Source organism: Impatiens glandulifera, chromosome 2, assembly GCF_907164915.1.
Source record: "Impatiens glandulifera chromosome 2, dImpGla2.1, whole genome shotgun sequence".
Lineage (NCBI taxonomy): Eukaryota > Viridiplantae > Streptophyta > Magnoliopsida > Ericales > Balsaminaceae > Impatiens > Impatiens glandulifera.
The window spans coordinates 62,449,230-62,521,318 of NC_061863.1; the positions used below are offsets into that span (position 1 = coordinate 62,449,230).

The 72,089-nt window shown below is 28.6% G+C and overlaps 7 protein-coding genes and 1 long non-coding RNA gene across 9 annotated transcripts; 7 read left to right on the forward strand and 1 right to left on the reverse strand.

The window, feature by feature from the left end:
- Positions 1 to 17,046: 17,046 nt before the first annotated feature.
- LOC124926044 (NAC domain-containing protein 83) lies at positions 17,047 to 18,246 on the forward strand. Its single transcript, XM_047466203.1, has 3 exons — positions 17,047 to 17,385; positions 17,469 to 17,752; positions 17,830 to 18,246. The coding sequence occupies exons 1-3, from the start codon at positions 17,205 to 17,207 to the stop codon at positions 18,127 to 18,129; spliced, it is 765 nt and encodes a 254-aa protein (XP_047322159.1). The 5' UTR covers positions 17,047 to 17,204; the 3' UTR covers positions 18,130 to 18,246.
- A 4,307-nt stretch (positions 18,247 to 22,553) lies between these two features.
- Positions 22,554 to 23,187, forward strand: LOC124923976. The gene is made up of 2 exons (XR_007098285.1): positions 22,554 to 22,686; positions 22,856 to 23,187. It is a non-coding gene; the product is annotated as an uncharacterized LOC124923976 (long non-coding RNA).
- Positions 23,188 to 23,614: 427 nt separating this feature from the next.
- On the forward strand, positions 23,615 to 26,769 carry LOC124927082 (uncharacterized protein At2g33490-like). The gene is made up of 10 exons (XM_047467428.1): positions 23,615 to 23,978; positions 24,199 to 24,271; positions 24,347 to 24,421; positions 24,513 to 24,574; positions 24,657 to 24,725; positions 24,813 to 24,841; positions 24,924 to 25,134; positions 25,222 to 25,500; positions 25,604 to 25,657; positions 25,733 to 26,769. Exons 1-10 carry the CDS (start codon positions 23,853 to 23,855, stop codon positions 26,669 to 26,671), a joined length of 1,917 nt encoding a protein of 638 aa, XP_047323384.1. The 5' UTR covers positions 23,615 to 23,852; the 3' UTR covers positions 26,672 to 26,769.
- A 3,011-nt stretch (positions 26,770 to 29,780) lies between these two features.
- LOC124926790 (inhibitor of growth protein 1 homolog) lies at positions 29,781 to 31,588 on the forward strand. The gene is made up of 2 exons (XM_047467087.1): positions 29,781 to 30,335; positions 30,864 to 31,588. The coding sequence occupies exons 1-2, from the start codon at positions 30,057 to 30,059 to the stop codon at positions 31,410 to 31,412; spliced, it is 828 nt and encodes a 275-aa protein (XP_047323043.1). The 5' UTR covers positions 29,781 to 30,056; the 3' UTR covers positions 31,413 to 31,588.
- Positions 31,589 to 38,510: 6,922 nt separating this feature from the next.
- Positions 38,511 to 39,985, forward strand: LOC124928109 (protein TIFY 9). Its single transcript, XM_047468637.1, has 6 exons — positions 38,511 to 38,630; positions 38,962 to 39,181; positions 39,264 to 39,366; positions 39,439 to 39,550; positions 39,612 to 39,675; positions 39,763 to 39,985. The coding sequence occupies exons 1-6, from the start codon at positions 38,543 to 38,545 to the stop codon at positions 39,776 to 39,778; spliced, it is 603 nt and encodes a 200-aa protein (XP_047324593.1). The 5' UTR covers positions 38,511 to 38,542; the 3' UTR covers positions 39,779 to 39,985.
- A 16,197-nt stretch (positions 39,986 to 56,182) lies between these two features.
- On the forward strand, positions 56,183 to 63,267 carry LOC124927728 (protein LAX PANICLE 2). The gene is made up of 4 exons (XM_047468187.1): positions 56,183 to 57,414; positions 57,496 to 57,546; positions 57,663 to 57,735; positions 62,836 to 63,267. The coding sequence occupies exons 1-4, from the start codon at positions 56,588 to 56,590 to the stop codon at positions 63,019 to 63,021; spliced, it is 1,137 nt and encodes a 378-aa protein (XP_047324143.1). The 5' UTR covers positions 56,183 to 56,587; the 3' UTR covers positions 63,022 to 63,267.
- A 1,175-nt stretch (positions 63,268 to 64,442) lies between these two features.
- LOC124927064 (coiled-coil domain-containing protein SCD2) lies at positions 64,443 to 69,718 on the forward strand. The gene is made up of 17 exons (XM_047467405.1): positions 64,443 to 64,904; positions 65,287 to 65,447; positions 65,708 to 65,783; positions 65,937 to 65,978; positions 66,080 to 66,142; positions 66,711 to 66,760; positions 66,860 to 66,887; positions 67,102 to 67,176; positions 67,287 to 67,397; positions 67,470 to 67,530; positions 68,025 to 68,141; positions 68,269 to 68,390; positions 68,493 to 68,562; positions 68,704 to 68,745; positions 69,027 to 69,067; positions 69,177 to 69,303; positions 69,395 to 69,718. Exons 1-17 carry the CDS (start codon positions 64,518 to 64,520, stop codon positions 69,505 to 69,507), a joined length of 1,686 nt encoding a protein of 561 aa, XP_047323361.1. The 5' UTR covers positions 64,443 to 64,517; the 3' UTR covers positions 69,508 to 69,718.
- Positions 69,719 to 70,107: 389 nt separating this feature from the next.
- Positions 70,108 to 71,870, reverse strand: LOC124926537 (inactive leucine-rich repeat receptor-like protein kinase CORYNE). 2 transcript variants are annotated; one of them, XM_047466782.1, is made up of 3 exons: positions 71,638 to 71,870; positions 70,617 to 71,524; positions 70,108 to 70,543 (listed from the first exon to the last, which is right to left on the reverse strand). In XM_047466782.1, the coding sequence occupies exons 1-3, from the start codon at positions 71,665 to 71,667 to the stop codon at positions 70,222 to 70,224; spliced, it is 1,260 nt and encodes a 419-aa protein (XP_047322738.1). In that variant the 5' UTR covers positions 71,668 to 71,870; the 3' UTR covers positions 70,108 to 70,221. The 2 variants fall into 2 exon arrangements, with proteins under 2 accessions (XP_047322738.1, XP_047322739.1); XM_047466783.1 differs by having other exon boundaries at positions 70,617 to 71,870.
- Positions 71,871 to 72,089: the final 219 nt, after the last annotated feature.

The following is a 72,089-nucleotide window of genomic DNA, read 5'->3' on the forward strand; positions in this document are numbered from 1 at the left end:
TTACATATTTTACATATTAATTAGTTTTTTAAATTACATATTTCACACATTTAACTTATTAAATTAATTTAAGTTTTTTAATTAAAATAAATTAATAATCATATTTTATAATTCTTACTAATAATATAATTTATACATATATAAATAAATAATTAACATGTGTGTCAAGACACGATATAACACACATGAAAACGGGCATTGACATATACGATTAGGTCGAAACTCTAGTCGGAATAATACGAAATACGAATTTAAATACGAGTTACTATGATATAAATAAACTAATGAACACGAATTAACACGAGTTTTTTTCATAAATCTCTATTAACATACACTACCTATATAAGAGGATATAAAATAAATTAATTATATATGTTTAAAGCCAAGCTATATATATATATATAATGATGAAAAACTTATAAAATAGATAAATACACTTAACATCTAAAAAGTAAGCACAGTTTAAGTTCTAAATGCTAAAATTAATTGAAAAGGTAAAGAAAGAGAATTAAGGAGAAAAAATATATTACCTAGTATAGCGAACATTAGTACCAACAAAGAGTTAATCTCCATTAGTTCTATATCCTGAACACACTTAATTTTCTGACTACAAACTAGAGTTGTGCATCATGTCTAAACAATTTCGGACAATTTGTGTTAAACTTCCAATCATGTCGTGTTGTGTCGTGTCGAAACTCATTCATATATGTGTCGTATCTTGCATTGACTTGCTCAAAATATCATAATTCAAATGTTATTTCCTTCCTGTCGCATTCATTAATATGATTTTTTAATTATCACGATGACTAGATCTAGTCGATACAATATGACACACGAATAAACTTGTAGATCATGATATTTTAAGTGGATCAATGCACGATAATGAGTTTTAATACATCACGATACGACTGAAAGTTTGACACGAATTGTCCGAATCGAACAGGGCCAGCTGTTTGGGCACGATGCCCATCTGCCGTCAACTATCAACCAACAATAATTCTAATAACAAAATTAAGACATAATGAAATTAATTTATTTGTACATTAATTATTGGTAAGAAAAGCAACAAAAATCATATAGCAAGTTTACAAATTAATGCTCCATATCATATTTTTTAGTAGAGCATTTCACAAGTTATTTTAACCTAATATACTAGTTATAAACTTTAGCAAAAGTAAAATATATACCTAAATACACAAGTCAAAAGTAATATACTATATATTAGGACCATGACTGATTAGTTTTGCCATGGGTTTTAAACTTCCATCATTGTCAAACTATAACATGGGCCTTGAAAGCCCATATTGGATATTTGTGGACTTTCTCAAGCATTAGTAGTACTAATTGAAAAAATATATATATAAATATTACAGTATTAGTTAGTATGTAAGTGAATTTTAAAAATAAATATAGAAAAACTAGTGAATTAAAAAATCCTTACTATCCGATTTGCAAGTCTTGCAACAAATAAAGTAAGACCCTCGAACTCATATTTATCAAAATGAGTGAAAAAACATTATATTATACTATTACGAATAGTTTTATTTTGAATGCGTGTTTAAATATTTAGAGACAAAAAAACATAATAATTTTTTTAAAAAAAAAAATTAATCATCTGAATTCATAAATTAATTTGACCATCAAACGTTTTACTAGTCATTTTAAGTCTTGTGAATAATATAATATCATATTTAGTGTGATTTAATCATGTCATTAGTTTATGTATGTTTAATATTATCAATTACATGTAGCTGAGAATTTTTGTTTCACTTTTATTAGAAAGACTGTCAATAGACTTTCTAATGTAAATGTATACCTACATCCAAACTCCACACGATAATGTATAGTCCACCCAGAAAAATAAAATAATATATATATATATATATATTTTATCGACATTACCTTTAATTTTTTTAATTTTTTAATTTAAGATATTATTTTTTTAAAATAAAAAAACAAAATTTACATTTACCCATTCTCATTTTATCCATAATTTTCTTATTAATTTCTTAAGTTCACCCAAACTCAAATTCCTAGATCTATCCGGTCCAAGTATACCTATACCACCTTTTCTGTATCATTTTTTTTCCTTTTTCATTTATTTGCTTTGGAATTTTTTCACATTCACGTGAATGCAACACCACCCGGCCTAAAACTTTTAAGAAAACATATATTTTATTATGATATTGTAGGATAAATTATATGAAATGATAGCATTTATTTTAGATATTGTAATTATATGAAATGACAACCTATATAAATATTTACTGCAATCTATCCTAGAATGTATTATCTAATTTAATTATGCCTTCATAATTTACCTTTTGATTTATAATATTTACTTTACAAGTTATAACAAACCATAAAAAGCAAATGCTCACTATCTTTCCCAGGCATCTTTATAATTCACAATTTCAATTAACTTTTCAAGTTCACATTACACATTACACGCTTCTTTTCTCTCTAATACTTAATATAGTTTATTTAAAAGATTCATTATTATTTATTTTGAGTTTTAATGTTAAATATGCGGCTTCACATTTGTTTTTTAACTTAACTTTATATTTATCAAAATAACATATGATCTGGGCAGTTTTACTAAATTTATTTGATATATTTATTAAAACTAAAGTAACTGTACAAGGATGCATGGTTTAGGAATTAGGATGATTGGTGTACTAGTATTTGTCACTATTTCCATTTAACTTTTGATAAAAATATATATATATATATATTATATATTTTTTAATTTAATTTTAATATACATGGTTCAAAGCTCGGGCCCAATTATTTATTTCTACCATTGGCTTATTCTTGATTGCGAATACTTTATATGTTTTACAAATATTCTCATAATAGATTTTTTGAAATGGAATTCTTTTCTGAAGCGGGTCATCTAAATATGGACCCAACGCCCACATTCTCAGTTCTAACTAAGTTAATCCAGGCCCTTACATGGGCCAGAATTACACTAACTTTTATAATTTTACTTAATTTAAATCTTTAGGAATCTTTACATTTATATACTTAGCATAATTAAAACTTTTTTTTTTCTAGAACTGGAATTTAAATACTAACTCAAAATCAAACTTTAATATACACAATTTTAAAAATGATGTAAAACATTTATCTATATATTCTGGCAATATTTATTTGCAATGGTAACATGATCTTTAATGCATTGTATTTAACATGACATATTTAATGATACATATTATTTTCTAAACCCGTCTATCATTCTATCTTCACTGAGTATATGACATTCATTCGTAAGATATTTATGTTAATAATATGAAATAATATAGAGGTTTAAACTAGATTATTATAACTCAAACAATACTGGCATTAATGAGGTTGCTTAAATCCCTGTTTTTGTATAAAAAATGCAATTTCAAAGGTTTGAGTATATAAAGTTGGGATTAATAGTATATCTTCGATCGTTTCTTGTAGTCACACAAATATTCTCTAAGGTGATATGGAGAGTAGTTTTTTTAGTCGTTATACTATTTATTTATTCTTATATCCCTTATTATCAATCTACTTTTTGGATTTTCATATATTTAGGTCAATAAAAATGACATCAAATAAAATAAATTTCTTAGCATACAAGTTAGAGAGTTACATGTCATCAGTAACATGTCAAATATTTCGGCTACGCTTATGGCGAGATGTAAGTCGGCGACACTGACTTCGGTGATCACACTATATATACGCGAAGGAGCCAGAGAGAGTAAGAAAGTCACACGTATGGCCATGCCCTTCTTCAGGGATTTATTTTTCTTCTTATTTTATAGTTTGGAGGTGCTTGGAGCTGAGATCGAAATTGAGAAGGGATATTTTCTTGGTCAGAATGTGGGTGGGCGTCTACATGTTTTTTGTCATTTGATTGGATTCAAAAATTAAGTCTTTAAATGTGTTTAATCAAGAGATTAAAAGCTATTGTGAAAAGGGAATATTCATAATTCATTACGCTTGTTATTGGGTGGTGAAGGAGAATGGCTTCTATCTCATCTTACTAAAATAAGTGATTGGTGATTATATATGTAATTATTGTTGGTATACATTAATAAAAACAAGAATATGATTTATTTTAATAATAAAAATATGCATAATCAAAATTTCATGATTATCACCTAATGTTTACCAATTTCAATTATAATATTTCAATACATATTATATTCTTAAAAAAGGTGATATATTTTTTTAGAAACAACAAAAATAAATACGTCTAGTTATAATTTTTGTCCCCATGTGTTGTGCTGGGTTGGATCTTGAATAGGTTTTAGAGGATTGTGAGTTTTGGACTATCTATATCTTGTTTGTTGAATTTGTGTCATACAATCAATTAATTGGTAATTTGGAAATTTGTTATATTTTTTCTTTGTATGTTGTTGGCTGTTACCCATTATGTATTGGATCATACCTTTTGAGGTTTTTTTTTTTTTTAATTTGAGACTCAGTTCAGGATAAATCTAATCTGAACTGACCGTTCAAACTAAATGACAAACAAATTTTTATTTTGAAATTTATTTATTTTTTCACAAATTTTACAGTATTAATGTATTATAATTAGGACTATCTGAATCTGTCCCAATTTCGAAAGATAGGTCCAACATTTCGGTGCATGACTCAAAACAGTATACAGTCCAATTTATCATGGACCATTAGTTGTCCAATTTATCTTTCCATTAGTTGCCAAATAATATTGACAGAATATTTATTTGATGGTTTAATCTATTTTTTAATATATTTTAATAATTGTATAGAGATAACAAAATTATTCATAAAAAATAAAAAAATAAACTATGAAGGATTAGGTCTGCACCCTATTTTTTTTGGTCTCCTTTCTTTTAATATACAATGTAATGTGCTCTTGATTAATCCAAAGACAATTAAAGTGAAGTTAATAACTGTCGATCAAAGAAATTGAAACATATAGGTGACAAAAAAACTTCTAAGTTGGTCTTATAATTATCAAGTATATGTTAATAGTTATTGGTAAATTCTATTATATTTGAAATGTTTAATAATATTTTTTTAAGCAATTTTGTGTCATTACATGATATAATGAGTCACCTCTAATCAATTATAATTAAGAGCTAATATATGGATAAGTTTTTTAGTATACTGAATGACTAGATAGATACCATGGTTATATTAATACGATCCAACACGATATTAGTACGAAACGACACAATATGATATTATCTCACTCGAATCGTGAATAGACTCGACATAAGAATGAGACGACACAACACAATCAAGACATGATTATAAGTTTATACGATTGTAACACAGTCACATTATCATATTGAAAGATAAATCCTACCAAATTAAAATCCATAAAAATGTTTAATTAATTTTTCTCTCCCTTAAACTAACTTTAAATTAATAATAATTTCAGACGATCATTTGAGTTATTGATCTCAGGTTCTCTATGTTGGAGTACTTGAGGAGGGTGCCCAGTAATTAAAACCACAATCAATTGCGACAATTATTCTTATATAGATCTTCTTCTTGATCCTATATATTCCATATTAAGTCATCTGAAGGATTCCCAAAAAGTGCACAATCATTGTTTGGGAGCTAAAATATTTCTATATATATATATATATATAAATAATATAATTTTTTTAATTTATAGATGCAATCTCACTGAAATGAACACATCGGTTGGCAGAATGCCGTAAATGATCCAAACTATGGTACTAATGGTGAGGGAAAAATATCGTGAATGGCATAAACTCCACGCTTTGGGTATTCATCACATTAAATTGCATGCAACATCAATAACTTATTAACAATAAATCAAATAAATACATCCAATAATTTGTTAGCCAGTGAGAACTAAACATGTATATACAACTTAGAAAAATACTGGAGCTTCAAATACCAATAGGGAAAGAGACACAAGTTCAATCAACCGTTCCGCTCCATCCCTTAGAAAAAAAATTCAATATCTTTTTTATTACCTTAAGTTTAGTTTTAAAAATCGATAAAAAATTAATTTTTTTTTGTTGAGATTTGAATCTATAATTAAATAAAAAATTTATATTTTGATCTTGAACAACTAAGATAAAACATTTTATGTTTAAAATTAAAATAAATTTAATTAAATATCTTACTATTTTTAATAAATGAGCTATCTACTTTGGGGAGTGGAGGTTTGTCGGGCTTACCCTAGGACCGACCCTGATAACCGTGCCCCGGACTAAAAATAGTGTAGAGAGGAGAATAGCTGCAAATACTCCAAAATTCAAGTAAAGAATTAGCTTGATCATGTGTCCGGGTAAATAATTAATAAATATATGATTTAATTACTTGTATAAAAGTTAGAAAAAATATGTAAAATAATAATAAATATATTCAACCTTAATCTATCTCCCTGCATAATATATGAATATTGTGATATAAATAGTCTCAACAATACATCTGAATATATTAATAGATAGAGTAGAATATCTCTAAATGTCAATAAAGTGTAGAACAACCAAACCGACGCACTAAATAAAGTCAACATATACGGTAATATCTTAAAACTCATCTGTAAATGCATTGATATAAAATTAATTAATTATATATGCATGAAAGTCAAGTTATTACCAAGTGTAAAATAATAATAATCATAAAAAAAACTTACAAATTAGACAAATACACTAATGGATAAATGTTACCTGGAAATTAAGAATACTTTAAATTCTAAATGATAGAGTTAATTGGAAAAAAAAAATAGAAGAGAAAAATAAAATAATTACATAGTATAACGAATATCAGGAATAGATCTGAGCAATAGGTTGTATTAACACAATTTAACACGATATTAGTACGGAACGACACAATATGATATTATCTCACTCAAATCGTGGGTAGACACGACAAAAACACGAAACGACACGACACAATCAAGACATGACATGATTATGATTTATACAATCGTAACACAGTCACATTATCAGATTGAAAGATAAATCCTACCAAATTAAATGTTTAATCATTTTTTTTCTCCCTTAAACTAACTTTAAATTAATAATAATTTCGTACTTGAGGAGGGTACCCAGTAATTAGAACCACAACCATTTGTGACCATTATTCTTCCTCGATCTTCTTCTTGATTCTATATATTCCATATTAAATTATTTGAATTATTCCAAAAAAAAAGAGCACAATCACATTTAGGAGCTAAAACATCTTAATAAATATGTCACCACATATATATATATGCATGAATAATATAACTTTTTGTATAGATGCAATCTCACTAAAATCAACACATCGGGTTAGCTGACTGCAGTAAATTATCCAAAACGATGGCACTGATGGTGAGAAAAAAGATAACACGAATGGCATAAACTCCACGCTTTAAGTATTCATCACCTCAAATTGCATGCAATATCAATAAATTATTAATAATAAATCAAATAAATACATTCAATAATTTGTTAGCCAGTGAAAACTAAACATGTATTACAATTAGAGATGGCAATTTGAAACCGTCTTGCAAAAACCGAACCAAATTATTCTGTTTCGTTTTGCGAACCAAATTATTCTGTTTCGGACGATTTTTCTCCGAAACCGAATGGGGATGGGGCGGGGATGGTATTTGTGTCCCCCGCCCCGCCCCGCCCCGCTTCGCCCCGATTTCACCCTGATTCTTCTCCGAACACTCAACAATATATTTATTTATTTACTATATTTTATAAGAGTAGTAAGATTATATCTTTATAATAATATAAAATTTTAATATATTTTTATATATATTATATTAAAATTTTCGTTTATATAATTTTATTGTATAATTTTTAAAAAAAAATATATTAACAGTGCCCCGCGGTACTTCTTGAAACCGAAAAAAAACGAACGGGCGAAAATATTAATAAAAAAATTTCCAAAATTAAAACGGGACGAAAATGGTAAATATATTCTCCGCACTAAACTATCTTTTTGTCATCCCTATTTATAACTCCCTATTTATAACAATAGGGGAGCTTCAAATACTAATATGGAGAGAGAAGACAAATTCAAACAACAACCCGGTTGCCGTGTTTTTAGCTGCCACCTGTAAAAAAAAATCAATATTTTTTTTTACCTGAGTCTAGTTTTAAACAAATGATAAAAATAAATATATTTTTTTTAATTTATCTGCTTTTGAACTTTTCCACATCCACGTGAATGCAACACTACCCGGGCCTAAAACTTTTAAGAAAACATATATTTTATTTTGATATTGTAGGATAAATTATATGAAATGATAACATTTTTTTAGATATTAATGTAATTATATGAAATGACAACCTTTATAAATATTTACTGCAATTTATGCTACAATGTATATCTAATTTAATTATGCCTTCATAATTTACCTTTTGATTTAGAATATTTACTTTAAAAGTTATAACAAACCATAAAAAGCAAATGCTCACTATCTTTCCCAGGCATCTTTAAATTCACAATTTCAATTTCAAATTACACACTTCTTTTCTCTCTAATACTTAATATAATTTATTTAAAAGATTCATTATTATTTATTTTGAGTTTTAATGTTCAATATTGGGCTGTTTTTGCACCGCAATGTTGCTTCGATATGTGGAGTCTCTTCTGTAACTCGATTGAGATTAAATGGCTTATGCATGAGACCATGGTAAAAGGTGGCTAAAAGATGGACTTGAAATAGTTTTCGTTATCAATGTTAGCTTTTAGTGAATTATTTAGATGAAAAAGAATTATAAAAAAAATTAACTATTGTAGTTAGACTCTATTGTTATTATTAGGGCGTTGATTAGATAATTCGTTATGGATTTATGGATTTACATGAATTCTACTTGGGACTTTGGACATGGTAGATAGCTTTATGTTGTTGTTGTTTTCTTCTAATTTTAATATAAATAATTCCCTTTATTTCATCTTATGTTGACAATTGATGTTATCATATTTTAACTGTTTAAAATATTTGTTTTTATAATGAAATATTTGGGTTTCTATATATTATAATTAATGAACTTTATTTCAATTTTAATATGAATTGATTTTGTCCCTTAAAAGTTGTGATTCAGTTGTAACATAGCTAAACTGATACCTAGGACAACGTGTGAGCATTAATCCAGAGAAAAATCAAATTAATAATTTGAACGTTTCAAGATAAATAACTAAAAAATAAACTTGAGTTCGATGAATAAAACAGTTCAATAAACAAAATATTCGTTTCCTCTCTGTATATGTTATTAACTGTAAATTAAAGAATAATAACACTTCCTCGTTTATTCATCTTTCTTATTCTGTACTGTTTAAGCAGCTCGCTTAATTCAAATTTTTGCTATTAGTTAAGCTTAATTAATATTTATTTGTTCTATATATCTTGTTAGATACTATGTCCAATTGATAGAAATATATATATATATATATATAGTTTTATAATACATAACGTGCAAAAACTAAAGACGTTATTGGCATGTTTTTATGATATTATATTATCAAACATTCATCTATTGCCGCCAGCAGAAAAAAATATTTGTAAATTATCTTATTGTCTCGACAAGAAGCAAAATCTTATGCACATGTTGACAAACTCCCCTCTTGTATTAATTATTTTTTTAAACATGTATGTAGTCAACAATATTAATTTAATATAAGACTTATCACCATATATACTCTACTCTGATTTAATTTAGGTAATAATTGTTAATCAACTAAACTAATTATAAAATTTAAGAATAAAAATCATTTAAACATATTTAATGTATTAATTAATAAAAATTATCCAAATAATTATAGTAATTGACTTCTTTTTTTTCAATCTTTTCTCTTCCCTCTTTTCTTCTCCACTCTTCTTTTATTTATTTATTTATTTTATTATAATAAGATTATAATATATTTGTATATTTTTGTTTTCTTTTTTTCTATATTTTAATTTGTTTGATATCATGTTTTGTTTTATTTAAATGAATTAATTTTATAATATTTTATTAATTATTTTCAATATATATATATATATATATATATATATATATATGTATATATTTAATATTAATTTTTTATTTTTCTCATTTAAAATGTTTAATCGTATATTTATAAATTATTTAAATTTAAATTAATTTAAATTTTAAATATTAATAAATTTAAATTTTAAACATAATTCACTTAATATTATAAAATATTTTAATAAATTATTAACAGCTACTTCTTTTTATTCAAATAACAATTCTTCACAATTTAAATAAAATAAAAATTTACATTAATTATTAAGTTTAAATTTATTTAATTATCTTTTTTATTAGTTATTTTTTAATTATTTTATATTAATTAACTTTTCAACTATTTTATTATTACTTAATTTTTCAGTTATATAAATAATTTAAAATTGTATATTATTATTAATATATATACACATGATTTATATAATTTTAAAATATATTTATTAATTTTAATAATTAGTAAAAAAATATTAATATATGTGAAATTGTATACTTTTTAAATTATCATTTATGTAATTTTTTTAATTGAAAATATATATATATATATATCAATTTTTATATTAATTGTTGAGCCAATTTTAATATATATATATAATTTTTTAATTTAGTTCAAATGAGATGTCAACTGATTTTTTTTTTTCATATTTTATAATATTTGAATAAGTAGTATTTGAAATATAAATTTGTTTAAATTAAAATGATCTTGGTGAGAAACACTTTATTTATATTAAAAATAAAATAATATATATTATAAACTTATTTTGATTAAAATAAATGAATAAAAATAGGAGAAAAAAATATTATACTAAGGATAAATATTAATACATATACATATAAGTTACCACATAAATAGGTAAAAGTTTAAATGAAACAGTTTTTAATAACATAGGTGTGTATATAATTATTTTTTAGTTTATATGTTTGAATGAGCCCCTAATACAATACATATTTATAAAATGGAGTGTTTTTCTTAAAATGAATTCTATCCAAAATTCATTCATATTTTATGAATACAATACTTTAATTTATAGAGATCTCTAGAAGCTAAAGAATGAAAAAAAATAAAAAATACACCTATAAACATGATATCACCACGCTTCGACTGCAAAAAAAATCGTTGTAAAACGGGAAAAGTTTTTGAGTATTAACGATAGTGTATATATTTACGATCGTTAATGCCTAACACAATAACAAGAAGAAATACTGTCATTTATGCCTATATATTAAAGACAAAAAGTAAATATCTATCTTAATTTTATGTTGAAAATGACATGTTTTAGGCTGATAATGACCTCTATTTAGGCTAAAAGTGACATCTATTTTAGGCTAAAATTGACATTTGTTTAAGGTTGTAATATTATTAAATATGATTAGGTGTAATGTGTTGACCTGAAAAATATAGGCTTACAATGTTAAAAAGTTATATTATCATTTTTATTCTTTTAATGATATTTATGTTTATTAAGTGTTTGTACATTATATATATATATATATATTATGCATGCTTAAGTTGTATTATTTGATTGTGTAGATAAATAATTTGGTATTCTACTGTGAATCAAATTTAAATTAATTATAAATGAGTTATATATTTTAATTCTTTTTTATTTCCTTGTTGAGTATGTGTGTAGACTGTGGATTCTTAAGTTTGAGCAAACTTTTAGAGTAATTCATGATGGATTTGTTGATCGACTCTTTGAAGTGGTATGTACTTCTTTATTTTGTTTTTTTTTTCTTATATTTGTTTATGTTGTATTCATTTTGTTTTATAGGTACACCGAAATAATAAATACTAAAAATTTGAGAACATGAAGAATTTTGTTCATTGATTATGTTAAATATATTTACTTTTTATGACTGTAAATAATTAGTGTAATTATACTTTGATGTAATACAACAAAACCTTTTCTGTTTAAGATAGTTTTATAATATTATAGGGTATAAAATACAGGTTATATTAAATGGTAAATTGCAGGATGGGTATATAAATTCTTTTAAAATTTTAAGTTAAGATCATCTTACTAAATTATTGTTAAAAGAGATGATTCTCTAGCTCCAAGTATAAAAATTATAACTATTTATTTACCATTGTGAAGGAATCAACCAGGGTAATAGAAAACCAATAGTTGAAACTTGAAAATGGTCATTCTACAAAAAATAGAGTAATTAAAAGTTATTTTAATATAGTAAAATACCAAAAATAATGGTAATATTTACACTAATTACATGATTACTCATTAAAGGTAATTTTAACATCGCTAATATAGACTTTTAAAGACGTTATATATATCATCGTTAAAAGTTATAAAGACCGATAATGACTTTACCCACAAAATATAAAAAAAAAAAAAAAAAAAACCCGTATATATATGTGTATCTTGATAAGTTTTACTCACATTTTACAACGTTATGTTTAATTACCTGCGTTGAATTGCATTTGCATTAGTAAAATTTAAATAATATATAAATATATATTATATAATGCTATAGAATTGTAAGAAGCGCTGATTTAATTCTAGATTGTATTAATTTTGTGTAAGATTGCATAAATATTAGGTGTGAGGATTTATCTATATCTAACCATTCGAGTAAGTGGGGGAGACATTAATATTAATATTATTGTTAATAAGAAAAAGAAGAGTATGATACTTAAATGATTGGAGTAAAGGGTTACCCAATTCTTTCCCATCATCATTGTCATTATTGGTGCTTATTTTCATTTTCAATTGAGGGATTAAAAATATTATCTTTATTTCCTATTCCTTAGTGTGGTTGAATAAAATAAAAAATAAAAGATTCTTTTGACCTAACACGAGTATAATTGTAAGCCTTCATTTTGTGGTTAACTAGTTAAATAATCATACATCTTAAAATTTGATACTTTTTTTATCTACATTTTTTTAAAATCTATTCTATATATAAAAAACTAAAAAGATCTCACAATACATCTTTCACTCCAACTTTGGATTACGTAGTTATAATTACACATACACGCAATAAATAGAGTGGGTATTTGTAAATTATAATATTTTTATTCTTACATTTGGTTGGGAAGTTCAACGTTAAAACTTTACAATAAAAAATTAAAAATGAAACGTATAGGTTATAACAAGTATCCAAAGAAGGAAATAAAGAACAAATTCGTACATAACCAAATTGAATGAAAATAAAAAGGTTTAAGAAAGGGAAGAGAATCCACAACCAGAAGAAAGAGCCATAAAAAGAAAGAGGAAAAGGAAGCTGGGCAGATGAAGAAGATGATGATTATAAAAAAATAAATAAATAAATAAATAAGAGTTGTTCCATCCACTGAGCAACATTATAATAAATAAATAAATAAATAAATAAATAAATAAATAAATAAATAAATAATAATAATAATAGATTTGACTCATGAAAACCCAAATAATTGCAGGCTTTGACGTTTAACTCTCTCACACTTTGTATTCAACACTCACACGCTATCTCCTTTTGAGTGTTTGACCCTCAACCCAGAAAAAGAGACTCACTCCCAGCCGCAATACACCATTTCATACATAGTGGGTGATCTATTTTTAAATTTAATATTTTAATCAATTTATAAAATATATATATACATATATATATAAATATTTGTCTAAATTAACATTCCAACAAATATATTTGACCCCCTTAAAAAAAAATTTAAATACATTTTTTATTTTTATCATGATTCAGTCCCTCGAGTGTTTTTAAATGGGGGCAAAAAGACAGCTTTCCTTAAGTGTTTCCCCACAATGCACAAGTGGGTGAGATCAGACACCATTTGCTGCTTGTGGGAATCTCTTCTTCTTTTTTTAGGTATTAATGCTTACTTTTATTTTATCCAATATTAATATAATTCCATCACCTTTTTTTTTTATCTATAAATGAGTTTATTATTAATTAAAATATATATATAATATCTTCTTCAAATAATTTTGATACTTTCCAAACAAAATTTATGATGAACAAGCAAGAGTTTTTCAACATCAAATTAAACAAAGCAGAGACAAAAGAAATCAAGATATTAGAAGTATATATTTACTTATAATAAAGAAAAATTAAGATATTAGAAGTATATATTTACTTATAAATAATAATGTCAAAGGAGGCCTTCTCAACTTTATTATATATATATATATAGTTGAAATCGAATAAAATTGTCACAACAAAAAAAAAAAAAAAGAGGTTCCCTTCTCCCTACGGAATCAAGCTTTTCTTGAATTGTCAAAGTTGAGGCTAAATCTCAACTGTCCCACGTTACCTCCACTACTGTTTTTCTTCCTCTCATCATTACCCCTGATATATGCTTTTATTTACCAACATGCCATTTTCTTTTTCTTTTTGCCATATCAATTTTCAAAAAAATCTAACTCTTCTTCTAAAAATCAACAGGTGAATTAATTCATTTTCTTAAAATGTCCGAACTAGTTAATATTTGAGTTTATGATTTGTTTTTGTTCGTTTGCGATTGATTTTTATTTATGTTTTTATTTTTACACTAAAATGGTTAATTTAGTTGCGTGTTTTGTAGGTGTTTGATAACGAGGTGAGCACTCATGTCTTTGTATTTTTTTTTATTTTTTTTTGTATAATTAAACGATTATCATTTATATTATATTAATTTTTTTAAAATATATATAAAATTCTAATATTATTAAGCTTTTTATTTTTATTTTTTATTTGATGTTGAATCTTGGACAAAATTGCTAATCATCATCCCTTTCTCAAAAAACATAGTAAGCAATGTTGTAGTCATTTTGAATGTAAGAGCTTTGTTTTTTTAAAACTCTGTACAATTATCGATTAAAACTTCTTAAATTGAATTTAAGGATTTAATCTTTCAAATTAAAAAAATAAAATTAGTTTCATACCCCATTTACCCCCAAATGAAGAAAAACTAACCTAAACACACACAAAGAGGATACCAACAACTAACTGAGATTAAGGTCAAAAAATTACAATATCATTTAATTTAATAAGTTGAGATGTGCGTTATTATGCAGCTAAAATGAAAATGTGTTACTTAAAAAATTAAAAACAATTTATAGTATTAATTCTCACCAAGAAAAAAATATAATTCAAGAAATGTGTGACCAAATCCTTACATAAATAAACCCTATGTATCCCCTAAAACGAAGGCCTCACAATTACCCCCATGTGTCAAGTAATTAAAAGAAAGTGTGGTAGCACTTAGCTTACAATGATGACCCCTTTTCCTTTTGAGTGTTTCTTGGATATGATACCACTATGTAAAACTTATTTGTGATAATTACATAAATTTTGAGATATGCTTACATTACATAATATAGTAATTGATGGGGTATACTATGTTCATCTGCTAGACTCACTCACAGTCATAAGAAAATCATCACCCTCTTGGTGAAAAATGCCACTAACTAAGTCAAGCATGCATTTCTCCATCAAATAACAAGTTAACAACTTTAAGATAAAAAGAAATGTTTTTTTGGAGCACCACATTCGTAAGTCATTTAAAAGATAATAGAAAGTTAGCTCATTCCACTAAGAAAATTGATTGACTTATGAAAACCTCCTTGGTAAATTAAAATTGTTGTACTTTCATTTTCTTTTTAAAGCTACTCTTCCTCAATTAAGGGTGGATCTACTCATAAGAATATTTGGAATAGGTTGTAGTTTGTGTGACCCAAAATTTGTTATATATATATATATAACTAAGTTAGTCGGATAAATTTTGTTTGATTGTTTGATATTATTATCATTATAACTCTGATAAATTTTATAAAAAATATTTAATCCGGATAGATGTTAAATAATTGGTCTCAATAATGTATCGCAAAGCTTATATCCATATAGTGATGAGTATAATATTTCTTAATCATGAGTTAAGACAACGCCTTATAACTACATTATAGTGAAACATCCAAATTTATCAAACACCATTTTGTTCTAATAGGTTTAGCCTACATTTTTTTAAAATTAGAATTAGTGAGATATCCACAAGTAATTCTTAACTATAACTAACATCATTCATTTAGAAATAATATACTATATATTCCAATCCAATGTACCAACTTACTTTCTCTATATCACCATGCATGTTCCCAATATATTTGGCTAGTCTTGACCCTTAGAGGAAGTCTAATGTCTTGGTGCACACATAATTACCACATTATATTGTCAATATTGACCTTTAAGCTTGTACAAGCCTCAAAGTTATCCAACATTATTTACAAGTTTGAATGTTTCTTTCAACCTTGCAAAGAGAGTCATATGAATTCCTAATGTTCATAATGAAAGATTGAATTCAACAATTTAAATTTAAATTTTACTTATTATGAACACAATAAACTCTAGAATTAACTAGACTGGTATTTAGTTCCACCCATTTAGAAAAATTAATTGAGAGTGGATATAGAATTAAATATTATTGTTTAAAAATTTGCCCAAAGTAGATAGATTTTTATAAACTCCAACAATAATTAATGTTGTAACAAACCTTACATATGTCATGTACCTAGGAGAGGTGTGCAACATTTCTAACTTCATGACTTGTGAGACAAATTATGCAAAATGTATGTAAATGGGTTTGAATTTGATTTCAAATAATTATTTTCATAATGTAACTTAAGCAATCTTCCAATTAAACTAATTAATTTAGAGTAACCACGTTTCAGGTAATAAAAATATTATTATATTAGGGGATAATAAAGTCAATAATAGGGAATTTAAAGGAAACAAGAAGAAAAGAAAGAGAAGATGGTTTTTTTTTTTTTTTCTTGTTTTAACAGCTACTGCGGTTATTCCCCTAACTTGCAAGGACAGAGAATCCGTGAAGTGGCGAACAACACCACTACCACCACGAACGATGCTGTTTTTAGCGTTTTCTCACAGCACGGCCGACATTTTATATTATTATTATTATTATTAATAAACAAACATCCTTGCCTACAAGGTGTTTGTGAAAATGCGTCAAACATATTTATTGAGTCTTGTTTACGCCAAATACCTTCGTCCTTATTCTAAACCTTCTCCCCCTTCTCTCGACATCCCGCTATTATAAAAACAACCCTAATTTCTTCACATATCCACCCACCACAACCTCCTCTCTCCTCTCTCTCTCTCTCTCTCTCTCTCTCTCTCACTTCCAACAACAACAAAACAGAACAAAAATGCCTATATCACATTAGCAGTTCTGTATGTTGATTGTCTGAGGGTTCAGAAATTTCAAAATCTTTTTTGGGTTTTGAATTTGAGATGGAAAGGCTCAATTTTGTAAGAAATGGTGTCTTAAAGCTGCCTCCTGGTTTTCGTTTCTATCCAACAGATGAAGAACTCGTGGTTCAGTATTTGACAAGAAAGACCTTCTTATGTCCATTGCCTGCTTCCATTATCCCTGAGGTTGATGTCTGCAAGTCTGATCCATGGGATTTACCAGGTTAGTTTTTCAGATTCCTCAACAACCCATTTCTTACTTTGAATCTAAACTGTTTTTTCTTTTTCTTTTTATGGGTGAAACAGGTGAATTAGATAAAGAGAGATACTTCTTCAGCACGAAAGAAGCTAAATACCCAAATGGGAACAGATCAAATAGAGCAACAAATTCTGGGTATTGGAAGGCAACAGGAATCGACAAAAGGGTTCTTACTTCCAAAGGAAACCAACTTGTGGGTATGAAGAAAACTCTTGTTTTTTACAGAGGAAAGCCTCCAAATGGTTCTAGGACCGATTGGATCATGCACGAATATCGTCTTGTTGATGCTCATAGTCATGAACCCGTCGCCACTAAGATCCAACCTTCAGAGGTATAATTATTTATAGATATGACACGAACGAATGAATATCCAATATCCCTTTAGTTAATAATTATGCGATTTTTCAGAACCCTGTTGCGTCTTCAATGGAGAATTGGGTTCTTTGCCGCATATTTTTGAAGAAGAGAGGAGGAGGAGGAGGAGGCCATGAAAAGACTATGATAATGAAGGAAAACATAAAAATGGGAAAAAACAACCCTGTTTTCTATGATTTCATGGCAAAAGAAGAAGAAAGGGCTGATCTGAATCTGGCACCTGCTTCGTCTTCATCGGATTCAAGTGGAATCACGACAGATGATCATCATCACCACGAAGAAAGCAGTAGCTGCGATGCTTTTTCCCCTTTCAAAAGAAAAAGAAAAAACTGATCATAATTAATTATCTTTATATATATATTTGTTTCATTATAATAAGCTGATCGAGAAGTGTGGTGACACCATGAATATCAAATATCAATGACCTAATTAGAGTCTGGTGCCATATCATATGCATATTTGTTGAACCCAGAATTTAACTTCAGAATTTAACTTTGACACCATGAAAAGTTGATTTATGTGTTAGTGAGAAATAAGGGATCAGAATGAAGGAAGCAAATAAGAATCATATTCACAATATATATGCCAAAGCATTTTCTGTAAAAAAAAAAAAAAAAGGCCAAGTTTTAAAATATTATTGTTTGAAAAAAACTATGTTATATGGTAATAAAGAAATATTGTATATATAAAATATAAAATAGGGTAATATTTTGATTGATGGTATGTATATATTTAATGGTGAGATAAAAGAGTTGTTTTATAAATCCAATGAGTGCTGTAAGGTTTAAAACATGTCTAATTAAATCAAATTATAAAGTCATCCACAATATTAAAAAAAAAAACTTTTCAAAAAATATTATTATACATTTATATCTCTATTATTTATTAGTCAAATAGTCTAAAATAGCTCACCAATATATAATTTATATCAAACTAGATTGTCTTAAAAATAAGTAGTATTCAAATTTCCTATACATTTGTGTTTAGTCTCAAACAAAATGAAGATTCAATCATTTATTTCCTCCTAAATCAAATCATAAAAATTAACCAAATACATATTACTTATATGATTTTATTTGTTACCAAAATAATATTTTAAAAAAATCATGTATATTCAAAATGAAAAAAAAAAAATTTGTTTAAACACAATTACCCAAATAACTTTTGATAATCTAATTTTTAATAATAAATACATAACAAATTTATTTAAAATAACAACCCAATTATCTAACTAATCCAAGTTGTAATTAACAATGCCTTATATGTGAATACTGGATAGAATCCAAGCCAATGAATGACCTGTAAATCTTCACATATATAATTAAAAGTGGTACAATTTTAAAAAGTTAAGAAAATCATATAGTCCAAGATGTATTATATATGGGAAGAACAAAGATAGTTTATTGTTTTGATAACGACTCAAATAGCTAGTAATCAAATAGGAATTCGTTACAGTTTGGAAGACATTATTATTATTATTATTATTATTACTTCTTTTTTTTAAATCTTTTTTAATTTAGGGTTTGTTTTGATTGATAATTGAATTTGTGATAAGATTATTTCCATCAGACTATCCTAATAAGAACCAGGTTCAACAACTGAGTCAGCAGATAGGCTTGAGGTGAATTTAACATTAAATTAATGTTTTATTGTAAGTATTTAACTTTTTTAAATAAAAAAATTGCTACATTTGTTTTGTTTTCAAATAAACTATACTACACTCCCTAGTCTATGTACAAATAATTTTATAGAATAACTAAATTATTATTATATTAAAAAAAACTGACCTAACTTACAATTTTGATGATAGTCATATTTTTATTCTTTTTTCATTGTCTTAAATTATTATTAGTCCTATATTTGATACTTTTTATTATTATTGTTCTTGGATTATATTGAAAAGTAATTTATGTCAAATATTGCGGCATGGCCCATGTATATTAATTGGTAGTTTAAATAAGCTCCAGTGGTTTCTCGTTCAATAATCATCAAATGTCTCAAAATTCAACCTCACCTGTCATCCCTCTAGAACATGACGCTGTTTTATTTATTTATTTATTTATTTAATTTATTTGTCCTCATAATAGGGCCTAGGCTATACCAACAATTTGTAACAAATAGACTCAAAAATTGAAAAAAAAAAATAGAATATTTCAAGATCTTTAAGTCCTTCAATTTAAGATTCACCCTAATTATGCTAAGCCAATACTAAATAAGTACAATTAGAAATATTCTTATTTAATGGTCATTTTTTTAGGTTACTAAAACCAATTAACTAGTAAATATATAACCCACAAAATGAATTCATTAATTTCTATGTGGGCCATAGATGTCCTATCGATGCATGACAATTGGACGTATCTGGAACAACCGACGGCTTGATTATATTATATATAGTGATCGATTGTCATCTAATTAATTAATGTAATATAAATCTAATTGTAATGAAGACAACAACAATGGGGCAAGCTAACAAAAAAAATATATGATAAAATGCCGACCATATATAGTTTCTTCTGATTTTGGTTAATCATAGTGTGATCTAAGCATAAGCATGATGTCTTCCTTCATGCTATATCATTTTTTTAATCTTAAATAACTACTCCATCCCGATAATATTGTGATTCATACTTCAACGACTTAGGACTTGAAACTAGCTTATATTTCGTTATTAAGAACAATTATTGGATGTCTACTATAATTAACCAGATGGGACAATTGTTATTAAGACATAATAAAAAGAATTGAAGATAACTTGTATTATTTGCAGATTTGGCATTTAGTACTTTACTATTTCAGCACTTATATATTGTTGTTATTTTAAAATTGATTAAGTGCATTTAATTCTTATATGGATCTATAGAAACTTAATTATTGTGTTAAATATTTCATTAGGGTTATTGATTGTGGGCACATGAATAACTTGGCATAATTTACAACCACCAACATGCCTATTTCCTTGCTTTTGCTTGATGCTTTGATCGTTTTTCTAAGTGTGTTCGGCTTTTAATTTGTGTTTTATTTTATTTTTCTATACTTTTGTAACATTGTTCTCTATTTCTTATCTATCAATTAGTAGTATGGCTCAACTTATATTAAAAATAAATAAAGACTGTGTGCATATCTCATCATAATTGGACCCAAATAATTAAAAAAAATTGACATGAACAGTTGAAAATCAAATAATTATTAGATTTATACATATCTCATCATAATTGGACCCAACCAGTTTGGAAAATATATATACTTTATGAGTTGGGCCGATAAATCCAACAGATAAAATTTAAAACTAATTTCCATCGCGGCCCAAACAAAATTCAACTCCTTGGTTATGAGAATTGAGTAATCATTGAAAAAAGAAAAGAAAAGAAAAGAAAAGAAAAGAAAAGAAAAGAAAAGAAAAGAGTAAGCATCCAATTTGTTTTTCTTTTCTTTTTTTTGTTTGAAACATATTTTTAAGCTTGTTTGAGTTTTGATTATTTGAAGGGTATTTTGAGTTTTGTCAAAAAAAAATAAATATATATTGTATGATAAAAAATTTACAAAAATAGTTATTTGAGTTTTTAATTGATTTAATTACTAAATTATTCTTTTGCATTTCAAATTTAAATTTAATAAAATATAAGTATTTGAATTGATGAAATTATTGATTAATGGTTAAATGATATATAATTTATTTTTATAATTCCAAACAAATTCCGTAAAAGCTTATCAAAGGAGCTCTTAGTCTCTTCCTATGTCACGAGGAAAACAAAATATATAAAACTATATTTGTTTTTTTGTATACATCTTTTATTTTTCTTATTAAAAGGAATATTCTTTGTTCAAATATCTCTATTTTCATTCCTTTCATCATTTTCTTTTATCTAAAACATTATAAAAAAATTGTCCACATTCAAACAAAAAAACTCAAACTATAAAATTAAAATGTTCAAACTATTATATTAAAATTAAAATTTCATATAATTATTGTATAAAAAATGAATTAAAATTCTATCATAAGAAAATAATTAATAAGCATTAAATAACTTCTATTCGAAGAATGCACTATATGTAACCGAACCTGGTCTTGTCAATAACACAGCCGACCCGTTTAATTATATATATTATTATTATGTTAGTCAACTAAATATTGATGATAATAAAATTAATAAAATATATATATAATATATAGATTAAAAAAAGAAAAAAAAATGAATGGTGAAGATAGTAAAAATTTGAGTGTAGACGCGGCCTATGAACAGATCAGTGACACGAACACAAATAAAAACCCACACTTGTCTAAATTTTAGAACATATCTTCACATGCTCAATATTAATATTATTTCTATCCAACCATTTAATTTCTTTTCAATAAAATATAATTTTTATTGTAACGTCGGTTCATATTATTTAATTTATTTAATTTCTCTTTCTTCTTCCTTCTTCCTTCTTCCTTCTTATGCATGATGATGCTGATGCTGCCTGCCAACAAAGTTTTTTCATTCTCATCCACATATTGCTTTCCCTTATTGGGCTATGTAAGGCCCAATTGAAGGTTTTTAACCTAATTAAAAAATTTATAAAATAATAAAAATTCAAGGCAGTATAAATAAATAGATAGGTCATTAAAGAAAATGAAAATATTGGGAATGAAGTTGTGGATGAGGATGAAGAGAAAGATGAGTAAATTATTGTGGCGCATATCATCGTGGAACCATCACTACTTGAACAAGATTAATTACTTCATATCATTATCATATGATATGGAATTCAATTTAATTTATACTTTGGGTGGTTGTGATGGTGCCACGCTGTGTGCGTCTCAATAATTCTATGCCCTTTTCTTTCTTTTTCATCATACATACATACATACCCAAATTAAACCAATCTTATTATGGCATATGGAAGGTACTAATCTCCTATTATTATTATTATTTCATTATTCATGTATTTTGTGTTATTTTGTCTATTTTTTAACTCAAACCAAACTAGGTTTTGTTAATTTAGTTATGATCTTCAAATTAAATCACTTTTGTAACAATATGTTTCACTTACAACTTATCAAAATTATTTGTAGGTGGCTCGATGTTGGTCGGGATTGGATCTGTTGAAAAAGTATCTTTCTTATGTATAACGTATCAAGATTTTGTGAATTTTGAACACATGGATTTATGTAGATCTAAGATTAAAGATTCTAACTCATTTTTGTCTGAAAATTCAGATCTAATAGAGGGTATCAACGGATCCAACTCTAAGCTATTTTGAAAAAACGGGTTGGACTTCAAATTTAGATCTACACCAATTTTGTGTACAAAATTCTTGATTTTTGTTTGTAATCTTGTAGGTGTGAAAGATAGGGTTCCAAAAATGTGAAGAGTGTTTTCTCCTATAATTTGGAACTTGTTTAATGCAGTTTAACTTGTTATTTATATATATAATTTGATTTTTTTTTGGTGTGTATGTGTGTGTGTGGGGTTGTAAGATATCTTTAATATTTATTTATTAAAAAAAATGATGGTTAATTAAACCATGAATTAATTCAACATTAAAGAAGTTCTTGATATTGATAGATCTTGACCTTACTTTGACCAGGCAACTCATACCAGACCAAAAATGGGGTTTTCCCAAGTTCTTATATAATCTATCAATAGTTTAATACCAATTTTATGATGTCAAATTTTAATTTTTTTATTATTTGATTGTAATTATTTTAGATTCGTTTCTGGGTTTTAATAATAATAATAATAATAATAATAATTGAAAATCTTGATTTAAAATTAAACAAAATGACAAGAAAACGAAAGAGAGGAAGAGAAAATGGGGGCTTGATGAACCGAAACGCGCGTTATTGACTTCAAAGGAAGATTTTGATTAATTGAGTGGTCGTCACGGCGTGACAATTGCTTCTCTGCGTTGAACCAAGAAAGCGTACATGGCGGCCAACCTTTTCTTCATCTATTCCATTGACTATTTCCTCTGTTCCATCAATTCCCCTTCTTCCTTTCTAATTTTCCCTTCTTCTCGTATCGCAAACACCATCATCATCAACAAAACCCATCAACGGCGACGGCGACATGAGGACGTCCTTAAAGAAACTAAAGGGTTTCTCCATATCAGCCAGTACCAAAAGAAATCACCTTGCCGGAGATACAAAACCGCCTCTTCAACCCCACTATGATGAACTTTCTCAGGCTTCACAGGTACTACTTATTATCTATTCAATTCCTGCCTTTTTTTAATCGGTGACGTAGATTCATTGAAGGGTTTTCACTTTGTTGACTTAGTTAACTACCTTTCACTTTCAATCCGATGAAATTCTTCATCCTGTTATGTTGATCCGAACTAATATGCGTTGTGGGTTTGTTCAATTGCTTCAATTTCAATGTAAGAAGACTGTTTTCCATTGTTGTGTAACTGTAGGATGTGAAGGAGATGAAGGAGTTCTATGACAGTTTGATTTCTGCAGCAGCAGCAACTTCTAACAGTGCATATGGTAATTCATTAATTATGTTATTAACTTCCTATTATTACTGAGTACAGAATTCTCATCTATCATTACACTTGACAGAATTCTCAGAATCATTGAATGAAATGGGTACTTGTCTTCTCGAGAAGACTGCAGTCAATGATGATGAAGAAAGAGGTAAATTAAGAGAATGTTTCTTCTTCATCTCCTGAATAATCCTGATTCAACTTCCTTTAATGAACATGTTCAATTTGTGGTAATAATGCAGGCAGAGTTCTGCTAATGCTGGGAAAAGTTCAGTTTGAACTTCAGAAACTAGCTGACAATTATGTGGGTATTTAGAAATGTATCTACTTTTATTAAAATACCTACATTGTTTTTGTTCTTATCGAAGAATATATGTCTTCTTCAGCGATCGCATGTTGTGAAAACAATTCAAAATCCATCGGACTCCCTTATTACTCAGCTCGAAACACTCGAGGTCTCTACCCCTCTGTAACAACAGTTCGTGTTAATTATATTAACTAATTCAATGAAAATGAAATTGTGTTTCTTATCATTTTTCCAGGATATGAAGAGACAATGCGATGAGAAAAGGTCCAACCAACTAAGTTTTTTTCGTTTTAATTGTCTGTTAATAGAGATATCCATCTGTCCCTAACGATATTTTGTTTTTCAGAAGAACGTACCAAGAAATGTTATCAAGTTATAGAGAAAACGGGAGATTTAAAGGCAACAACAGAACAGAAAGTATCTCTTATAAGCAATTGGAAGCAGCTCGTGATGAATACGAGGAGGAGACTAATTTGTTTGCGTTCCGTTTGAAATCTTTGAAAGGAGCGCAATCCCACAGCCTACTCACGCAGGCGTCTAGGCACCATGCTGCGCAGGTTTTCCTTCATCTTCTTCTTATAATATTTGTTTTTTCTCGAGCAATAATGATACTGATTACTATCCTTTGACTCTTGAAAAAAAAGTTGTGCTTCTTCAGGAGGGCTCTCAAATGCCTTCAATTGATCGAACCATATGTTAAACGGATTGCTGAAGAACAACATATCGTTTACCAGTTCAGGGAGCTTGAAGATGACGAGGACGATAATGAAGCCAGTTATATGGAGGAGGATAGCATTGATAATGATGGAAAGAGCAATTATGACAGTGATGATGTTGAGCTCAGTTTCAGCTATGGGAAATTGGACGAGAAGAAGGAGAAAGACATGACAACCGTTTCTTCTTCCCCCACAAAGTCAATGGAGGTGACAACTCTTATTTAGTATATTTCCTCTGGTCTTACAAGTGAAGTAAAAAGTATCAATAATGTAAAAGAATTGTCATTTTTTTATTTTTGTGTTTACGCAGCTAGAAAGTACAGTTCACCCGTCTCCAACACTAGGTGTTGTTGAAGTAGTCAAGGTAATTAATTCATTTTCAACACGAAAAACACGTATCTTTGGGTCATTTTAGTTGAATTTCCCTGGCTTTTTTCAGGAGAAACTTGAGAGTAAACGTGGGCTGCGTTTACCTATCGCTGTTTGTCGAGAAAATAAGATCATTAGTCAATCGGCGCCAATCTTGAGTACAAAGAAAGGTGATCATGCTCCTGAAAGGTCTGCACAATTACAGCAGTCATCTTCAACAAAGAAGAAGATCCACTCTTATGTATTGCCCACTCCAGAGAAGCCTAAGAATTCAGATCCCAGACCATTTTTTGGTAGGGACGTCAAAAACTACTTGCATTCATCTCCTCTTCAACAGAAAAAAATGGAAGAAGAGAGAGCACCGTCTGTACCCACCACTAACCACCGGACATCAAGTCCCTTCTCCACTCCTCTCCTCCCCCTAGAGGAGAAGCTGATGAGACCCCATATTGGTACATATAATAATAATAATAATAATAATACAGAAGTGGAAAGAAATAAATTCAGAAGAATGGCGTTTTCAGGTCCTTTGAACAAGCCATCATCATTGGTGAATGGTCCTGTGTTTCTGAAAGGAAAACCTCTCCTGTTTTCAGGACCTTTGTTTAACAAAAGTCCCACATCATCACCTCCCAAACTATCTCCCGGTTCTTCACCTACTAGAATATCATCCCCCATCATAAGTGAGCTTCACGAACTTCCTAGACCTCCTCCTACTCATCATCACGGTCAACAACTGGTTCATTCAGGGCCATTGCCGTCAATAAGAAAACAGGGAAGTCCGATTGCAAACAAATTATCAGGATTGAAGATGGCTCTGCCTCCACCTCTCATGCTACCACCACCACCAATACCACCGCAAACAGTGCCGCGTAGTTTCTCAGTTCCCTCTAATGTGAAAAGGGTGGTGAGTAGTGAAGAAGCAAGAATAGGAACAGATTTGTCTTCTCCCCCACTCACACCAATTGTGTTACCAATAATAATTCATGCTACTGCTAGTGCTACTTAGAGAGTGTGTGTATGTGTCCTTATTCAAACAATATGACTGTGTTTAGACTTGGTTTTTATTTATTTATTTATTAATGTATTAATTGGAAAATTGAATTATATATATGTAAATAAAGAAGTAATAGTCTGGGTGAGTTATGTATTGATGGTTTTGTGCAATGCACAGATAATCTAACCATCCATCCATGATCCATCCCATATTTGTTTTGGAAATTGATTCTCATATATATATATATATATATATATATATGCTTTCTTTTATGAATTGTTATCAAAATGTAAGTGGAATATGTGAGTGGTGTGAGTGAGTGAGTTAGTATGAATGGTTGAAGATTATGATGTGAGTTATTGATGTGAAAAAAATGCAATAATAGTTTGTTTAATGATTACACTTGTAGTAGTAATGGGGAGTTGATTTGATGAAGTATCAATTTCATTTTGAATGTTATGTGTTTGGGGGCCTAGCCTAGCCTAGCCTATAGATAATAATAATAAGAGGAAGGAAGGGAAGGGAAGGGAAGGAAGGGGGGAGGAGGAGTGGTGCAGCCAGCAGGGTCCGCCGAGTGGTGGGGGGATGTCTGGCTAGTGGTGCATGCCTGCCTGCCTGCCTGTTGATAAAGAAGAAAAGAAAAGAATGAAATGAGTTGTTGAAGGAGGAATAATTAAATTAAAAAATGAATAAAATGAAATGAAAGAAAAATATAATAATAAAAGTAGAAAGTGATTTGAAAGGGAAATATGAGAAAGGAATGGGGGTAGGGGTGGGGATTGAGAGAGAATAGATTCTTTTTTTCTTTGGTAGCAGAGAGAGAAAGAGAATAGCTACAAATTGTAGCAGAAGCAGCAGCAAGCAGAAGAAGCAGCACTGACCAATATTCTCTCTTTTCCCAGACATTTTCGAACCCACCCCTGTCGTCGTCCTCACCTCACCAGAGATAAGGAAGGAAGGAATCCTTTCTCTCTTCTCACCCCCTCACCTCACCTCGTGACCCCCCAACTCTAAACATTTATTATTATTATTACTAGAGACCATCACCAAGAAGAATGAAGAAGAATGAAGAAGAATAGATATCAGTCGTGCTGGAGGACTCCCAATACATTCGCTTGTCTACACACACACACATACACACATACAGACATACAGACAACTATAATAATATTAATGCCAATTTGCAATTGCCAATGTTAATGTTTTCTCTTATTAATAATCTATATATTCTTTTATTCCCCACACTTCGTTTACATAATTAATAATGTCCATCCCATCCCATCCCATCCAACAACAAGGCCTTGTTTGATTTCTTATATAATAGGTTAATTATCTCTTCTAAGAGAGGAGAGAAAGACAACCCTACACTAGCTACTTTTCCCTGACTCGACTCTACTCTAGTCTAGTCTACTAACTAATTTCTACCGGCATTATCATTACCCCTTTAAACAAAGACCTACTACTACTAATATTCTCAAGATATTTCATATGTATGGTACTGGTGGTTCATGCTTCTTTCAGAACAAATAATGCTTATACCACATATCAACTTTCAATAACAAATCATTATATATACTACTCTTTCTTTCTTCTTCTTTTTTTTTTTTTTTTTTTTTTTTTGTGCTTAAATAGCTAGAAATTTATATAACACTACTCTTTTAATTATAATTATAATTAAACCCTAAAAGTTCATTCTTACATCTCCACCCACCCAGTTGCTCTTTTTTTAATTCCATGTCTCCGACAACAGACCTTGGACGGTTTTCACTGTCTAGGATTCAAGTCCTAGAGAATTTTTATTTTTTTACTATTCCCATATTATATTTTATACTATATCATATCATAGTTATTTTTTTTATTATTATTATTATTTCACAAATGGTTAACTCAATTATGTTTGGTTCTACTTTTGGTCATACTTTTCTTTTCTTGTATTCTTTTTTGTTGTTAGACTAAACATATCATATTAAATAAGTTAAAATAATAATAATAGTTTAAATATTAATTTTATGCATGCTAAAAAATCATATATAAATAATAATATATATATATTCCATACCATACTATAAAAAAAACTTTAAATTTATCATTCTAACAGTACCCCCAAATACTGCATCCACCATAGGAAATTAAACCAGTACAGATAGATTATGATATGTGTAGTAAACGAGCAGTCATCAAATTCATGTCAACTAAAACCAAGCATTTAAAAAGCCCTCAAAGAACATTATTCAATATTTACTATTATAGTACATGAATAACATATCAATAATAATGTTTAACAATCACAAAATATAATACATAACCTACCTAGAACATAACCTGATACAAAATATAATAATATATCTTGTGTTGGAAGAGGATATTATTGTGCATTGCATTAATTCACTATAATTTTTTTATAAATTGTACACAAATAAAAGTTAAGACAATTCATTAAACATCACTCATGTTAATGTACTTGGGTAACTCAAGTATCAAGTATGCATATTGAAATTGTCAAATCCTTAATAAATTGAGTTACTTTGAAATGTTTTCTCTTTCTAAGTTTAAAATTATATGTATCTATTTTCTGATTTCATAAACACAAATTATAAATAAACATTTTACATGATGGCCAGCTTATAATTTATTTAATTTTACATAAAAGTGGAGAATTAAATTCTCCAACTATCTAAGATTTTGAGTGACTTGCATATATTATTATTTTGAATAATCAACAACTCTACCTCTTGATTGGTTGAATTAAAAATAAATAAATAAATAAAATCAAACATAATTTTATCCTTCTCTAATAAATTACATAATTAATTCATTAATCAAAATATTAAAATAATTTTTATTTAAAAAAAATAAATTATTTTATATATTATAATATTATTAATGAAATCATGATCTATATATCCCATCATCATCATCGTCGAAATAAAAAAGAGTTAGGTGAATTATGGAGAAATGAGAAATATGAGAGTTTGACTAATTAATTAATTAAATAGAAAAAAAGGATGAACCGGTTTGATGGAAGAACCGGAAAGGTCCGATCTAATGTAAGGATCGGGTGGTGGTGAAGTGATTCGTTCGTCCAATAGAAGCGCGTGAAATAGTCTTCCTTTCTTTCTTTCTTCCTTCTTCTTCATCATCTGTCTCTCTCTCTCTCTCTATTCTCTCTCTTCTGTTCATTGTTAGATGTAGAAGATGGCCCTGGCCCCCCTCCCTCTTCTTCTCACCTGATCTCCAGATTCTCTACATTCAATTATCATCATCATCTTCTTCTTCTTCTTCTTCTTCTACTAATTAAACCTCATCTTCTCTTTTATTCTCCATATCTCTCTCTCTCTCTCTTCTATCTCTCTATTGCAGTTACAGTTGCAGTTTCAGAAGAAGAAGAAGTAATTGAATGAGAGATCCTAGTGCAGATATGAACGGAATGATCAGTACGGAATATTTGGAGAGATGTCTCCAAAAGTGTTCTCTCAACAACAACACCACCAACAACAACAACAACGTTGTCGGAGAAGACTTGTCTTCTTCGTCTTCGTCGGCGGAATCTCCCGGAAACTATATTATCGACGATCAATCGAGCAGCATCGGAGAAGAAGAAGATGAAGAAACTACGCTCGACCTCAACTCTCATATCTCTCTTCCTCTTCACTGGGAACGATGCCTCGATCTCAAGGTACATAATATATATATATTCCTTTCTCATTATTAATACCTGCATATCATCATCATTAATTGTTGCATTTATTGTTCATTCCTTCCTTCCATTTTCACCCAAGGCAAATGCATTTATTGGTGAAACCCTAGAACACCAAAACAGTAAACATAATCTATCTGCCTTTCTAATTCATTCACGTGACCTTGCTTTGCTTGCTTGCTTGCTTGCTTGCCTCTATCCTCATCAGTAACTCAATTATTATGTTATGTGTATATGAAAAAGATAAAATTAAGAGAATCTTTTGGCAGTAGCAGCAGCAGCAGGTACCTAACACATGTTTTGCTTTCTTCGTACCGTATATGTCTGACACTTATTTTCTTCTTCTTCTTCTTCATCTTTCGTAGATAGATAGATAGATATAATTAATTCTTCTAAGTAAATAAATAAATAAGAAAACACTTTTTCAGTTATTACCATACAAGAACATAGATTAGTTTTTTTGACACTTATCTGGTTGGTTGATGTTTTTGAATTAATGATGTGAAGAGTGGAGAAATATACTACATAAACTGGAGGACAGGGAAGAAGGTTTGGGAGGAGGATCATGTGAACAACACCAATATGTACTACTCACCATCTTCCTACGACGGTTGCAGCGAGGAGTCTAATTCATCTGCAGGAGGAGGAGGAGGAGGAGGAATGTCGTCTCTATCTTCATCATCATCATCTGCGTCCTCCTCTTGTTTTTCTTCCAGAGACCACCAATGCTATGGTGGTGGTGGTGGTGGTGGTGGTGGTGGTGGGGAAGAGTATCGAAAGAAGAACAATAAGAAGAAGAAGAAGAAAAAGACTACCAAGATGATGCTGATGATGATGAAGAAGAAGATGGATGTAGATCAGGAAGTAGAAGTAGAAGAAGAAGAAGAAGAAGAGCATCAGCAGCAGCAGCAGGTGTTGGTGGTTGCAGGTTGCAGAAACTGTTTCATGTATTACATGGTGCCCAGACTTGTTCAGGATTGCCCTAAATGCTTCACTCAGCTCCTTCACTTTGATCATGATGAACAACCCCCATCTTCTTCTTCATCTCCTTCCTGATCTTCCTATTAATTTGTTCTTCTCCATCATTTCTATTTTCGTTTTACATAATACATTTTCATCATCATCATCATCTTGTGATTTGGATTCATAATATCACTGGTCTTTCTTTATTACCATCTCTAATTGTAGTAACATGAACCAATTCACCCCACTTCACGCCACCTTTCTTTTCATTTCACCCTCTTCATTATTAATTATTAATGTCTCTTTAATTAATATGCATCTTCTTTCTTTCTCCATTTTATTATTCCATATTTTAGATTAATCAAGTTGGGAAAGATAAAATAAATAAATAAAAGAATGAATAGTTGTATTATAGCTAATTGTTTGATCTTGGGTTTGTTTTAAGATTTTAGTAAAAGTCTTATGTAATGAAGAGTAGGTTATTTGGGATTTTGTATGTAAGAGGAATAATTAAAATTTCTTTTTATACTTAATAAAAAGTAAAAATAAGACTAATTTGATATTTTAATTAATTTAATAGTTAAAATAATACTTTTCATATGATACAAATATTGTTTTTTTTCTTCTAAAAAGATAAGATCAAACGTGCTCCAAGAGTTGTTTGATTAGGTAAAACCCCATCCCATTAACAACCAACTAGTGACACGAAGAATATTGTTTCATTTATCAAATGTCAACTGATCAGTTACCAAATTTTATTTTATACTAATAAAAAATAAATGGTTTCATCTTTTAAAATATATATATATATATATATATATATATATATATATATATTGACTTGTAGTTTTAATCTTTCAAAATATTTATTCTTTTCTAAAACATTGTCTTTAAAACTCATTGAAATATATAGTACTTAAAAGGTTTATATAATATTAGATATTATTTAATTAGCTAGGCGGTTAATTAATTTAATTAATTAGGTATGCCATTTTTTTTTTATCTAAATGTTTTCCAAAAAAGTGTATATATATTTGTAAAGAATATAATATAATTTGAAATGTGAATATATTAAGAAGACTACGTATGTACGTAGATAGATAATAATAATAATAAATAAAATTGGAGTTATATAGTTTCAATGATTTAGATATGATCAATGGGTAAATAGTAATGATCCAGAGGATTGAAAGAGACAGAGCGATGCAAGAACAAGAAGAAGAAGAAGAAAATAAATAAATAAATAATATTCCAATTCTATATCAATAGCGACCTCTCTTTCATCTCTTTAGAATCAAATTTGAAGCAAAGACAGACAGAAAGAGAAAGAGAAGAGAGAGAAAGAAAGAAAGAGTAGTCCGCCTGCCTGCCTGACTCTGAAAATAGTGTCCGTCTGAATTGTCTGTTGTCGTATGTTGTGTTCCTCTTTTATTTCAAATACTAGCTTCCTACCTATACCTATTCTTACACTTTCTTTTCCTTCTCCTAAATTATTTATACTTGTGATTTAAAAATAATTTAGGTAACAAAACTATAAAATAAAATCATAAATCCAAAATAGTCCACATCTGCAAGAGAATGAAAAAAAATCATGTATAAAAAATAACAATAATAAATTTAAAAAATAGCCATATTTGAGAAATGATAATGTACGATATTTTTTTATAGATTTTTTTAACATAACAAAAAGTTATTTTACCGAACATTCCCATTTTCCCGAAACATGACTATATTCAAAAATTATTTTATGTATTTTTTTCAACAAGACAAAGTTATTTTTCCGAACATGGTTATTTTCCTGAACATGTTCAATTTTTGAACATATTCATTTTTTAATTTATTATTAATTTTTTAGTATGATTTTTTTCTTCTAGACCATGCCAAATTTTGTTTTCATTCCCAAATTCTTTGCACCTATCATGACTCTTAAAATATATATGACATAAATAATTTATTAGATAGTTCAGTTCAAGTGGTTTATATTCTTTCTCATATATAAATGTGATAGGGGTAACAAAGTTGAAAACGAAGTAAAAACACAATTTGACATGACCTGTCACGTGTGTAGGAGAGAATTAAAAAAAAAATCATACTAATAAAGACAATAATTTTATTTTTTAAAAATGGTCATAATCGGGAAAATGCCATTTTTATGTTGAATTTTTTTAATAAAAAAGTCCCGAATATAGACATATTTGAAAATGGCATTATTATGTTGAAAAAAGTCTTGAACATAGTTCGAGAAAATGGCCATGTTCTTAGAAATGCCTTTTATTATGTTGGAAAAAAATTCATAAGAAAATAGCGGTGTTCTAGAAAATAAACCTTGTTATGTTGAAAAAAAAGTCCATAAAAAAGTTTCGAACATAGTTATTTTTTTTTATTTTTTATTATTATTATATTTTAGACATTATTTTTTTTATTACTATTTCTTGCACAAGTGATAGACCACATTGTTTTCTTTATAATTATGTTGCTAAATTATTTCACATATTTATTGTCAATTATTGACAAAGTAACTAAAATATGTAATTATGTAGAGCTTTGATCAATCAAAGAACAATTACTACGGTAACTATTACTGCTGAAACTGTTTGCAGCTTTCATGTATATACATTATTTATATTGACTATTAACTATATGTATTTTTTTTTTCTCTTTATGAAGATATTAATTTATAATGAACTCGCTTAGAGCTTGTTTGATGTTGGATTTTGGATAAATTCAAATTTTACTTAATTAAAAAAAAAGTAATTAAGTTAAATGACCCTTCTATCATTTAAATAGATAAAATAGAAAAATAAGAGATAATATATTAAATAAAAGATATTTTGATGAAAAAAATGAATAATATAATTGATGAAGTAAAATAAGGAAAAATATTTGGATTTTAGATAAAAATTCAAAAAAATAAAAACAATATATTCTTATTACATTAAAGATAAAAAAAAACATTTTGGTTTAAATAATTCAAATTACTTGAACAATATTTTACTCTCATTTCATCGATCACATCACTTAATTTATTAACTCAACACTAAAATGTCCTTTATTTTAAATTATTATTATTTATTTATTTATATATATTAATACCTTTCAATTTTTTTTTACCAAAATAATCATCATTTACTTAAAATCAATATTGACTATCATTATTTTTTTTATCTCTTTAAGTATTCTTCTATCATTCAAATTTGGTGTTGAAGCATTTAACATCAAAGATATTTAAAATAGAATTTAGAGATATAGAATAGTAGATCTCTACTTTTGGAACCCAGATTTTTTTATATAATGTAATTCGATATTACATTTTTTAAATTTATTTTTCACTTACTTGAATTGTCTTTACAAGTTTTATATTTTATTTCATAAACATCAATAATATATTAATTTAAATATGTTTCAAATGGATAGATACATCTATATTGAATAGGTCTTACAGTATTAGAAAATCAATAATATATTATATAAAGAATGATAAAAGAACATATAATTTCTAGGTAATAGAACATCATTAAAATATAAGCTTCCACAAACTCAATGTTGTGGATCAAATTAAAATCATGAAATCAAATCTCTCAACCTCTCCCTACATATCTTGAAAGTAAACTTTCTCAAAGTAATTAGAATCAATTATCTCTCCAAAAAATTACCATCCATTCACTACACAAAATCAATCTATATAACAGAAAAAACTTCAACTTTTAAATAATTTAATTGTTGTTATGATAATTGACTTGCAAATTATTGTTATATATTATATGAAATAGTTTATCATAACAATCGGTTCCTTTATTTTGGTACATGAACAACGGTGATCTATTCCAAAACTTAAAATTTAGCAATTGTCAACAATTTGATCTCACTTAGTTGACCATATAAAAAATGATTCATTTACACCTTTTAGAATATCCAAACATTACCTCATTCAACAAGATTATTTAAATAAATGTGTGATTAATAACTTGTGACTTCATTTTATAGCGAATGATTATAACTTGTAGCTAGCTAGCTAGCAACATTGAATATATATCATTTTACGAACTAGAAAAAATGTCGTCAACAATTGATTTTGGTTCAACATCAACTACGTACTCTACTGGGAAACTATTTTAGGGCACAATAGTGATTCATATGTGATGTCCATGAGTCCAATTATAATAATAAAAAAAATATTGGAAAGTTTGGTTATGTAATTAAACACAGTTTTCTCTATAAAAGACCAAATATGAAAATTTAAAAATATGTGATACACGATATGAAATCAATGAACCATTTATAAAAAATAATAAAAAAATTATACTTATATATGTATCATTGTCAATTTTTATTAATAATAAGACATTCTAATATATGTTTGTCTATCTGCAGTTTTAAAACTAATTAATTATACTGAAAAAGACGGTTGTCTAAAGTTTGAAAATTTTGAAGAGAAACAAAATTATAAAAGACGTCTTTATAGTAAAAAAGTTTGACATGAAAAAAATCTTCAAAAATATCCATGAATTAGGAATCCAACAAATTTAACTATATTTAAGACGAAAATATAGATGACCAATTATTACTATACAAATTATTCATGACTAATTTTTTCGAAAGTGTATACGTTTGATGCAAAACCCGTCTAAATATTCCCTCCCGCATATAATTTCTATAAATGGTAGTGTTGCCTCCATTGGGTGAGGAAATATAGTTTGGTTGTAAAAATAAACTCAACAGAATAAGTTTTGAATGAATTTGATAAATTTAGTGTGATTGTATTTATTTAGTTAAGCATTAGTTCCATTTATACATTTGCTCACCCACCAAAGTCCAAGAGGAGTAAACATGCATCTCCATTATTGGATCGAGTTGTACAAAATTATGTGATGTTTATTGGTATTCTACTAAATGTAAGAAGATCGCGTTATTATTACGTATTCTCATCGAGCAAACTTAGAAGGAGGTTGGTATTTAAGACAATGTTAGGATCTATCCACTTATTGTGCTTTGACTCTCAATTAAGTACACATTAATTAAACAATTCTAAACTAAAAGAAATTAACTATCATAGATTAACATTAAATTACACAATCTTAAATAATAATGTAAAGAACCAAATACTATTTGGTTCGATATTATTTAATTTGAAATACCAATTAATAGATAAATAGATTAATATAGATGTATGTGTTTATTTTATACTAAGAGCTAGTAAAGTTTGGATTTATTGAATAAACTTATTTTTTAATAATAATTTTTAAGAGTGCAGGAGATAATGGTTGAATTAAAAGAATAAAACATTCATATTTTTCTTTTCTTTTGTGTTATTTTTTGGGAAAACTTATTTATGTAGACATTAAATTAATCTGTTCCATAAACTTGGAAATTGTAGTTTATTAATATTTATAATCATTATACTAATTAACCTAAACTTGGAAATTGTAGTTTATATTTTATAATCATTATAATAATTAACACTAAGGTTATACATTTGTTTATTTTATTTATATTTATATTTATATTGTAGAATTTAATTTATTATATATAAAATATAACAGTGTAAACCACTATGTTAAATGTATTATATATGGTTTGTATTGTATAGAATTTTATTGTAAGTATTTTAAATACTTGTATTTTGTAATGACACGAAAGTGAGCATATCTTCATTTAATAGTATATAACCACCGCTTGGTATCATGTTCTTCTTGTGATCTAAAAGTGAGAGCTAGTTTGATTTTGTTTATTCTTTAAGTAAATTATATGATTTCAGTTTATTTAATAGTTAAATTTTGGTATGTTTGATTTAGTTTATATACTAAACTTATTTTTTTATATTATAATATTATTTAATAATTAATATATATATATATTGTTATATATTTTTATTAATTTAATTTTAAATATTAATAAATGATTTAAATTTTAAAAAATAATATATATTTAAAAATAAATTATATTTTATAAATTTTTGTTAATATATAATTTTAAATATTAATAAATAACATTAAAAATAATATATTTTAAAATAAATGATACGAATAAAGAAAGTAATTTATTATTATTATATATATTTTTTTCCTTCCAACACTCCTCCCTCACCCTCTTCATACTATGATTCATATCGGTCATCAATTGAAATAGGTAATTTTAGATAAGTAATTAAGGCTAGTTTAATGTCTAAAACTATAATTATAAATAAAAAAAATTACAGTCTATTATATTTCCTATTTTGTTTAATTATTTTATATATTAAGATATATGTTATAGATAATAAATATATTTAAATGTATGTTTTTTTATTATAATAATTTTATAAAAATATTATAAATATATGGAATAGATGGGAGAGAATTAATAAAATGATTAAAAAGAAATTAAAAAGATAGAGAGAATGAATAAAATAATTAGAAAAAAATAAATTAGATGAAAAAAAATGAATAAAAAAATATTTAAAAATGATTTCAGAAAAAAAACACTGAGATTATAATTTTAAACGGAGGGAGGGTAAAGAGAAAATTAAGTTTAAACGCAAAAATGTGTTTAATTATAATTTTTGCGTGAGCTTATTACACAAAATTACTGTAACAGTTTATTAAGAGGCCGCCCATACGCGACTTATAAACGCCAAATCAAACTAGGCATGTATTTAATTTCTCCTTCTAAAACTAAAACAAGGACCAATTTAATTTCCATACCTAAAATATGAATATATTGAATCCCTTTAAAATATGTCTTATTTTGATATAATTATTTTAAAACCGCCTTAAATATTTTATTACAATGACACATGAGATGTCATGTCATGATTAACTGTAGAAAAAATAATTGTTTCATTTAATTAGAAACATTTTAGATGAAATTTTATCATTATTAATTAATATTGATGTTGAAAATATATGTGAAAGATTTTTTACTTAAACAGTTGTTGATATTGATATTTAGATTAAGACGTTACTTATACAGCCGTTTCCCAATTAAGTAAATAAATCTTTAAATTTCTAAACCACGTTTATATTGCAGAAAAAGATTACTGAAATATTTAGTGAATCCTCGTGTACCTTAGTAGCGAAGTGGCGTTTATTTTGTACGTGTCATTTATTATTATAGCTATTTCCTATTTTCTCCCTTAACCAACCATTAAATTACAATTAAATTTTCGGTGGCACACGCAAACCTTGCTTTACCCGCAAAACGAAACGTTATACAAATTGAAAACGCAGACGAAGGGAGGGAGAAAGATGGCGAGAACGACGATCGATTTCACCGGCTTCGGAAACAATGTCAGTTCTCCGAAGAAGATCTTCAATCGCCGACGAAGCTTTAAAGGTTTGATCTATCATCGTTTTCTGTAGAAATTCATAGAAAGCTAGATTACTGTATTGTTCATATCATATATAGAATCTGCATTGTTTGTTTCAGTACTTTTAATTGGCTGAAATAGTTAGTTTACACAGTAGAATCAAGGTCTATCTTCATCTTCTTTGTAATAATAGATGATCGGACTTACAATTTGATTGTAATTACGACATCAGTCGATACAATACAACATTTGTAAAAACTCTTCTCCTAATTATGCGATCGATCGCTCCATGAAATCAAGAGCCCTAGAAGTTCAAGATCTACCGCCGTTTTCCGATACACCTTCGTATGTATGCAGATATCCAAGGAGTGATCTCAAAACTGAATCCGGAGGTTCTGAAGACGGTGATTACTTCCGGCGCCTGTGTTGAGCAGAAGATGAATTTCCACGGAAAATCTTCTTCATCTGAATACGGAAACCTAATTGCATGTTCGGGGCCGTCGACGCCTCAGACGGACGATCAACATTGCACCAGCCTAACTTTATTCCCGTCCTTGCCTGTCCACTCTGCCTCAGAGTAAGAAATACAACGCTGTATCTCTTTATTCTTCTTCTCTGTATCTGCGGCGATTCCAATTTGATAGGCATGGATTTTACAGGTCCTATAATGATGGCAATAATTGTGAGGCTATTTCTGAAAAATTACCTTTGACTATCTTCTACAATGGCTCCGTCACTGTGTTCAACCTTCCGAAGGAAAAGGTATTATCAAACGATCAAGCTAATTTTTATTCTTCAATAGAAAATTGAATCCAGAGTTTATTTTTTTACCAGGCGGAGAATGTATTAAAGTTTGCTGGAGAAGAAGCTTATAATTGTAATTCCAGATATGGCCATAATAATCCTGATTCATCAAATCATCACCATATGCTTGAAGAAGAAACACGTGAGTACAGAAATCATTTGAATCTTTCTTGCCAGTTAGTAATTTTGTTACTTATTTACAGGCTATGATCTTTCAATGGCGCGCAGCAAGTCACTTAGGAGGTTCTTGGAAAAACGCAAAGATAGGTGATCATCAATTCATCATCAACATGCATGTATACCTATTTGTTTCAATTTCTTTGTATAATTTCAGATGATGAAAAACATATGCAGGATAACCCCCCTATAGTTGGCAGCTCGTGGAAGTCTCTGTATATGACCGAATCGAATCAGAGTACTGCGGGGCAGAAGAGAATGACTAATTCGCTTTTGGTTTTGGTTCAGTACGCATGTACTTTGATCATTTGACTTTAAATTGTGTCACTGTTAGTTTTAATTTATAAACTATGTTATTGTTTTCTTAAAATGTAATTTTATTGGTACAACTTGAAAAGAAATTGGTAGTTCTTTTTTACCTTGATTTCTCTAAACCCATATATATGTTCCATACATTAATTGTTCAAATTGGCTGGTAATTTTCCAAGGAGAGTTTTGACTATGTGTCTGTGTAGGTATCCAACCAAGTTCAATCAATCATATAAAAAGATATCAAATCCTTTTTTTTCTTGCAAGGATATAAATGAAAGGAAAAGATATGTAGTTTTCTCTACTGGTATTGAAATCATGTTGGAATTACAAGTTTTATTTAATATTACATTTTTTATTTATTAAATCAAATTATACTTTCCCTAAACTGAAAATCAGCATTTCAATTTTAATCAACCCTAACTTCGTCGAATCCTTTTATTTAAGTTCTCAAAAACTTTTTTAATCAAATTTAGATTCGTTGTATCGTTTTATTCTTAAGTTCTCAAGAACGTTTAAATCAACCCTAGCTTTGTCGTATCCTAACTTTGTCGTATCTTTTTTTTTTCTTTCAATCATAATGACTTTGTTATAATGTTTGTTATTTGTCTTTAATAAAACAATGTATCAATTTAATATCACCAAACATTTTTTTTATGAATTGATGTATAACATGAATATGTTTACTTCTCCAATGAAGTACATCATCTTTGAACAATTGAATGGTTGATATATTATGGATGGTGAAGAGTTTCGGGCACATTCTTCATCCACACTATTTGATTGTTTTTTAAGACCAAATTCAGTCTTTGTAGTTGACAATGTCACTATAGATTGTTTTTTTAAGACCAAACAACAACTCCATTACCAATTAAGAACACATAACTTGAAGTATTGTTTTTGTCATATATATTCCCTGTGTAGTCACAATTAAGAACACATAACTTGAAGTATTGTTTTTGTCATATATATTCCCTGTGTAGTCACATTGAGTATAGCTCAATAGTTCACTATTTCCACTATTTTCATAAAACAAACCATAGTTCAAGGTGTTTCTAATATATCTTAACACTCTCTTAAATGAATTTCAATTTTAGATTACATGTACCTAACAACATAATCAAATCTTATCTAGTTACAGTTAAATACCTCAAACTTCCCACAATTTGTTTGAAGTTAGTCGCATTAAACATTACTCCATTTTCATCTTTAGTGAGTCTTTTTCGAGGCTCACTAAGTTTCTCATTGACCAAATTTCACTAAAATTTTAGATACAAACACTTTTTGACACAAATAAATACTCTCTTGTATTTGATGTCTCAACAACCAAAAAAAATACTTCATTTTTCTTAAATCTGTTATTTCAAAGTCTTTTATTATTGAACTTTTGAACAAACTAATTTGCTCTTCATTGTTTATCGTCAATACCAAGTCTAAGAATATAGACTAATTATCATAAAATCATTTTTTTAACATTTTTTAATAAATAGGGTTGGTTCCAAAAGACATTTTTCAAATCTTATATGATTAAAATAGGCTTCTATATATATACAACTATATGATGTATAGGATGTATAGGAGATTGTTTCAAACCATACAATTTTTTTTCTAATTTACAGACTTTGTAATCTTCAATCTCTTTTTCAAAACTTTGTGGTTGTTCAACAAATACTTCTTCAGCCAATTCACCATTCAAAAATGCATTTTTTATATCAAGTTGATACAAATTCCAGTTTATGTGAACAACTATTGCAACCAATATACTGGGAAATGATAGGGAGCATGAAAATTTTGACAGAAATATGTAGGAAAATAATGTGTCATTCTTCCATTTGATTGAAAATATAATAGGAGAGCGAATTTTAAAATTTCAACCCAATTGAGGAATGACACATCATTTCCCTACAAATTCATGTCAAAACTTTTTTTTTCTCTATCATTTCCCATTTGAATAGTGTCTCATCTAACTATTATTGTGGAAACTTCGTTATAATCAATTTCATATTATTAACCCTTCACGACTAATTTGACACACTTCTCTTTAATTTTTAATTTAACTTAGTCTTGTAAACTCATTTAGCACCATTATTTTTTGTTTTTTAGTTTATTCAACTAAATTCCATGTTATATTTTTCTTAATAACCTAAATTTCAAATGCATTGTCTCCTTCAATAGATACTATCAATAGTTTTTTTTAAAGAAAGTTGGATTGAATGATACATTGAGAGCTAGGTTACTTCCATCTTCCTCCAACGGAAGTGTCATCGAAAATGTAGTCTTCCTGCCAGTAAGAAAAACTCTCTTTGTTATTTTAATTGCAAAGTTGACGATGAAGTAATAGTTCTGAATCTTATACTATTAAATGATTTGTAGTGTTTTTTTACTGCATTAGTGAAACATCTGTTTATAATGTATGCATACCACCACACAACTTCATATAAAAACTATTAAAAACTTGTTTATTGGAAAGTATTCTTCTCACAACATTAATCACTGTTTTATTCATTCTTTTAGTTACTCCATTTTATCGTGGAGTATATAGTGCAGTTAATTATCTTTTTATTCTATTCATTTTTAAATTATTATTGAATTCATTGGAATTAAATGATCCCCTATGTCTGTTCTCAAACATTTTAGAGATTGTCCACTCTTTTTCCATCATTAATTTGAAATATTTAAACAAATCAAATGGTTTTGTTTTTAAGAAATAAACCCATAGTTTTCTGTTATAATTATCTGTAAATATGGAATGTACCATATTCCACTGGTTGAAATATGTGTTATAAGACCGCTATGTTTAATTAATTGTTTGAGTTGCAGCTTTTAAGGTGTTCTATGCTTGCTTCTTTTCGAAATAATATGTCTTTGTTGATTTTTAGAGAGAAATTAATGTATTTTTTTTCGAGTGTGATAATTTTTAATAATTCTTCAACAATTCTCTTGAGTTTCATAGTTTTTAAATTTTTATAAGTTAACTTGTAATGTCAAAGATATGACTCAATTTTTGTAGTAGTTTTGAAACAATTTTCGAACTCTTGATTTGTTTTTTTCTCTTTTCAATAGTAAATTTGATTGTTCAAGATGATACAACTTATATTCTCCCTATTTTATAATAATTTTGAAAAATTTATTACTAAGTTGTCCAGTACTTACAAGATTGTTCTTTACTCGAGAACATAATAGATTTCTTTTACTCTAAAACATAATAGATTTCTGAAATCGTTTATCTTATATTTTCTATTTTCTATTTTTTTTTTTTTTTCAATAACAGCCAACCTTGTGCTATTCTCACACTTAACAAAGTGTTTAAAGTTGGTATTCAAGTGAGAAATCTACACTAAATTCCCACGTATATGATGGGAACACCTAGAGTCTAAATATCTCTTCATTAGTTTTTTCAAGTGGTTTTACTAAAACTATTGAGAGCATTTTTTTTCTTCCACATGAGCTTCAGCCTATTGCGTATTTCATTCCCAGTTATGACGTTCTCTTTTATAATGATCCAGATATTTTATTCTTTTTTATAATGTTCCTCTACCTCTTCCTTCTCTTCCTACATTTGTTACTCTAAATATTTAATCTCCTTCATTAACAACAAAAGAATTTTGAAGTTCATCTACTCTAATTTGACGAGTGTTTTTTTACTTCTTCAATAGCCACCACCATATACATTAATCTTTCTGTTAATATTTTCGATTTCTTATACTAAAATGGAGTTTTCCATTCATTCACTATTATTTATCATCTTGTTGGCTACTCTTACAACTCTAGAAAAATAATCATTTATCGTATCGTTGTTTTTAATCTCAAGTATTTTGAAGTGATCTTTTTACCTTCTCATTATCTCCATACTTACTATTTAAAAAGTTGAATTTAATTTTGAAGATACTTCTGTCAAATATTTGCTCGAACGTCGTCTCATTCAACTCTTCGTCCAAATAGTTCTTCATCTTACAGTTTTTCATCTTCGTCTCGTAAATTTAGTTCTAGCTCCACTAGCATACCGTCGAGTGCCTCAAATCCTGTCTCTACTAAATTTTATAGACCCTTGGAGCGAAATAAGTTTTCAATTAACTTGCTCAAGTGATCGTAGTGAATACCATCAAAGCTAGTGATTCTCTTTGTAGTGCCCTCAAATCTTTTGTCCGCCATTTTTCTTGTATCTTCTTTGATCTCAAAGATCCAATCAATCAAGCTCAATGCTCAATTCCTTACTTACAACTCACACCCTGATTCACTTGTGTTTAAGAGGTTTTAGGCTTAGTACCACCGGTTAACAAATTTTATTACTAACAATAAGGCTTATAATAAATAGCATAACAAAATATATGAAATTAAGGAATCATTAACTCCCTTAATGCAAAATCAAAAAACAGATGATTAATAATTTTAAATTGCATTAACCTAGAAATTCAAAACAAATCGTAATTTATTATTGATTAAATCATACAAATCATGCAATGAGATGGAACTTAATCTCCAAAGAAAGACATATCCAAAGTAAGCTTCCAATTCAAATGAGTGGGAAATTTGCATTCCCTAATAATTTGCCGAATTTTACTATGTTGGGCCTTTTGTCTTTGCATCATTGGTAAAAACATTAATGGTCCTGGGCCTTCTTAATGGTAACAGCCTAAACTAAAGTGGGCTTTTTTCAGGACAGAAGAAATATAATAAATAAAATTAAATATTATTGACCGACATATATATAATAGAAAAGAAAAGAAATATGGGGTTTTGTAGAAGAAAGTGGAGGGTCCCACATAACAATGCACGCGTAGCTTTGTAATGGACCCCACATATATACATTGTTCTATTTGGCTGCCCAAAAACGCAAATCCATGCAGACAGTATAGGAGAGGAGAGAGAGAGAGCTTCTTTTATGGGCTTTTTTTATTTTATTTTATTTTATTTTAAATATTTAATTTCGCCTGCGCGTTTGTCGGGAATTTTTGGGCCCGAGTCATTTCCATTGTTAGCCGTTATATAAATATACATGCACGCATGTACTTTTTTTTTATTATTTAAAAAAATAATATCTGAAAAGAGAAGTAATGGAAGCAAAATTGACACGCGTTTAGGTTAAGACAAATGATAATTAAAGTAATCAGCTTATAGATTATATTTATAACTAATTATTTAATTAATGATGAGATAAGATTATTTAGCTGATATCATTCACACACACACGTCGATCCATCATCCAGGTTGAAACAAATTACTAATAATTAATTAAGTGTGAAATATATATATATATGATAGTATATAAAAAGAAAGTATATATATATATATATTATCCCAGTGGCCAAGTGGCCACTGAGTGATGTTATGGGGTAATGATGGATGGATTTGTATGAGTATTGGGTATTGTGGGTGGGCATGCAATTGATGATCAGTTTGAGGATGGGATGGGAATGGGGATCGAATTGAAGGGAATATTTTGGGTTTCGTGACATGCAAAAGTGTGCCATTTCTCTCTCTCTCTCTCCCTCCCTCCCTACCTACCTACTACTATTACTACTACTCTCTCCCATGAAAATTACTTTATACAACAACAACAACCTATTCTATTGATCTATTTTTGAAAAAAAAAATTACATTAATTAGTTAGAACATGTTGGTCAACTTGAATGTGGTATAAACCATATATGGTGAGAAAACTTAACCTCTCAAAATAAACAACAAAATTAACCAAAGCATCAAATAACTTCAGATCTAAATATCAAACGAGAAAACAAAGATTTAAAACTCTTGTGAAACCATGTCTATGGTGGGACACCATTCATTGATGATTTATGACATAAAGTTGTTTTTTTTTGAGAAAATGTAGGGTTTGAGTTTTGACATGTATTTATTAGTCTTTCTATGGTATGGCTACCAATCATTTTATTTGGTTTGAGGAACATATATATATTTTAATTAACAAATAAAATGGAACTTTCTTAATATATATAGCAAGAAAAACAAAAATGTTATAATACATTGTGTGGGTTGCCAATAATTCACTCATTTGTTTTAGGAGCCTAAAAAGAGTGAAAAAATAACCAACTTGTTTCCTTTTCATTAATCTAGCATACGATTCATTGAAACTATATATATATTCAAGAGGATGATGATCATTCTTAAAGCATTGAAACGTGGGTTAAAATTAGGATAGATGATTTGAATTAATATTAGTGAAAATAAATAAGGTCCACATGGGAGGAGGAAACAATACTTTTTACTCATTGTGGCGGAATTTAGAAGCAAAGGTAAATTTAAGTAGTGGCGAAGGAGGAGGAGATGAGAAGAAGCACTTTTCTTAGAAAGTTATCTTTATCAGCAGCATATAAAGAGCTTTGTTTACCTTTAATAATAAGCTTTTCATGAATGGCTATTATCAATGCATGCCTTGTTTGTTTGCATGGAATATAATCTACGAGAGATCTTGGGATCGATATAAAGCATATATATATTATGGCAAATATCGCATGCTATCGTAACACGAATAACAACAAGAACAAGAACCATATATATGATCATTAGTAGATATATAGATTCACAGGGCCACTTTCTTTTTTTAAGTTTCTCAGGCCAATAATTTCTCTGGATTTGCATGGAATGATTAGAAACGTGAAATCATTTTGCATGAAAATGGATTCTAACAAAGCAATATCTCCAACAATTACCCATCATTTCCTTCTTTCTATATCCACTTCCATCATTCTTCTTTCTTCTTTTTTCTTTTTTATCTTTTTTGTGTCTCACTTTTTATTTTTCATATTCACTATGCACACATTCTTTTAAAAAAAAGTGACTTGTGGTTATTTCATTAAATATGCATGTTCAAAATTTTGAAATAATATAATTGTTTTTGTTTAACAAAAAAAAAACATTAACTATCTCAATATATTCAAAATAAATTAAACAATCTCATTCAAATGTTAAGAAATGAATGTGTGAAGTTATTTTCAATGTAAAAAGTCAAAACTCCTTAATGCTTGAAGCCGATTAGTTTGATGGTATCATTGTAGGCATGACCTGTATCTACTAAGTCAACGTCACCGGAACAAAGAGAAGAAAAATTAACAAAAAAATAGAAGAGTAATGTTTCACTTTTGTGTATAGGTTTCTATAAAGTGAGATACAAACCGTGTCTGTACTGTAGCTAATGTCAAAATAACCCTTGAAGCTTTTGTTAATTGACTAGGTTAATTAATTTTTTCATTGTTATTTTATTTGAACCTTGATTGCTATAAAATTTCACCAAGTATATTATAACTTACCGTTCTAATTATTAATTACCATTTTGTAGTTTAATAAATTTCCAGCAAAGACAGTTCACAACTTTTTCTCTTAATTTGGGATGTCGTGACAAGCCATTATATATAATGTATGCTTTGAAGTTTGGTTTTTTGATTATGAAATTTAATGTTTAATATTATTGTAAGAAACTTTTAGTCATTTTATATGTAAAAAGAATTAACAAACTGTAATAGCGCCGACAAAGATGCTGAAGTGGTGACTAGGATTTGACTCCATGTTATTCTTTTTATTTCTTTTTTGAACACAAACTAATAATAAAATCGTAAGGCTGATTGTTATAAGTTAACCTGACAAATTCACATTTCCCATTTCCATGCCCCCTCACTCTCTCTGTATGATATATAATATTATGTTTACCCATTAGGCCTTGTTTGTGTATGGGTTATTTAGATATTACGTGGTTATTTTTATGATGATTGCTTGGTTTGTTATTAAAAAGTATGTTATATGAGAATTTTTTTTTTTTTTTTTTTTTACGGATAATGAACAAATATAAATATTGTAGTAGTTTGATTGAAAGTAAAGGTTAGGCCCGGTTCTCTTTATATTTTTTAAATAATTCATACAAAATTACTTTTCTAATCAATCACGTCACTCATTTCATTAACCAAAATACTAAAATACTCTCAATTTTAAATTATTATTTTTTATTTTATTTATATATATCAATACTCTTTAAGTATTTTTACCAAAAATAATTATTATCTCCTTAAAATCATCCACCATTATCATTTTTTTCTCCCTTTGTATTTTAAAAAACCCTATCCAAACATTCAGGTCATTGATCATATACAAGGAACTTAAACTCTTACACATTATTATTATTATTTTTAATATACATGTATTAATCATTTAAAAAATATATATTTAAAAATAAATAACTTAGTCACAGTTAAGACATTGAACTTTATGAGTGATTTGGAATAGGGTAATTTTGAGGTTTTAGAGTCGACTTTTGTTTCGCAACTAACATAAGGAGATAATTTATCATGAATCTCTGTTGAGGTTGGCACTTAAGATAATATGTAGCTAGAGAGAATTGAACTCGATTTATTTTAAAAAATTATCATTGATCACTTAGTAACTACTATAACTATTATTATTTTTAAATGTTAAAATATATATACAGATTTAGTAGGTTATATATTTTTTATTGCTAGGCTAGCTTCAGCTCTGTTTTTAGTTGAATTAGTCAGTGAGAGTCAGATATTTTTGATCCTCATCGATCGGGATAAATAGTTGCACATATCACAGTTGGTATTGTGACTAATGGGATGAATGCATGCATTATCGCCCACGAGTCCAAACAAGGCTAAAGTAGAAGTTTCAACTATTCAATTACGATATATCTTATAAATGGTCGCGGAAAATGATGTTGTTCTGAATGTCATGGTACTTCAGTTGTTTTAAAGATTGAAAAAAATAATGGAATTATTATTTGTCCAAAGAATGCAAGTAAGGTCTTATCCACGAGAAATAATTTTTAAAAAATTCTAAAACAAACTGAAATGATGATGTGATATTTAAATCGAATTGGAGAAATTATGAACAAGTTCAATAGAGGTAGAATAGAGAAGAAGTAAAAAATTGAATTGAAATAAGAGAGAAATACAAAATTCAATAACAATATCAACTACATTACTCAAGAAAAAAAATGAAAACGAATTTCAATCAAAGTCAATCAAGTTAACCTTTTTAATGTTGTTTATTGAGCATGATTTATATTGTCCTAACTTGAAGTTAATGAGGTCACAATATGAATTATTTTAGTTTGTCTATTTTTTTATTAAATGGTTTTTTTATGGATATGTGAATTAATTACAAAAATTGTTACTTTTTTAAAAAATAAATAAAACTATTATCGATTAGTAAATCTACATTTAAAATAAAGAAGATTTTTTTAATAATGTGTTTATTGTTGGGTGGCTAAGAGTAGTTTGACTTGAGATTATTGGACAAACTTATTATTCGATCAAATTTAAACTAGTATTAACTTTAGCCACAAAAACTCAAATTAGGCCAAAAGTTCTCCATTTAGATTTATTAATTCAGTACTTGATTGTCACTAAATTTGGTGTTAAGAGTTATTTAATTTTGGAAAACTAGTTGTAAAAAGGAACCTTATATTTAGTGGTCAAATTTTGGAAAACTAGTTGATGAATTTTGTCTTTATGCACACAACTAATAATGAAAATGTTAGTTTGAGATTATTTTTTAAATAAATGTTTAAATTGTTAAAATATAAGATAATAATATATTATCACAAATTTTTTTTATATAAATTGTGATAATATCATTAATATATTATATTATATTAATATCTTATATATATATATATTATTTTATATTCTAACATAAATGTTTAAAACTTGATCTATATTGCTATCCTGAATTGGGACGTGTTTTATACCCTTTATTTATAATTTAGACTATTTTTCAGTTTTTATAGTCTTGACTTATTTTATGAATCACAAAAAATATATTATTTATAGATATAGAATTAAATGATTTGAATTGAAATGAACTAATCAAAAATAACTAACTGATCATTATTTCATTGTCAATTCTTAAATTATTAAAATATGGTCTACTTTAAAATATATATTATACACATATGCATTATATATTATTACTTATATCTTTTTATTCAAATTAGTTGCAAATAGCCCAATTTTTAACAATGTTATTTAGGGATAGCAATGAAACGGTTTGAAACGGGAAATGTATTTACTATCCTGTCCTATTTTAATTTCGAGATTTTTTTTAATACCATCCCCACCCCATTCGGGTTTTTTCGGTTTCGGGAAATCCCGCGAAAAATCGTTAATAATTTTTTTTAAATAAATAAAAATTATACAATAAAATTATATAAACGAATTTTTTAATATAATATATATTGTAATATATTAAAATTTTATATTATTATAAAGAAATAACTTAGAGCATCTCCAGCGCATGACCTGTGCCCGCATCGGACAGCGTGGAAAATGGCAGATCATTGCTTTTTTTTCATTTTTTGCATTGGAGATAAAAGTAAAAAGAGGGCAGTGCCCTCTATGCCGGTCATGCCCTCCGACATTTTCATAATTATATAATATAATAATATTAGTTATATATTTAATTATAATATTTTTTATTTTTAAGTAACATTATAATAAAATTAAATAAATATATATTCTAAAATTTTACTATAATATATATAATATAGAAATATTAATTATATATTAAATTATAATAATATTATAATATATTTTAAATTATAAAAATATTTTATATTTTATTATAATATAGAAATATTAGTTATATATTACCAAATTTTCTATAATATAGTAATATTAGTTATATATTCTCAAATTTATTCTGGTAATGTTTTTAATATTATAATATATTTTAAATTATAAAAATATTTTATATTACAATTTATTTAATATTAGTTATATATATATTTAATTAATAAATATATATTTCAAATAAATTAATATATTTTCTTATTAATTATATTAACATGTTTCAAATAAATTAATATATTTTCTATTAATTATATTAACATGTTTTAAGAATGAAATTCTCAAATTTTTCTATAATATATATAATATAGAAATATTACTTATATATTTAATTAATAAATATATATTTTAAATAAATTAATATATTTTTTTATTAATAAATTAATATATTTTTTTTATTAATTATATTAACACGTTTTAAGAGTTTAAATTCTCAAATTTTCCTATAATATATAGGAATATTAGTTATAATAGTATAAATTAGTTATTTATTTAAAATAGTATAAATAAAATTCATTTTTAAATTATTTAGATAAGAGGGCGGGCGGAAGCATTGGAGTGTTTTGCCCAAGTATAATGTGTGCCCACTTTGTGTGTCCGCTTTCTGCTGAGGTGGAATATATATTTGACAAAATAAGAGGGCAGGTCTTGTGCGCTGTTGATGCTCTTACTACTCTTATAAAATATAGTGAATAAATAAATATATTGGTAATTTAATATATTTAATTAGGTTTATGATGTTCGGGACAGAATCAGAGTGAAATCGGAGCGAGTCGGGGCGGGGACACAAATATCATCCCCGTTCGGTTTCTAGGAAAAACCATCCCAAACGGAACAATTCGGTTCGATTTTTGCGGGACGATTTCAAATTGTTATCCCTAACGTGATTTTTGAAAAAAAAAATGTTTATCTAATTAATCCAACATCAATCAATTCTAACTTTGACCAACTTCAAATTATCATTTCACGGAAATGCAAAACAAACAAGCCTTAATGTAATGGTAATGTTGGAGATGATGATGACGATGTAGATGATGACATTATGACGTTTCTCTATATTGTTATCTTCAATTTATGAGAAGTTTTCAAAATATTGTTGGTTTATTTTGTTAATTGATATTCACGAGTTCATTTGATTTTAGGTTATTCGAACAAAAATATAGATTTTTAATCTTTATCTTTGATGAAAATTATATTATATAAATTAAATTATTAAAATATTTACATAAATTTAAATTTTATAAATATATATTTGTTGTAATTTAATATATATATATATATATATAAATTAAATAATTTGACTGTATAAAAGTTATGTGATGTATAATAAAACAATTATTTTTATTTTTGAATTTTCAAATCCGAATCATATATAATTTCTTTTTAATGAATTAATTATTTGAAAATAATAAAATGTAACAAAAGAATTTAGTTAATCGTTAAATCTTCACTCATTCTTGAAACTTTTTACTTCATATCATTTTCTTAATTTTTTTGTGGTTGAATTTAGAAATAATGTGATCTGAGTTTGAATTCAAGACATATAAATTAATTGTGTAACAAATTAAAATAGTAAATCTCACTTATAACTTAAGTTTACACTATTGTTTTAGTTACCTTTTTTTAAATGATTTAATTCATAGATGGACTAGACGTTCAATAGTTTGTGCTTCATAAAATTTATTGATCAGTTAAAGTAAGATGAGACCCTTATAACAATTGCAAAATAATTCATATATAGCTCACATATCTATAAAGTAACACAACACTGTTTTGAAGATTAATTTAATATTTTTTGCTTTTGATGTAATCTTATATATAAATAGAGGGAGTTTATCAATGTAACCTGTAAAAAGTTGAATACTAAATTACTACAATTCTTTGACTTTGTAAAATATCGTTAAAGATTATTGTGTCATTTATATTGAGTCTTTTCAAGAAAACCTCAAGAAGAAAAATCAACAATTAACGTGTTAAAGAAAGAAAGAAAAAACAAATTTGCCAAGAAAGTAATCAAAGTAAAAATAAAATTGTTTGTAATGATTATCACTTAATTACGGGGATTGCATCTTTAATGATTATTTAGCATTATTTAATTATTCATTCGGAATTAAACTTGTACTAGAAAACTTCTTGTCTCCCTAATCACATCACTAATCATGCTATATCCCTTAATATCATGACTTTCAATCAACTTTTTTTAGGTAATAATTTTAATTTGGTTATTGGAGATTTATATGTAATAATATATTTATAACTCATTAGCTATCATATCATATATTCATTTATCAATTATATTATTTTAATCTTCAACTAAATTATTAAAATATATTTTATTATATATATTTTATACTGCTAGCTAATTATTTAAATAACTTTTAATTCATTTTTTTTCATTATAATTTAAAATCTAAGAAAACACTAGAGGTTATTATAACTAATAGGTGAATAAGTTATAGAATAAATTGGAATGAACATGACTTGTTTCTTTGGAAATCATTAATTAGCTTTCTATAATCAATCAAATAAGTATAAAAAATGTTATTATTTGATGAAATTTCACTTCTTCTCACTGAAAACAATATATACTGAGATAATTGTTCATAAGTAACTCATAAATAAGAGTCGATTGTTTAAAAAAATACGGATTCAAATCCATAAAAAAAACGCTTTGAATTTGAGTTGAGAGACATAACAATGGGATGTCATGCTATTTTTTTTCTTTAATTCCAAATATATATTATGGGAATATGATTATTTTAGGCTGATTTAAAGCACAGCTTTGTTCCAACAAATAAAATAAGAGATTACATTTTAAAACATAAATGTAAAATGAGGAAGTGGGCTGCAATTAGAGAAAAAGAAAGCGGATGGGCTTATAAATAAATTAGTTTTATTTTCTACTTTACTTACAACATTAATTGAGGTTTTCATTGGCCCAATTAATGAAACTTCAAAAAAACAATAATATATAGTTAATTAAGATTTTATAATTCTACAAGTACAATTCTAATTTGTATTTGCTTAATTATGAATTTTCCTTTCAGCAAGTTTTGTAATAATTATTTAATTTTTTGATTGATGATATTCAGATTTCAAAATGGAGGATTACTACTATAAGTTGCAATGATTGAGCATAAGACTATGTACTACTCAACTACTAAGAAAACAATATTAATGTGAATTGATGGAAAATGGATTCAAAATTTGTAGGTGCTTGGATCATGACATTATTGGGATGCTGGGAAAATAAGTTTACACTAATTGCAGTTAATTAGCAACTCATTAAGGCTGCTGGTGTAAATTGTTATTTTTGTATGTTTTCAATTCCTATATTATATATATATGCATTAAGTTGTACATTAATTTATATTACCTTCTACCCGATATTTTCTTTTAAGATAGGAAAGTTAAAATAATTCCAGTCATCATATTCATTTAAGGCATTTAAGTGAGAATCGAATTCGTAACTTAAATTATTATAATATTTATAAGTTTTCTCTTTTGAGACTCTTTATAAGTAAGTCATTTGACCATGATTAAGAAAATGTGGCTCATGGCTAGAACCTATATATAAATTTGGAGAACATATATAGTTTGGAGTTAGAGAATCTAAGCTTTCAAAGGCAGTCATGCACACCTTTTGATGATGTAAACAACTAACCTAAAACTAGTTAGTTCACTTGTGGATAAAGTTTAAAATGTATTAAGTTAGAATATCATTTGAAATCACTTTGGTTTTTGGTTAAAGTGGATTTCATACATTATTGGGATTAAAGTGAAGAGATCAAAAGTAAAATAAAAATATTGTTCTATTAATTTGACTTATTGTAGAAAGAAACTGGTAATAATTTATTAAAAAAAGAAAGAAACTAGTAATTAATAACCCCTTGAAAAAATGATACTATTCTAAAATATTTAATTTTGTTTTCTTTTGGAAGAATAGATAAGTAAGGTATTTTCATTAATATTCTAGAGTCAACTGAAAAGTCATATTAATTAATTATAATGAAACATTCAAATAAAAAGTTAAAAAATTGAAATGGCCAAGCTCATGAGCTCCCTCAAATGTCATTATACACATTTATTTATTATTATTATTTATTCAAACATGATTTGTAACACCTTTCTATATATACATGTCCACAAATTAATTAAATTCCCTTTTACGTACAAGTTAATAATGAAGATATATGACAAAGTTGAAATAAGATATATATCCTCTTTTTTTTTCTTTTTCTTTTTTCTTTTTTGAGTAAACATAAATTTGAACTTGAAAATCTAATTAGTTGAATTAACCCTTTTGGTGTAAACTCTGAGCCCCCTGCCTGGTTACCCACGTCTTCTCAGGTCCCCCTTGTTTCTTCTCAAGCATTCATGAGTACTATTATTATTATTTATTTATTTAATTAATTAATTATTATTTATTATTTTAGAGAAAGAGAGAAAGAGAGAGAGAGAGCATGTTTGATGGGCTGGAAAGAATGGCATCAGCTTTTCAGGAGGATGAAAGGAAGCCAGGAGCGGCTGTTTCCTCCATTTTCACTTTTTCTCATATAAAAAAATTAACATTTTTACTTACAAACTGATGAATTTCACGCATTATGATAGTATTTTATTTGGTTAAAAGTTAAAACCATATATAAATTCCCGCCCCTGACAAACGAATGAAAACATTAATGTGGGTACAGTAAATTATTTGGGTTTTTAATTTGTATAAAGGGAGTAAAAAACACAACATCAAACAAACTCTAAATGGATGTCTGTCTGTTTAAAAAAAAAATTAAAAAAAAATTAGAGAATGGGAGGCACATGCTTTAGAGGAAGAGGGTGTCCTTCATGGCCACGTCCCAGTACTACTTACTTAGGGATTATACATTCCTTTAGGGGGAGACCCCCCAGAAACACAATCATGCATGCCAAACAAGTCTCAGGCCTTGTTTGGATTGTAAACATATTCTTTCTAATAATTATTAAACCATCATATACTTCTTCTAATTAATTATGTCCATTCTTTTTTATAAATATACATACATTGTACAGGTAAGCTCATCATGACACTGATTTTACCACTAACTTCATTTCTCAATTATATTTTTAAATTATTTTGGGGTTTATAATTAACTAGACCCTTAATTTCATAACTAGCTAGCTAAGTAAGTAGGTTTCTTGAAGAGACAAAAACTCTCTTTCTATCCAATTAAAAACATCACTACTTCATCATTATTAACATTAATTATCAATCTTACTATAAATATTAATTAACTCTAAAAAACTTCATTATTTCAAATCATATAAATAAATCAGACCTATTTTTTGAAAGAAAAAAAAAATGGAAAAAAGTGTTGTGTTTTTATTTTATCCATAGAAGGCTATTTTGGTCTGGGTTTGGGATTATTCAGAAACGGCTAAAGCTTAAAAGGGACCTTTTGGAGATATTCCAAAAGGAAGGAGCCTTTTACGGTAATTTCAACCTCCCTATGGAAGTGGAACATACCCTTCCTCGACGTGTTAGCTGGACGACGTTAACTCTAATTTTTTTTGTTTTTGAAAAAACATACATATTTCGAATTACGTAATTATTGTCCTAACCTAAGATTTAAATTATTCCCTTTCCTTACTCATATATTAATATTATTATATTATAATACAACAACAACCATATATATTATTATTATTATGATATATTTAAGCAAAAGCTGACTGATCATCTCTTTCTCTCTCTATCTACAATTAAGTTATATTCTTCCATCCCATCTCATCTCATGTTCATTGATGAGATTAAAATCACAAACTTCCAAACAAAGAGAACTAATGGAAAGTGAGATTTGCAAGTTTTATTCTTTAGAGATAAAAACCAGCCACCACCAAACACAACCCAAAATCTTCTTCTTCTTCATCTTCATCTAAGTTGTGACATAACATCTAGCTAGCTAGCTAGCTGGTCAATGGGTGTTGGTTGGAATTGATCTTAAGTTGTAACCAAGATCCATGGATTGCTTTCACACCATCATCAGCAAGATTAATCAAGCTCATTTTGTTGTCACTACTATTATCAATCATCTGGATTATTGTTACTTTGGATTTCTGGGTTTTTCAATATGACCATGATTGACCCCTTCTCTCATCATCAAAACCTTAATTATTATTCCAGTACTTATGGTATGAGCAAATTACAAGGGTATGACTGTAATTACGACAAAAGTTTTTTACTAACGGAGTCGTCAGATAATTATTCTCATCAATCCCTCGTCGACTTTCCCATGGCGCCAGATCATGATCATCATCATCAAGAAGAAGCAGTAGAAGAAGAACAAGAAGAATCTAGAACCACAGAGAGTCTTAACGAACCGGCGCCCGGTTCAACCTCCAAAGATTTCGAACAAGATGGCGGCTGGCTCAAACTCGGCCTCGGCCGCCAAGTCACCAACAAGCGCGATCGTCCCCACGACCCGACTAATTCGTCGTCCGTCACCCGACCCGGATTGCTGGAACTGACTCTGTTACCGGCCGGCGGTAATTCCCAATCTCAACCGTCAACGGTCATGATGTCGTCGGCGGCAGCTCCTTATAATTATATGAATCCTAGTACTACTACAACTACTAATTCATTGATGTTTCAACAACCTCCGACGGGTGTTAATTACTATCCAGTCCCTCGGCATCAAGATTTAAACTTTGTGTTTAGACCAACAACAACTCATGACAATATCCCTTCAAGAAATTTTCAGTCGTTAGCTGCGGCAGCAGCAGTTTCTAATTATAATTTTCCGCCAACCTCTGGATCTAATTACTTCACAAGACCATTTCCTCAACTCCGGCCGGCCGCAGCTGACGTGGCAGGCCCTAGTTTTGATTTCAGAGTTATTAGTCCTCCCCGGAGACCCCATTCCGGCCTGTGGTTTATCCTTCAAGCATCCCAAACTCAGTAAGATATTTCTATATATATATTCCTTTTTAATTTTGTCCCATATAATATAAATAATTTTGTTTTGTTTTCTCAATGCAGATCTAAAGAACCCTTTTTGCCTCAAATACCCAAGAGCTACCTGAGAATCAAGTACGTCAATCTCTAATTAATTACCCATTTTCATACTTAATTTGTTCTATATCATGTGTTGAATGAATGATTTATTTTCAAGAGTTTCATTTAAATCATTTTTATTCACTTTGTAGAGACGGGAGAATGACGGTTCGTTCGTTGATGAAGTATCTAGTGAACAAACTAAAACTCAGCAACGAATCAGAGGTGAGTAATTTTCTTAACCTAGATTAAACTTATTTAAAATGCATTTTCCTTTCTTACCTATATACTGTCATTTGATTTATAAAGGATTTTAGGAATGAAAAACTTTTTATTTAATAGGCAATGATTCCAAAGAGAGAGAGAGAGAAAAAAGAGATAGATCATTATATAACTCATTATAAGTATCTTCTTTTTAATTAGTTATTGGAAGAATTTTATAAGCACACATGAAGGAAGTTGGTGAGATATGAATGAGAGGAATGTTGCAGCTAATTAAAATGGGTTGGTTCTCATGATATGAATTAGAACCCTTATAAGTTACATTATATTTTAGGTATGAAGTATATATACTTTTGGCTAGCTAGTCACTTTCCTATTCTTTAAGAGTGATTAATTATTATTATTAGATCCCATAATGGAATGCATTTTAGCAAGTGATCACAAATCCAATATGATGTGATCATATTCTAATTGCTTAATTACCTAGCTAGCTAGTTAATTAAGAGATTTTGATTGATGGGAGGGATTATATGGGTTGATTAAGGAGATAATATATATTTGAACATGTTAAAGATAGAAAACTACATCTCAACTTCTCTTTCCCAAACTCTAAGGAAACCATTTCTCCCCTTTTCAAATATAGAAATGCAACTGTAATAAGAAAAAAAAAAATAGGATTACGATGCTGTTGCCTTCATGTCAAATATATCCATGAAAGCTATGTCTCAATGACACGACCTTGCTTGCCCTAAAGTGCAAGTGATGAGAATTAGAAGTTCTTAAGGTCATTTATTATGGGCAAAGAGGAAAAGGAAATAAATTGAGTAAAAACTCATCCACCAACATTTTTTTTAATTAGGGAATAAGGTGTAAGTTATTTAATACACTCAAACATTTTATTTAGAAAATGTCTAATTATAGCCGAAAATAAGTGATGTAAGAATAATTGCTTCTAATATTGACATTTAAGTAAATTCACAACTCAACTTAAAATTTCTCAATCTAGCAATTAAACTTAAGTGACTATATATATATGTTTGATTTCTTAATGTAGATTTTGATTGCAAATACGGGTTACTATGGAATTCGTACATTATAGAGCCCTAGTTCAAGATTAATCTTTATAAGCAATATTTTCCCTAATAAATTTGTGTACCTTCATTAGATCAGCTCGATATTTAATTTCTTTACTTTCCTAAATTGTCTTATTAAAACATGCTTTTACTATATTCCATGATGTCTCAATCTTCTTTGCATATAAAACCTAATTAAAAAATGTTTTCTATTAATTTGTTTTCATGATATATATAGAAATAAAAATATTATTCTGTATATGAATACTGTGTTCTAACCATCAAGTGACACATATTATAGTTTTAAATATAATTAAGCTGATTTAATAATTAAAGTTATAAACTTTACTATTATAAAAGAAAAATAAGATTTGGAATCACAAATTAGAATATTACTGCTCCAAAAAACATATATAAGGAATAAAAGGATAAAACAAAACACTAAAAAAAGATAACTAGTCTAGTCTAGTCTAGCTAGATACATTACCTCTCATTTAAACCTTATAAATTACACAATTGATGCTTCATTTTGGATTAAATAATTAGTTTTCTCCCTCTTTAAGAAGTGAGAAGATTTGGCTAAACTCTTGCCATTCCAAGACTCTAGTCATCCAATATGCTTAATTATCCTATGCAAGTTACCCTAAGAATTAGGAATATAATTTATCCCCTCATGCAAAGTCTTATCACAAAAAATGCAAGAGCTAATTATAAGAAACTTTATATCATACACCAATGTGATAAAACTTAGAAATAGAGTAGAAAAATGGAGAGGATAATCAAAACAAATGCATCTTTGTATTGAAGAGTGATACAAAGTTTTTGATTGAAAAAATTCCCCTTTATATGCAATTGGTCATCATTGATGAAGTATGTGGATCAATAAAATTAAGGCATTTGTTATGTATTAAAACTTTGAGGATCAAAAGAGGGTGTTGGTTGAATTAGCTATAGATTTGATGTTTGATAACACAAATCTCGTGTTCCTCATATGTGTCTATATATGTTCCATCACACGTGGAGGACCCTAATACCAAGACGGTCTCTCCATCACAACATTGGAGTTTCTTAGTTTCAATCGTTTTGAAGAGTAACATCGAGGAAATGTCAGATGTGCCCTTCTATTTTGATCTTCAAATTTTTTTTTTTTGAAGATTTTCAATTGGTTGCAATGGAGTTGATGATAGACAATCAGCACATGAGAAACATTCTCCCTTTTGAAGCAATCTAAACTTGACTTTCACTTTATCTAGGGTTTTTTATACGTGTTTTTTTTCTCATACAATTCGCAATAAAGAGCAAAAACTCATTCCCTTTCAAGTTTCCTCCTTGAAACTTGGAGATATCATAAGTTGAATTATCAAACAAATATATCATAAGATCCGTATATAACTGTGAGAATTGTAATAAAAAAATACTAGGTTGTCGATTAAATGCATGTGTGATCGAAATATGCATCGATTTGGGCTTATTTGAAGGAAAGAGAATATTGTTTTCCCAATCCATACTTTATATTATTTACTTTGTTGTGTTCTTTTAAAAAAATAATACTTCTTTACATAAATTCATTATATAGTGAAAGATTAAGTACTCATATCATTAAAAAAAAAATAAACATATACACCCTACGTCATGAAATGTGTAATCGTATCCATAATTCAAAAATAAATAAATTTGTGACATCATAACTATTCAAAAAGAGACCAAATAAAAACCTAAGGCTCAAAACAACATGTTACAAGTCTTTCTTGATCTCCATACTTTGAAAATAATATGACAAACTATATATGTAATAAGTTATTTTGCTGATTTCTTACCTCATTTTTCTCTAGGAAAAAATAGGAATTAATGGAATGATTAATATATATATATATAAATTAAAAGTATAGAAGAGTGTAAAGAAAGGTGATTTTCATGCAATATATTCCTAATTATATACCCATCTATGTTGTATAATATAATCTTAATATTTATATTATAGTATGGAATATAACTATATTTTTTTATATAGAATCATTTATATAAAAAAAAATAGTATTTAAATGTTAGACTAAGATTTTAATTAACATGACAGTTGTGAAAAGGACATGCATGCATATAAATATGTTTATTAAGATTCGTGTTGCTTGCAACATTCTTCCTTGAACATGGAACTAAATATATATATATATAATGAATTATAGAATTAATCATTAGCATATTAACTAAGTCCATTATATCATATCATGATTTGGATATATGTTTATTTGTATTCACTACATGCCAGCCATGATGTAAGGAAATGCCAAGAATTTCTTAATTATGATTATAATTAATAACTACCCTAAACCATAACATACCATGCTAATTAATTAATTAAACAACTAACATACAAGTTACAACAATCTATAATTAAACAATATTATTTATTAATTAAATTTGCTACCACCAACCATATATAAACAAGTTGACTAAATTATTCACCTAAAATATACCCGTAGAGAGATTAATTAATTAATTAAGTATTACTTAGAATAAATGTGTGACCATCAACATTCTTCTGATAATTTGTTCTTCATTATAAGCTAGGTCAACCCTAATTTTATACCTACCTTGTAACGTGTCAACATTAACAAGATTAAGCCTAAGATGCATGCAAATCTCATTATGTTGGTCAAGGGGACGACAAATCAATTAAATCAATTTAAAATATAAATTATATTAATACTAATTCCATCATTTCAAAACAATTAATCATTTAATAAGAATGTAATTTAAGACACCCATGCATGTTTTTCACTTAGTTCATTGTCCTTAGTAAGGGGAGCATTGACTTAAATATGTAATTAGGTATAGGATGATAATTATAAGAATACTTGGAATTTGAAATCATATAATAAGCCTTATACAAAATATTAATAAATAATCTTGTAAATTAAATTGAAGGATGATAATAATAAAAAGTGAAATTAATGGAGGGACTAAAATATCACATGTAAGTGGAGCGTGTGGTTTTCAAACTGATGAGCCAAGTCATGATCATCAACCTTAATTCGATCTGACTACGTCATGCTTTCGTTTATTACAGCTCATCATTCCCACTTCTATTTAGGTTTAAGGGGCTGTTTGGGAATTAAAATGTATATTATTATTTTTTGTGATAATTTAATTAAGGTGTATATAAAAAGTAGGACCCCTTTGAAGTGGAGTGGTGCACTTTGGAGGAAAGAAATTTAAATGATCCCAATCTTCCAATCAAATCATGATTCTCTTTCTGTAGACTGTGCGTATTAAATCATTTTCTTTTACGTTGAGGTAAAGCAATGCATGAAGCTATATATATATATATATATCACTAATGGATTAATCTGTAACAAAATCATTACTAAATAGTTGAAATTCAAATAAAATAAAATAAACATATCCTTGCTTATAATATGAATGCTAACATACATACCCGTCATTATGACGTATCATCATTAACTATTGAATCATCAACAATTTTTTTTGTATAATAAAAAAAAAGTGGTGTTTTTTTAATATGTAAGTGGGTAAGTTAGTGTGCACGTGTTTGGTGGTATGTACTTTTCTTTATTGCATGCATAAACATCATAATAGGGATGAAGAAGTAATATAATTAATGGGATATAATTATATACAGTAAGAAATAAGTAACAAGATAAAATAATAAATTGTTACTTTAGGAAGGCGGGTCATAGACTTGTAGGTAGGTAGGAATGAGATTAAATAAGAAAGTGAGAAATTGGTGAAATAATTTATATTTTAAGAAAGGAATATTTGACCTTTTATATATAATGTATATTTTCTTGTAAAATGTGACGTGCATGAGGTTGGCCAGTATGGCGACGTGTGAATAAAAATGAATTGGGACAAAAAAAAAAAGCAATTAAATAAAGAGAGAAAATGGCCGTTCTTTATGGATCTGTCAACTAATTAATTTGAGTGGTGTATATATATATATAACTTAAATTAATGTGTTATTATTTGATTATAAGTATCATATTATATTTATTTATGTGTTTAATTGCAGATAGAGATAAGATGTAGAAATCAACAACTTGTGCCATTTTTAACGTTACAATATGTGAGAGACAATATATGGCGTTCAAGGGACTTACCGAGGGACTCTTCTTCATCATCGTCTTCTTCATCTCCGGCAATTACTACGACTGATCATGTCATGATTCTTCATTACTCTAGGATATCGACTTCCTAATCTCTTTCGCTAGATTTTCGGTTACATAGCTCTAATTTCATCCCACCGCCAACTAAAACAAAAATTATATATGAGAAAGAAGATTGAGGAGAGGTGGTTGTACAATTAATTTATCATTTGTTTTAATCATCTTCCCACATCTATGCTTGTTGTATCACCTCTTGTTAATTTATTTTTAAAAAATTATTTATATTTCGAGTACATTACTTAATTCTCTCTATATATGATGAGGTCCTCTTTTATTTATGTTAAATTTCTTCATATATTAGCTATTTAGTTTGTGTAGGAGAATGATTTATTTTAATATTTACTCTCTTTCTCCGTCTCATCTTAACTATATATATAAAAAGTGAAGAATTAGAATTGAAAAGTACGAATATATATATATATATAGATGAAAATAAATATTTCATTAGTTTTATTATTAATTTTAAATATAAAATAACATACGTCTCTTTTCTTGTGTGCATAGGTGTTGATTCGATTTTCGGTTTATTCGAGTTTTTAAGTTCGTGTTCTTCGATTTGTTCTAACCACTAAAACGAATCTAATACAAATAAATTTTAATAAAATCGAAACACATTCGAATTAGATTTTTTGGTTTGGATTCGAATTTGAATTTAAATTCGATTTTTTTAATATATTATATATAATTATTTAATTATATATAATAAATAATAAAAATGAATTAATCTTATTTTTGAGTTGAACCCTAAATAAAAACTGTTTTTATATTCAAAGTGATTTAATATTTTATTCTAAAATCAAAAATAAAATTCAAATTCGAATAATTTAAATTATTTTGAATATTCGTTTCGACCAACTATATATTAACCAAGAGGTTGGTGGATTAATAATTCACTCATTTTGACCTTACTATGAAATAAAATGTGTTATTAAGAATATGTAAAATTGTTGGTGATAACTAGCAAAATATCCATTGGGTTACAAGCCCATATAATTTGAAAGAAAAAAAGTTTGGATATGGCCCATTAACTAATGATCAAAAGTTCATAACCCAAACATACAAATGTATCCAAAATTCCAATGCCAAGTTTCTCTATCATAAATTCAATTCATATACAAATTTAGTTACATATAAGGAACTTGATATAGTTACATATTGAGAATCTCTATTACATTTATTGACATAAACTTATAAAAAAACAACTTACTGAACTAAGAAGTTGCCCTTTTGTAGTTCCAAAATCTAATATATAAGTTGTAAAATACAAATCTAGAATTAAAGGTGTAACCAGTTAGAGAAATTCAAATGAATTTCATTCATTATTCAAACATCCCATTATTATGGAATTTGAATATTTATTTTGTTTCAAAATATTATCTATATATAGTTAAAAAAAATATGGTGAATTGAAAAGTCCAAAGTTATATTTATAAGAATTTTGTAGATATTTATTGAATATCCATTGTCTTTAGAAACATTTAACGAAGATCTAGGCTAGGCATCAGTCGTCGTCTGCCGTCGTTTCCAGATGGAGCGGAAGAGAGCTGCTAGTCCTGTCTACGCCCGTCAATGGAGCAGCGAAGCGGGGATCACTGCCGGCGGATCATCTTCTCCCGCTATGTCTCCCGTCAATCGCCACCATCATGTTCGCGCCTCATCAGTTACTGGTATTTCTAACATTAAGCGAACTCAGAATGTAGCCGCTAGAGCCGCTTCTCAGCGTCTAGCTAAGGTCATGGCTTCTCAAGCCGCCAACCATGGAGACGACGATGATGATCTAGGCTTCAGATTTGGACCTCCTCCTCCATCTTCTTTCACTCGTCCGGTTAATTCCTTCAACGATTCCAACAATAACATCAAATCTTCCATTCCAACCGTTCCATCTCATAATAACTCCAGATCTGCTTCTCCTGCGGTACCTCTTTTACTTTAACCTAATCTTTTATTTTTATCTGTATTCAATTTACGGTTTTATTGCATATCCATGCATAATTTGCTTGCATTTTACGCAATTCATACTCTTCGAACATCATATGTGTTATGTTGACAATACTGTAAGATCTTGATGTTTTTAGTGTGTGCAAGTTGTCATTTAAAAAAATTTTTTGTTTATGATATATTTTGTTTATGTAAGAAATAAGAATGCTGGATAAGTGATGAAGAAAGCAAGGAGTTTACTGTATCTATCAATGTTTATGTTTTAACATCTAGGGAATTTTCAAGTTGCAGCTTTAGTTGTTCAATTCTACATATATTGTTAGATTTTTGAAGTAGGGCTTATTGTGTATCTGGATTAGTTAGCCCGGAATCATGTAGAAGATACAACATCGGTTCGCTCGCCATCAGCTGGAAGGACTGGGGCGAATCCTACAGTTCCCTCACTGACACACGTGAGAAGTTCACTGAGGACAGCAATTTCTCTACCTCCTCTCGATCCTCCTGGGCTGCGGGAGAAAAGGTGAAAGGCAATGTAAAAAGCGTATCTTTCAATTTTACTTGTGGGTTATCTAGAAAAGTAAGGACTTGTATAGTTATGTCGGCAACTGTTCTTTTGCACCACTAGGTTAGTCATGGCTAATAAGGCTGTCATCAATTGAAAAAAAAAGATTAGTGCAATTAGTAAGGACACGAGTCTTTTTCCTTTCTAGCACTTTGAATCACTCCTTCAAATTGTTAATTTGCTTGTGTTGGTATGTTGACATGATTGTTTAAATGCAGATTCTCGTCAGATATTGATATGACAATATTGAAGGACTCAAAAGATCAAATGGAGGCTTCTGCACTTCGTGATGAAGTACGTACGGTGGATATACGTTTTTCTTTATCATGTACATAGTATAGAGATTTATGTTCCTTGTTTTGTAACTAAAGAGGTACAGTGAAAATGAGTTCATGCATTACTATGCCACAATAATCACTTACCAATTAAAAACTCGCTATTCTGCAGCTTGACATGCTACAAGAGGAAAATGAAAATCTCATTGACAAGGTGAACGATCATAAATATTTTTCTCCATTGTTGCACTAGCCCAACTATGCATTTCTGCTTGCTATTCATGGAATAAAGTTAGTTTGCACTGTGTCACACAGCTCAGAATTGCAGAAGAGGGCTGTGAGGAAGCAGAGGCCAGAGTTAGGGAGCTTGAGAAACAGGTCAGGTTATATTCATCAGCTAATACCCAAACCACTAGTATCTATTCAGGGGACTTAAAATGCTGCAGTAAAATCTAAAACTTTTAGGTTCTCCTTGCTGGTTTTTGGTGGGACATAACTTCTATTGACTGATTTATAGGGTGATGAACCTTTATTGACTTCATAACTATATACTAACTACAACTGGGACAAGGAAATTTATTTCTGTGTTTTATAAGAATGGATTTTTCTCAAATAGTTAAATCTCATCTATTAAGTGTCACCTTGGTTATTGTTGTTGTTCTATCCTAATTAGTCACTATTAGTTGAACCCAGGAGATCTATTATAGTTTTTATGCAATTATGTTGGGAATGCATTATAATATAGTATGTGTGTTGTCAATGTAGTGTAGCTGAGTGGTTAGAGTGTCTGCTTTTTAAGTGGAGGTGGAAGAGTTTGACCCCTACTTGTCGTGTTTCACCCTTTCAATAAATAAATAAATAATCTGTCTGCTTATTTGCATGCATGTGAGTGATCAAGCTTCTTTTGGAGTTTATTATGAAATATATTATTGCACTGGATTTTCAGGTGGCTTCTCTGGGAGAAGGTGTGTCCCTGGAAGCCAAATTAATAAACAGGTAAGATGAAGTTGATAAATTTCTTCTTAGTTCATTTGCACTCAATATCTTCCCAACCACAATACATGTTCATGTTCTCCAAATTTTACATGTTTGCAGAAAGGAAGCTTCAATACGTCAGAGAGAGGTGAGTGATATGTTTGTGTTTCTTAACATACTTGAAAGCTGGATGAAACTGTCTTTACTTGTTCCTTTGTTTTAAAGTCAATGAGATCTAAGTTATATTTCAATGCCTAGTTTGTGTAAATATAAATATTGGCCTCAATATTTAAACTAATCTTTTTGTCCTCATTTATGACATGCTTTTCTTACATCTTTATGTTTTCTCCTTATTCTCACAGGCTGCACTTAGAGATGCAAAACAGACAAAGGATGTAGTTGATGAGGAAATTAATTCTCTTAAATCAGAAGTAAAGGTGGAGTATTATTTAACCTTTTCTTTACAGACTAAAATCAGCACTTAGACATTCACATCTAAAGTTGTTACTTAAGTGTGTTAAGTGCACTGGTCTTTTGCTGGAATCAGAAAACAAAAGCCGGGGCTTTGACTGCTGCTGACCAGCTTCATGAAGTTGAATCAGAAGTTAGATCACTTCGTATGATGACACAAAGGATGGTCTTAACGCAGAGTGAGATGGTGCGTAATCATATTATTGCTGAAACTAGTTGTGTGAGTTTCTGCGTGATTATTGAGTCATTCTCATTGCAGGAGGAAGTAGTTCTAAAACGTTGTTGGCTTGCACGATACTGGGGTTTGGCTGCTCAATATGGTAATTCAGCATGTGATAATTTGGAGTTTGGACACAATTCATTTCCTTTAGAAAGAAAATAGTCTTGCTGAATTATCAGTTATTCATTGTTTATTCAGAGATCTTGATCAAATTTTGCGGTAATGGATGGATTAGTGCTTTTTCATATTTCATATCCCTGGTTTGAGACTTTATACAAGAAAGAAGTAGCTTACTCCCAGATTCTTTGTTGTTATAATCCTATAACACTTGGATAAAAAAATAGCAGTATCATGGAGTCGATACAATGTTTCCTGTATTTTTTATCTCAGAAGATTGATGTTTCAGCGCTAAAACCCAGTCATCGCTAGTAGTAATAGCCAAATCTGGCATTCTGCTCGAGGCATTTTCAGTTTTCAGTTTTAATAAGTTGTTAGTTGATTATCCTTGTTAGTTGATTATGAATTCTATGACACATGTTTATGATTTATCCTTGTTAGTTGATTATCAATTCTATGACACATGTTGATGTGCAGGTATCTGTTCAGATGTTTCTGTGACAAAGCATGAGTACTGGTCATCTTTAGCACCTCTTCCTTTTGAAGTAGTAACCTCTGCAGGACAAAGGGCAAAAGAGGAAAGCTGGGATAAAGGTCATTGTTTTTCTCTTAGGAAATGGTGTTTAAATTGCGGGTGCTATCTAATGTTCAGAACATAACAGCTTGTATGAATGCGTCATTCTCTTTAACCCAAAGTCTCTGTATATGCTAAATTGAATAGGGGGCGAGAATTCTGAAAGGAGGAACATACTCGTCCAAGATTTAATTGATCCAAATGGAGAAGGGAACATTGAGAGCACACTTTCAGTTGAAATGGGCCTGAAGGAGCTTACTTCCTTGAAGGTTTACTCCTGAGTTATCTTCATGAATTGATCGAAATTATCCTCTGTTAAGTGTATAATCATATTGATGTGATGCACCTTCTTCGTTTGTCTTCTCACAAAGGTTGAGGATGCGGTCTTGCTCGCATTGTCCCATCGAAGGCGTCCAAATGCAATCCGATTATCTATCACAGGTTTTACCCACTTTCTTTATGACTGTCTCCTTGTACTGAACCTATACAGCTTGCCCTTTAGTGTTTAGCATTTAGTGAAAGGCAACATAAAAGCTCCATGAAATAAGCATGAACTAGTATTGTTGCCTAATTTCCTTGCAGATCTGAAGTCTCCTGGCCACACAAAGTACACTGATGCTACTGGTATGCTATTCATTTCGTATCTTGTTTGTGTAGTCAATCTAGGTTTTCCTTGTTGTTTTGAAATGAATGGAAAGGTAAGCTACTTTCTTTATATGAATTAGCCAGATTTCCTTCCCTGAGTTTGTGAAAAAAGCATATGAAAAGACGTTTGCATGCTAGACAATGATGCTACTGTTATTCTTGTTGAAATCAAAGGTCATCTGACCTGCTGTTTATCTATAGAGGTCTTAGAAGCTACTCGTAATATTGTTGTTAAATCTAAAGGTCATTGTGTCCTGCAGAACTCAGTCCTGAAGAGTCCGAAGATGTTCTTTTTAAAGAGGTTAGGATATTTAATGTATTTTTATCAACTGGAAGTCTGAAATTATCATATGCTCTTCTTCTGCATATTCGCAAAATCATATAATAGTATTATTATCATTATTGTTCAGGCATGGCTTACCTATTTCTGGAAAAGAGCTAAACTCCATGGTATAGAAGAAGAGACGGCTGATAAGCGACTTAAGTTCTGGATTAGCCGAAGTGCACATTCACCGTCCTCACATGATGCTGTTGATGGTAAATTTTACGATCTAGTTCTCAAATCTTAAATATTCAATGAAACTACCTTTTTTTATCTGATTGGGTTAAATAAAAAAACGTGCTGTAGTGGAGCAAGGATTGACGGAATTGAGAAAGTTGGGTATCGAGCGTCGACTTTGGGAAGCTTCTCGCAAAGAAATGGAGCAGGAGTGTAACAATATTTCTACTACTGCTCAATAATAATGACGAATTTTTTCCCTTAAAAAACAAACAGCATGGGTATGTATTTTTTTACATATATATATTATATATATGATACTGAGAAAGAAAGAGATAATAGCATTATTATATACTTGTTTAATTAATTAATGAAACTTATTAATTGGATATTTCTTAATATACTAAAGTGCAAATGACAAATTGCTAGGTAAGTAAGTCAGAAGACCCTGTCCAGTCCTTACCTTACATTAAATTGCTCCTGTTAAACCACGACAAACAATTCAGCTGACCAAACCAGATCACTTTCTCTCTCACACACACACACACAATGTTTTTTTCTTCTTTTTTTTCTTAAAAAAAATTGTGGTATGAATATAATGATGACTGAACAAAAACACTTTTAAGCAAAAGAAAAAAAAGTTGTGATTGTGGCATTAGAATCTTTTTCTTTGGTGGTGGAGACATGCAAAATTCTCTTAACAAAAAGCAGCAGCAATTCTCTTTTTTCCTTTAATGTGGTGGGACTATAAAGAATTAGGTTTGCTTCAATGTTGTATAAAAATAATAAAAAGCTATCTATATATATATATAATAAAGTCTTACCTAAAGTGACTTATTACCCACCAAAACACATTGATGTTTTCTTCTTTAATATTATCTTGTCACAATTCACAACAAACCCTTAAAGATTTGGGTTATATATAAATAAATAAAATAAAATAAAATAAATAAAACTCAGAAACTATGCAATTGGGTAAGCATGGCAACTAGTTCATCACTTGAAGGTCTATCAGCAGGTAAATCAGACAAACAAGCAACGGCTATCCTAACCGCCATCAACATCTCATCCTCTTCCACTTCTTCTCCAATAATCCTCTTATCCAATACCTCTTTTGCCTCCCCTGCTTCTTGCTGATGCTGTAACCATCTCCCTATACTTCCATGCCCAGACCCGGATGATGATTCTTCTATGAAAAATGGATCCATCGGATCTCTACCCGTTAATAACACGCTCAGTATCACTCCAAAGCTCATTACATCGCTCTTATCTGTATACCTGTCAAAACCCAAATCAATCAGAAACATAAATCACCTAATCTAATTGAAATATGAATCATTACATTCATTACCTGCAGTTCTGGAAACATTCAGGCGCTCTATAACCAGACGACATCGTAGTTGCAATATCCATCTTAGGCATTAACTTAGCCAATCCGAAATCTGCAAGTCGAGGTTCAAACTCCGAATCAAGCATAACGTTGGCCGGCTTCAAGTTATAATGAAAAACTCTAGGAACACAACCGAAATGAAGATGTTGAAGACCCTTGACAATTCCAACAGCAATCCGAAGCCTCAATTCCCATCTTAACTCTAATTCATTCTCCCTAACTCTGTTCATAGCATCAGCCAGACTCCCCGCCGGCATGTAATCGTAAACCAAACAAAACCTGTCAGGCTCCCGAACATAAGCTCTCAAGCTCATCAAATTCCGATGTCTCAAGCTAGCTAGGATTTCCAGCTGTTGTTGCATCTCTCTTTTCACAGATTTCGTGTTTGTTTCAGCCTCCAGAGGCTGCAGCCGCTTCACTGCTACTACCAGGCCGTTATCGAGGGTGGTTTTGAAGTATGTACCGTTTCGGCTTGAACCCAGAATCTGGTTATCGTTTGCCAGAGCTGATTGTAGTGTTTTAGGGTCTATTCTTGGCGAGAAGATAACTGGGCCTTTAAGAATAGGCGTTCTACTTATGTATCGAACAAAACCTCGTATTACTACACAGGCTACAAAGAAAGAGCAGAGGATGCCGGTAATGGATCCGAGAAGGATACCCAGAATAATACTGGTGAATAGCTTGTTGCTAAATCTAGGGGGAGTTGATGGTGAAGACGGCGGCTCCGACGAGATGTGATTTATTGGTCTTCCTTGACATTGCATAGAACAATTGCAAGGAAAGAAAAGAAGTAACAGGATGAAGAGGGAAAACTTAACCATGAAAATAACTCTCACAGAATAAATGAAAGAAGAGTTTACACTATAAAGCTTCGAGCGAGCTTCAAGTGGGTGGTGAAGTTAATTGATAATGGCGAAGGAAGGAAAGAAAGAAGATATGGAGATTGTTCTAAAGAAGGAAAGTAAGATTCTATTTACCGGGAAATCTTCAATAAGAAGACAAGCAGAATCATTTCCTCATCTTCTCTTATCCTTTCATTTATCTTTTATGGGTGTTGTCTGAAAAATGAAATCTTCTAGCAAATATGTATTAATGGTGTCGCTAGAAATCGATTGATTATCAAAGAAGACATTGCAGTTAGGTAGGGAGGGATGGAGGAAGAAGAAGAGCTTGGGGTTTTAGCTTTTCGTAGTTTCTGTGCAAAAAGAAAGAAAACAAAAAGCCTTTTAACTATTACTCCTCGCGTGACCCTGATAGATAGACAGTACTGCTTACTATTCTGCATCGATAATATCGTTTTTTTAAAATTAATTATTATAATTATAATTATATACAACTAGCATGTATCCCGTGCACAAGCACGAGTAATAATATAAAAAATCGTAAAAAAAATATTAGGGTAAATTTTTTATGGACAGATCAACCCACAATCCG

Coding starts and splice junctions, on each gene's coding strand:
- LOC124926044 (XM_047466203.1), top strand. CDS start 17,205: ATGGAAAGGCTCAATTTTGTAAGAAATGGTGTCTTAAAGCTGCCTCCT. Junction 17,386..17,468: donor TGATCCATGGGATTTACCAG/GTTAGTTTTTCA, acceptor TGGGTGAAACAG/GTGAATTAGATAAAGAGAGA. Junction 17,753..17,829: donor CTAAGATCCAACCTTCAGAG/GTATAATTATTT, acceptor GCGATTTTTCAG/AACCCTGTTGCGTCTTCAAT.
- LOC124927728 (XM_047468187.1), top strand. CDS start 56,588: ATGACCATGATTGACCCCTTCTCTCATCATCAAAACCTTAATTATTAT. Junction 57,547..57,662: donor AAGAGCTACCTGAGAATCAA/GTACGTCAATCT, acceptor TTCACTTTGTAG/AGACGGGAGAATGACGGTTC. Junction 57,736..62,835: donor AACTCAGCAACGAATCAGAG/GTGAGTAATTTT, acceptor GTTTAATTGCAG/ATAGAGATAAGATGTAGAAA.
- LOC124926790 (XM_047467087.1), top strand. CDS start 30,057: ATGAGAGATCCTAGTGCAGATATGAACGGAATGATCAGTACGGAATAT. Junction 30,336..30,863: donor AACGATGCCTCGATCTCAAG/GTACATAATATA, acceptor AATGATGTGAAG/AGTGGAGAAATATACTACAT.
- LOC124926537 (XM_047466782.1), bottom strand. CDS start 71,667: ATGATTCTGCTTGTCTTCTTATTGAAGATT. Junction 71,525..71,637: donor TTGTCTTCTTATTGAAGATT/TCCCGGTAAATA, acceptor GCTCGCTCGAAG/CTTTATAGTGTAAACTCTTC. Junction 70,544..70,616: donor GAATGTTTCCAGAACTGCAG/GTAATGAATGTA, acceptor GGGTTTTGACAG/GTATACAGATAAGAGCGATG.
- LOC124927082 (XM_047467428.1), top strand. CDS start 23,853: ATGAGGACGTCCTTAAAGAAACTAAAGGGTTTCTCCATATCAGCCAGT. Junction 24,422..24,512: donor CAATGATGATGAAGAAAGAG/GTAAATTAAGAG, acceptor GTAATAATGCAG/GCAGAGTTCTGCTAATGCTG. Junction 24,575..24,656: donor AGAAACTAGCTGACAATTAT/GTGGGTATTTAG, acceptor TGTCTTCTTCAG/CGATCGCATGTTGTGAAAAC.
- LOC124928109 (XM_047468637.1), top strand. CDS start 38,543: ATGGCGAGAACGACGATCGATTTCACCGGCTTCGGAAACAATGTCAGT. Junction 38,631..38,961: donor TCGCCGACGAAGCTTTAAAG/GTTTGATCTATC, acceptor GTATGTATGCAG/ATATCCAAGGAGTGATCTCA. Junction 39,551..39,611: donor TATGCTTGAAGAAGAAACAC/GTGAGTACAGAA, acceptor ACTTATTTACAG/GCTATGATCTTTCAATGGCG.
- LOC124927064 (XM_047467405.1), top strand. CDS start 64,518: ATGGAGCGGAAGAGAGCTGCTAGTCCTGTCTACGCCCGTCAATGGAGC. Junction 68,391..68,492: donor AGGAGCTTACTTCCTTGAAG/GTTTACTCCTGA, acceptor CTTCTCACAAAG/GTTGAGGATGCGGTCTTGCT. Junction 68,746..69,026: donor AAAGTACACTGATGCTACTG/GTATGCTATTCA, acceptor TGTGTCCTGCAG/AACTCAGTCCTGAAGAGTCC.